The 58,000-nt window shown below is 40.1% G+C and overlaps 3 protein-coding genes across 3 annotated transcripts; all 3 read left to right on the forward strand.

The window, feature by feature from the left end:
* The first annotated feature begins 3,546 nt into the window (after positions 1-3,546).
* LOC117467458 (matrilin-3-like) lies at positions 3,547-17,293 on the forward strand. Its single transcript, XM_034111096.1, has 8 exons — positions 3,547-3,880; positions 4,627-5,202; positions 7,039-7,158; positions 10,945-11,064; positions 14,627-14,752; positions 14,885-15,004; positions 16,437-16,538; positions 17,241-17,293. The coding sequence occupies exons 1-8, from the start codon at positions 3,547-3,549 to the stop codon at positions 17,291-17,293; spliced, it is 1,551 nt and encodes a 516-aa protein (XP_033966987.1).
* Positions 17,294-18,621: 1,328 nt separating this feature from the next.
* wdr35 (WD repeat domain 35) lies at positions 18,622-42,979 on the forward strand. The gene is made up of 28 exons (XM_034112036.2): positions 18,622-18,994; positions 19,107-19,224; positions 20,841-20,912; positions 21,120-21,212; positions 21,297-21,425; positions 22,220-22,353; positions 23,261-23,426; positions 23,522-23,667; positions 23,897-24,022; positions 25,073-25,258; positions 25,399-25,434; positions 25,524-25,584; positions 27,114-27,258; positions 28,792-28,861; positions 28,976-29,029; positions 29,106-29,215; positions 29,336-29,555; positions 30,966-31,046; positions 31,188-31,324; positions 32,739-32,942; positions 34,264-34,410; positions 35,650-35,782; positions 35,896-36,006; positions 36,986-37,150; positions 38,254-38,394; positions 38,483-38,639; positions 40,040-40,271; positions 42,387-42,979. The coding sequence occupies exons 1-28, from the start codon at positions 18,971-18,973 to the stop codon at positions 42,535-42,537; spliced, it is 3,549 nt and encodes a 1,182-aa protein (XP_033967927.1). The 5' UTR covers positions 18,622-18,970; the 3' UTR covers positions 42,538-42,979.
* Positions 42,980-47,076: 4,097 nt separating this feature from the next.
* Positions 47,077-48,543, forward strand: kcns3a (potassium voltage-gated channel, delayed-rectifier, subfamily S, member 3a). The gene has a single exon (XM_034112198.1). It carries the CDS (start codon positions 47,077-47,079, stop codon positions 48,403-48,405), a length of 1,329 nt encoding a protein of 442 aa, XP_033968089.1. The 3' UTR covers positions 48,406-48,543.
* Positions 48,544-58,000: the final 9,457 nt, after the last annotated feature.

A 58,000-nucleotide genomic window follows, 5' to 3' on the forward strand; every position in this document is an offset into this window, starting at 1 on the left:
TGACTGCAGTACGTCCTCATTTCCCTTTGCATGGTCTTTGACATGCTTTTGCAGCGCAAACATTGCGCAGCAGGGGCTGCTTGTTGTGCCGAATGGCAAAACCTGCCATTGGTACACGTCAGGTTTCTCCTCCCTTTGCAGGTTTCTCCAGACAAACCTCAGCAGTGGCCGGTCCTCAGGCAGGAGACGAACCTGATGGAACATTGCTCGAATGTCCCCACTGATGGCGACAGCATACTGCCGGAACCGCAGGAGTACGCCGAGAAGGGATGGTCCAAGTGTTGGACCAGGAAGGAGTTGCTCATTAAGTGAGAGACCACGGTAAGTAAAGGAACAGTCAAAGACTAGATGATCCTTGCCATTGTGATGGACGAGGTGATGGGGAATGAACCAGGATTCGTGGGACTCATCCACTTCTTCTGTAGAAAGCTTAGTCACACACCCTCCATCGATGAGCTTTTGGATCTCTGCTTTGTGAACTTTGGCCTTAGCTGGATCTTGAATGAGTCTGCACTCGGTGCTGCGAAGCATTGGCATAATTTCTTCAGGAGTGGCCATTAAGGGTGGAGCGTCCTTGACGCGGGGAAGAGGTGTAGCATACCTTAGTGTGTCGCCCACCTTCACCCTCTCAGTGCGGGTTTCCAGGATACTCACGGCTTCCTGGTCCAATCGGGACCGTACTACTAGCCTTTCACTCTTGAACGGGAGTACATCAAGCTGCCAGAGACGTTCAACATGTTGGTAGAGGTCATCTGCTGCTGGCTTGACAGATGTGAAGTAGCATGAAGTCATCTGAGATGTTAGCCCATCTGGACCCTGAAGTGCCCAGCCGAGTGCTGTATTTATGGCTGTGGGTCCACCTTTGGGGCCGACCCTGACTGGCTCCGTTGCTGTGATCAAGTGGGTGCAATCCGAGCCAATTAGCAGTAACGGCTGAACTTTACTAAAGTTCTTCAGTGGAAGCCCCTTCAGGTGGCAATAACGCTTCTGGAGTGCGGTCACAGGGTAGGACTGCTCTGATAAGGCTATCTGACCCGCTGTAAAGGCACTTGTAATGAGATGCTGCTTAAGAGGCTGTGTCAGAGAGGCCACATGGAAGTCAACAGACTCACCAGTGAGGCTGGCCACATCTTGGCGGATAGTCTGCAGAAAGAGAGACTCAGCTTCCCCTTTGAGTCCCAGGTTTTGAACTGCAACTGGCAGTATCATCGTTCGTTCAGCCCCATCGTCCAGGATCGCGTAGGTGTCAAGGGACTTGTGCCCATGGCTGATGATGACTGGCACCACCTTGAGGTAGACCTTCCCTCCTTGCTTGGAGTTGGAGAGCACAGCACGATTCTTTGGCGTGATGAGGTAGACACGTGGACTTGGCTTAGTAACACAATGAAGAACTCTGAGGTTGCCGTCTACTATCCATTTTTCAACCTTCTCCTGAGAGCACTGGATGATGTTTGAACACTGTGACAGGTAATGCTCATCACTCTTACAGAAGAGACACATCCTCTTGAATTTCTGCTGCTTAGCCTCTGGCCGAGTCGTCTCTGAAGGATGACGGTTTTCAGCTTCAGACTTGTCAGAGCCATGGTAAACTGAGACCTGATGGTTGCGAGGCCTTGGTGCAGGAAATTGATTGTCTCTTTTAGGGGGATGTATACCTTCACTCCAATGGCGCTGTGCCATCCTTTCAGATAGTCGTTGAGCTTCGGCCTTCCCCCTTAGCCAGTTGGAGAGGTCGCGGAGGTTGTACGGGTTTAGGCTGTTTGTGTTAAGGCGACCTTGAACCTGTAGATGCTCCACGAAGCCGTCCCTTGAATGGTTAGGGAGCTTGCTAAGGAGCCGATCGACATGGCCAGTTGACATCACTTCCATCCCGTTGGGTCCCTCCAGCGACGTCACGGTCAGCATACCTACTAATAGGTCAACGCTTTGCGCGAAGCTCTGGAATGCTTTGGTATCTCCAGCTTTGAGGTCAGGAGAGTTCAGTATAGTTGCGATCTCGCTTTGTACGAGCTGGTGTGGCTGTCCACTGTTCCTCTCTCTGGACTATTAAAGGGTTTCTGGACAACAGATGTAATGTAACTGAGTCTTGTAGGACGTCAGTATGGATTATTTGCATTGTCAGATGGAATCTGCAACTTCATGCAAAATACTTACTAAGAAAAAGGTTGGTATAACAACAACAAGGTGGTTTACTCGTAACCCGAGACAAAACAGGTTCTGTATTTGACTGCTATTTGAATAGTGGAATGGCTCTTTTATTTAGGTCACGCACCCAAACTGTGGTGCAGTTTGCTAAAGAATCCAAGAGAGGGCAACATGCTACATGGTGATTATGCTTTCTGAGTATCAGCTGCCCTAGACTTAATCAAGTTTGTCTTTATAGTTCTGTGGTATTTGTTCAGGTCCCACTGCGAGAGTAATATTGAGATAATACTTTATATAAATCCTTTTTATTTAATATATTATTACTTATTTTTTCAAATGTATTTAGGTCCACATATTATTATAATCCACATTTATTATTGTCCTAACAGTCTTGAAAATGTTATCTCTGCATTGTCAAAGGTCAATAATGCTTCTTGTTAACAACAAAATAATAATAATAATAATAACAATAAAAGCTTTTTCATACATAAGATGCAGCTCAATTATGTCAGCAGAGGTCACAATTGCAACACTTATAAGCAAATATTAGAAAACATGCTGTATGTTTGGAATACTGTAGCATCTGTTTAACCTCTGAAAGACACTAAATGCATGCAACATTAATATCTTCTCATGAAAAATGATTACAACCAGTGGTAGAATTACCAATATATTGAAAGTAAAGTTACGCCACACTATAAAAATACTCATGCATGCTTTTATAATTGTACACAAGTAGGAGCACAAACGTTTTAGCAGAACTCATACTAATGTTGAATTTAACTATTACTGAAAGGTCAATGACTAACCAGCTAACCTCTTTATACTATACTTAATATTTATGTCAACAATTTAAATGCAGCTGAAAACACATTTATTCAATTTGGCTTATAATGAAAGCAGATAGTACGGTAAGTTTATGTTTAGGGTTTCTTTTTAGTTTTTGTTCTGTTATAACGCTTTGTGCGGAATGCTTTGGCAATACTATGTTTAAAATGTGGTGACCAATAAAGCCCCTTTGTATTGTATTGTATTGTATAGTACTTTTGACATGTAGCCTACCTGTTCTTGTACTGTTGATAGTTACATTCCACCACTTAGCTGTCCAGTGTAATACTGGGAAAGGTTATGTGTAATTAAAGTTGTAATGGTTATTATAAAATGTCTGTAGAGATTACTGCTGCTTTGAGACCTCCCTCTTCCTTCACTTCCCCCAAATGCCTACTATTCCCCACGCCTTGTGGGCAGTGTGTACAGCATCATATAAATAGACTGCAGTCAGCTGTGGAAGTAGAGACAGAGGTGCATCTAGATCATAGATTTATAGATAGATTTATACATCGACTGTATAAATCAAGATCCAGACCAGAGGCGAAGGGAACACAACTGTGTGCAGGCAACATGACCTCGTTAACCTGGAGACTGCTTTGTTTCATTTTCCTCCTGGTGCCTGGAACTGTGGGAACTTCCACACAGTTTGGGTCACGCAGCCGGCAGATCCACTCAATACGTCCTTCAATCCCACGAGTATCCTCGCAGGTCTCTCCAAGAGTCCATCAGCGCTTTGAAGAGATCAAATCTATTGAACCGAGATTTGAAGAAGATCCGACTGCTGAAAGTTTCCTAGAGGTCCAGCAGCCGGGTGCTCAGTCAGCACGAGGGTCCCAGCAGCAGCAGGGGGCCCGGGCCGGGGCCAACAGCTACCTGCAGGAGAGACAGGGAGCAGACAATGGAGGTGGGTTGGTGCTATAGATGTTATGTTTTATCTTGATGTGCATGCGTGCTATACCCTCACATTTGCTCACCATGCATTTGTCATGTTTTGGACAAATTTATTCAAATTTGGTGTGAAACCTTTAAACAAACTGACAATACCAGCTAGTATATACATATTATTTAGCACATTTAAAATGCTGTTATGGACTTATAAATAGTGGATTTCTATTAGTCTGTAAGCTCAGATAACTAGTAATCCTTGAATAACCAAGTGGTTTGTTAAACAACAGTTCCTTTTCTAACCATATGAATACAAATAATAAAAAATGCATTACTATCACTTTAACTAAGTTGAAATATTTTCATTTATGCTTGAAGGATATACCAACAATAAATCATTCCATTTCAATTAACAAATGAATAAAGATCAATAGCGACATCAGATACTTTAATGAAGATTTCCTTGTCGTGCCTTCTTATGCCATCATTTATATCTCCCTTTGCTGAGTTTCCTTAAAGCACTTGCAAGACTATCAGTTAGTATTACATTTTGATGGAATTTTTAAGAAGACAGTATTTCAAATTGACATATTAGGTGATAAGATATTCTAGTATGTTTCTTTGTTTTTTTACGTTATTTTGTCGTTGGAAAATAATTGTTCCATTCTCGCAAATTAGGAGTTTTAGCACTGTATCTTCAATGCACATACGTTGGAAAATACACGCTTTGACATTTAAAAGCATTTGTTTTCTTTCTTTTTGCAGCAACAAGTTCCAACTGCAAAAATCGTCCTATAGACCTGGTCTTCATTATAGACAGCTCCCGCAGTGTACGCCCTTCTGAGTTTGAAAAGGCCAAGGAGTTCTTGCAACACATGGTGGAGAGCATGGCGATCGGCTCAGATGCCACACGAGTCGGCCTTGTCAATTATGCCAGCACGGTGAAGATCGAGTTTCTTCTGAAGACGTATTTTTCGAAGCCAGCCATGAAGCAGGCACTGGCACAAGTTGAGCCTCTCGCTTCAGGCACCATGACAGGATTGGCCATCAAGACTGCCATGGAGAAAGCTTTCACTGTGGAAGCAGGAGCCCGAACTGGCTCCGCGAACATCGCCAAAGTAGCCATTATCGTGACGGATGGGAGGCCCCAGGATAAGGTGGAGGAAATATCAGCTGCAGCTCGGGCATCTGGGATTGAGATCTATGCAGTGGGAGTAGACAGAGCCGATATGATGTCCCTGCGCCTCATGGCTAGCCAGCCACACGATGACCATGTCTTCTACGTGGAGACCTATGGTGTCATTGAGAAGCTCACTTTAAAATTTAGGGAAACCTTGTGTGGTAAGGATGATAATGATGGGAGTGCGGATATTCCAGTAGATGACCTAATTGATGATTATGGACTAGGTGGCAGGAAAGACGGTAAAGGAAACAAGGGTATGTCAGATCCGTTCTTTAAATTTCACCTGTGATTATATGGGCAGCACCATAGAGGGAATCTCCATTCTAAAGTCAATGGCCTTCTTCTTTAGTCTTACAAACAAGGGCAGTAACTAGGGATTTACCGCCGCTTGTTGTGTTTAGGTTTACAACAAAAGGTTGTTCACTAACAAATGTTGATTATAAGTGTGCAGGGAACATTTAACATGTCCTATCTATTAGTCATGTACTAACTGACTTAAAGAAGAAGACACAGCTCTGAGCACTGGTTGATCGGCCAATTCAGAGAAAATTCTACAACCTTGAACACTTTTAAAATGGTTGAAACCTGATATGATGCTGCCTATACTTCACGTGGAGCACGGCTGCTATTTGCACTGCATCTTGTGCCTTATGCCATTTGCCCTGCATAGTTTCCTGAAGACATGCTAAGCTACCACAGGTCCACAATTTAGCTTTTGCTAAATGTGACAGAAAATTAATGGCCACTCATCCTGCAAGGCAGAAACTAAGTTAGCTTGCGCTACATTTTACTTTGAATGTATTTGAATGGACACATTAATATTTGAGTACATTTCTCAGTCAACCTAAGTTTTCACATTATTTTTTCTTTAAATATGCTAATCAAAAAAAGAAGATTAAATATTGTTTAAACAAATAGTTTGACATTTTAGGAAAATACTTTTTATGCAGGGAATATTGATACCACTCATAAATGTAACAGTTCAACATGAGTAGCCGGTTAACATAGCTTAGCATAAACGTTGAGTGACACTTTTTGGACTAGGCAAACAACATTGATAACATTATTACAAGGACAACATTTCAGTCTTCTTCTTTTAACTTATGTCTGTCAGCAATATTCAGTATATGTTAGCAATGGGACAATATAGTTGTTTTTGAAGCACTCCGGATACCGTAGTATTGATTGTGAAAAAGAGGCATAACGCATGGGCCGAAATGCAAACTCTTTACCCATCAGCTATTGGCTGATGATGATTTAGCTTAAAGTTAGCTTAAAATGTGCTTGTATACTATACTATACTGGCTACTTTGTCTCTTAACCCCTACAGCTGAGACACGCAGCTCAAGTAAATATAGAAACATCCACAATCTTAGCCCTAGCAATAGCCATATTTATAGCTCAACAGCTCTTTCATCAATTTCCCAACCCACTAGCTAGCATATTACAAAAAATTGATAAAAAATGTCAGCTTTTATTTGTCTCATAACTTTTGGTATCACCCAAACTAGCAAGGTAACGGCTAAGGTTACCTGCTATGTATGCAAACTTCTCCTTCAACCTGTGGAGTAAGTTCAGCCACCCTATGTGTTTCACTGTGACCAACTTCTGTGCATCCACAAAAGAGACGTCACCACCAAAGACATGCAACAATGATAACGACATGTTGTATCAACTAGATGTTGTGTTTGCATGGTCTGAAATGCATGCAAATAAAGATGGTCAGGTGTCTAAAAGTCTAAAGCCAGTAAAATATTGTGGAATTGACACATGACAACGTCTCTTCCTTTCTTCACAAATAACAGGATTTTACAACAAGAAATTCATATATTATACTTGTATTTTGGAGCACAGAGATCAAGCAAGCTAATCTGCATCTAGCTATGTAGATAACAAAATGCATGATTAATACATACTAACAAATGACTAACAGAGATATAAAGCAAAATGATTGATTTCATAAGCCAATCAGACTTTGGAGTGTTTTTTTTCAGGTTTGGATGCATGTGCTCAGGGAAACAATTGCCAACATCTGTGTGTCAACAATGGCAACTCGTACAACTGCAAGTGTCGCGAGGGCTACGTCTTGAACCCGGACAAGAAAACATGCGCACGTAAGAATCTTTATATCTGTCTTAATGTTTCAGTGTCACAAAATCTCATTGTGTTTTTGCTCTATTTAAAAAAGAAAATGGTAAAATGCTGATATGAGAACTTTGACAGAACCTTGGAATTCTGAGTTATAAGCTTTGTAGCTCCTTTTGGATTTATTACAGTTATCACAGAACTTTTTGCTGTGAACACACTCACTAGAGGTACATACTCTAAAAGTTAATAACAACAAGTAGATCCTCTTCTCTTCCCAGTCAGAGGGACTGCATATCACAGTTTAGTAGGTTAGCTCCACCAACTTTAGGTGTTTTAAACCTGGAATTAGGCTTGCTGCCAAGGTATGTACTTTAGAGCCAAAAAGAATCCAAAATAAGCTGTAAGCAGTTGTATAAACCTCATGGCTGGAAAGTTGACAACTCAGCTTCCATTCCACAGCCACCAACTCTTTCTGACATTAACAATGAACATTAAAGACTTAAGGATCTTATGGAGGACATAGAACACCTTGAAAACTCGTCAAAAATGTGGTGGTCAAAGCAAAGCGAAAGACAATTTAAAGGGGGATGAGACATGTTTGAAATCGAACTGACTCATGGTACCTCATGTAGTAAGACTTACTTGTTTAGATTTGGAATAGTCTCTTTTTAGCTTTAGATACATGTGCCCAAGGACATGACTGCAGCAATGATCCTTCATAGCTTTGCAACTGTCGTAGGGAAGATGTGTTGAATGCAGAATATAAAACATGCTTACGTTAGAAGCTGAATATATTTCAGGCATCTGTTGTTTGTTCCGATGACTGAAAGTAGCTGGTGAGGCACATGGCACAGTGGGAACCACTTAGCTTGACTAAACAGGAGAAACTTTAGTTTATGTAAACAGTAACAATTATAACTACGAAGCAAAGGCTCTACAATAGCTTTCCTAAATAAGGGTTTTGTGTCAGACGTGGGAGTTTTTCTTTTCAGATATGGATTCATGTTCCCAAAGACATGACTGCGAACACATTTGTGTCAGCACTGATGATTCCTACATCTGCAAATGTGAAATGGCATATATTTTGAATGCAGACCAGAAAACATGTTCACGTAAGCACCTTTTAATTGATTTGGAATATCACATCGACATCTGTAAGCATTAATTGTATAGTAAATGCCTTTTTTCCCTGCATAGAAACATAATTTAACTATGGTTGTGGAGGTACTTTGTACAAACTTGTGATTAATATCACAATTTCTGCTTAGCATTTTCTCATTAAGTTGTTGAGCGCCACCTGAATACCTAAGAGACTTGGGAGACTGATTGATGTAGAAAGAGGAGTGGAGCGTGTAACCACATAGTGGAAGAAACAATTGTCAGACTGAGGTACCAACAGTACTGGCTTTCCTGGACTGATATCATGATTTTTCAGTTATGAGCCATGTGCAAATGGACATGATTGCCAGCACATCTGTGAAAACAATGATGAATCGTACATCTGCAAATGTCAAGTGGGATACAAGTTAAATGCAGAACAAAAAACATGCTCACGTAAGAACCTGGCCCTTATGATATGCATGTCTTAGTACACTTAGAAGAGAACTTGAACAATTGTTTTAATTTGCTTGGTAATTAATAATTGGTTTAAGGCAGGAAAAGGTTCAAAGCATTTGGCGACACCATTGTATTGTGTTTCTATTAATGCTGGCTTTTCCTGATAGCATAACCGTTAGCTCAGGAAGTTTATTTTCAGGTTTCGATACATGTGACCAGGGACATGACTGCCAGCATACTTGTGAGACAAATGGTGATTCCTACATTTGCAAGTGTCGTGAGGGATATTTGTTGAATGCAGACCAAAAAACTTGCTCACGTAAGAACCTCATTCTTACCAAATAATGTTATCACATGTCAGGGGGCAGTGTCTTGGATCTACCTTGATGTAGGTGAAACATGCTTGAAGTGTTGGTGTGTCTCTCCAAGTTTGATTTGGACAGCAACTTAAAGTTGAAGCACTGTGCTGTAGACAAATGTACATGAGATATTGTAGATTGTTTCAAATGACAAGGAAGTTAAGTTTGAATACTTTTTGAATGGGCAGAAAGTTTGGAGACTTGAGAAACTGATGCACCCCAAACTGTAAATCGATTGGTGCCACTTTAAAAGCCCCACTATGTACTTGGAGGTGGCTATAATTTAATGAAGTAATTTACAACTTTTGAGTGTGTCTTTTCAGGTTTAGATAGTTGTACCCAAGGACATGACTGCCAACATATTTGCATTAACAATGGTTCATCGTACATCTGCAAATGTCAAGAGGGATACGTGTTGAATGCAGATCAGAAAACATGCTTACGTAAGAACTTGTGATTTTTGACTTGATATGCATGTCCTTGACCGTGGTCGACTACAACCTTTTTGTTATTATTGTATATGCTTTAGATTAAATGCAGAAAAGGCATACATCTTTTTGCCATGGACTTGATAGATATCTGTTTTAAATGTTGGCCAATTGTAAGCTTTACCAAGGAGGTTTGCTGTTGATGTGAGCTGTGTAGGTGTCTCTTTTCAGGTTCTAATGCATGTACCCAGGGACATGAGTGCCAACATATTTGTTTGAAAAATGGCGATTCTCACTATTGCATGTGTCATGAGGGATATGTGTTGAACGCAGACCAGAACACCTGCTCACGTAAGAACTTGAATTTTAATTTTAAACTGTCTTTGACATGACTTGCATAATAGTAAATATGTTCATGTAGAAAGAGGACCTTGAGATATGTCTGACTTAATTCAGTAACTATGGATTATTACACATTGCATAAATGTAAATGCTTATAAAGTCAGAATGATCCAGAGAAAAACCCCAGTGGAACCTGTTTAAAACCTGTTGATCCATCTAAGACACCACAGCAGACAGTGTAAGACTTTGCAAGCTATGTTTGTTAGCTGTTAGTTTTCTTCTCAGGTTTGAATACATGTGCCCAGGGACATGACTGCCAGCATATTTGTGTCAAAAATGGTGATTCTCACCTTTGCACATGTCATGATGGATATGTTTTGAATGGGGACCAGAAAACGTGCTCACGTAAGAACTTGAATTTAACTTTAACATTTGAAATGCATGTTGTGGTGCTTTGTTTCAATTTCCCCTTATAATCCATTATTTAGGTGCATGACTAAATATTGCAGAAGCCATTGTCTGTAGGGTTGAAATGTAGTATATGCTAATGGTGTTTGCCAGAAACAACCACCATTGCTAACCAGTGAAAGAGTTAGGTTAAGGGTTAGGGTTAGGGTTGAATTTCAAGTGCTTGCTCACGTACAATGTGTCATGTTCCCTTTAAAGTTCTTCTTAGTACATCGCAATACTTTATTCATTTGGGTTATTGGCTTTTAGCAGCAAGAGCTAATGAAGCACAGATCAGGTCTAGGGAGACCATCAATTGAAACCATCTTTAGACATAAAGGGTCAACTGTCAAAGGCCTTCTTGAATGATTATCTGAGCTGTCATATCACATGTCTGCGATATGTCTCTTTTCAGGTTCTGATCCATGTGCTAATGGTCATGATTGCCAGCACTTATGTGTAAACAGTGATAAGTCATATATCTGCATGTGTCGGGTGGGATATGTCTTGAATCCAGACAAGAAAACATGCTCACGTAAGAAACCCAGACTTAAGTTTTACAAGTTGATGGACTGTATAGAGTTTATTATTCTGACCCATCCTAGATTCCATTGCTTTCTAATGGCTCCTTGATTCATGTAAATTGAGCCCATTAAGATGTCTAAGTGTTTCATTTTAGGTTCAGACACATGTGCCCAGGGACATGACTGCCAACATATGTGTGTCAGCACTGATGACTCGTTTGTCTGCAAGTGTCGAATGGGATATGTGTTGAACGCAGACCAGAAAACATGCTCACGTAAGAACTCTGACCTTTATAAAAGACATGATGTTTTTGCCACAGTGTTTTAGATTTCCCTAGAATGTTATTTTCTACTTTGTACATGGTCAGACACATTTCATATCACCTCTTGTAAGTGTTGATACATAAAGGGCAGCTAGCTCAATGGGAACACACTCTTCCCATCATGGAATTCTAAAGTCAAGACCTTCTTGACTAATGTTCAGCTAAGTAAGATGTGGAAGTGTTTCTTTTCAGGATCAGATACATGTTCCCAGGGACATGATTGCCAACAGATTTGTGTCAACAGTGATGGCTCGTATATCTGCAAATGTCATGTGGATTATGTATTGAATGCAGACCAGAAGACATGCTCACGTAAGCACCTGATTTGTTTCAATATGCTTATTTGTCTGTGGTGTGATCCAGCATCTCAAATAATCCACACAACGCCTTGAAGCTTCAAAAACAAGGTTCATCAGAGCTGTTGTGGCAGTTTTCAATTCTTGTAGAATAGAATCAAATTGGGAGGGATGAACCCCTCTTTAATGGTCTCACATGCAGAGCACACAGCACACACAGTGACATGTGTTCTCTGCTGTTAACCCATCCTAGGACCAGGAGTCTAGTACTAGGAGCAGTGGGCAGCTATTGTACAGCGCCCGGGGAGCAATGGGAGTGCATAGGGTTAGAGAGAAAACATGTTAATAATCATTTGAAGTATATACTCACACATATAAGACGTAAAAGAAAATCACAACAGACAATATGCAAATCAATTACAACTGTTTTTCAGTCTCTCATTCCTTAAATCAAGAGCACAGCACACTTATGTCTTATTAACTGTGTTGTTAATGACTGGATCAGTAGAAGTAGTGCTTATCGTTGGACATTGGCTTTAGTTGCAGTCAACTGGTTGGCTTTTCCTGATACATGTGACCAGGGACATGACTGCCAGCCTACTTGTGAGACAAATGGTGATTCCTACATTTGCAAGTGTCGTGAGGGATATTTGTTGAATGCAGACCAAAAAACTTGCTCACGTAAGAACCTCATTCTTACCAAATAATGTTATCACATGTCAGGGGGCAGTGTCTTGGATCTACCTTGATGTAGGTGAAACATGCTTGAAGTATTGGTGTGTCTCTCCAAGTTTGATTTGGACAGCAACTTAAAGTTGAAGCACTGTGCTGTAGACAAATGTACATGAGATATTGTAGATTGTTTCAAATGACAAGGAAGTCAAGTTTGAATACTTTTTGAATGGGCAGAAAGTTTGGAGACTTGAGAAACTGATGCACCCCAAACTGTAAATCGATTGGTGCCACTTTAAAAGCCCCACTATGTACTTGGAGGTGGCTATAATTTAATGAAGTCATTTACAACTTTTGAGTGTGTCTTTTCAGGTTTAGATAGTTGTACCCAAGGACATGACTGCCAACATATTTGCATTAACAATGGTTCATCGTACATCTGCAAATGTCAAGAGGGATACGTGTTGAATGCAGATCAGAAAACATGCTTACGTAAGAACTTGTGATTTTTGACTTGATATGCATGTCCTTGACCGTGGTCGACTACAACCTTTTTGTTATTATTGTATATGCTTTAGATTAAATGCAGAAAAGGCATACATCTTTTTGCCATGGACTTGATAGATATCTGTTTTAAATGTTGGCCAATTGTAAGCTTTACCAAGGAGGTTTGCTGTTGATGTGAGCTGTGTAGGTGTCTCTTTTCAGGTTCTGATGCATGTACCCAGGGACATGAGTGCCAACATATTTGTTTGAAAAATGGCGATTCTCACTATTGCATGTGTCATGAGGGATATGTGTTGAACGCAGACCAGAACACCTGCTCACGTAAGAACTTGAATTTTAATTTTAAACTGTCTTTGACATGACTTGCATAATAGTAAATATGCTCATGTAGAAAGAGGACCTTGAGATATGTCTGACTTAATTCAGTAACTATGGATTATTACACATTGCATAAATGTAAATGCTTATAAAGTCAGAATGATCCAGAGAAAAACCCCAGTGGAACCTGTTTAAAACCTGTTGATCCATCTAAGACACCACAGCAGACAGTGTAAGACTTTGCAGGCTATGTTTGTTAGCTGTTAGCTTTCTTCTCAGGTTTGAATACATGTGCCCAGGGACATGACTGCCAGCATATTTGTGTCAAAAATGGTGATTCTCACCTTTGCACATGTCATGATGGATATGTTTTGAATGGGGACCAGAAAACGTGCTCACGTAAGAACTTGAATTTAACTTTAACATTTGAAATGCATGTTGTGGTGCTTTGTTTCAATTTCCCCTTATAATCCATTATTTAGGTGCATGACTAAATATTGCAGAAGCCATTGTCTGTAGGGTTGAAATGTAGTATATGCTAATGGTGTTTGCCAGAAACAACCACCATTGCTAACCAGTGAAAGAGTTAGGGTAAGGGTTAGGGTTAGGGTTGAATTTCAAGTGCTTGCTCACGTACAATGTGTCATGTTCCCTTTAAAGTTCTTCTTAGTACATCGCAATACTTTATTCATTTGGGTTATTGGCTTTTAGCAGCAAGAGCTAATGAAGCACAGATCAGGTCTAGGGAGACCATCAATTGAAACCATCTTTAGACATAAAGGGTCAACTGTCAAAGGCCTTCTTGAATGATTATCTGAGCTGTCATATCACATGTCTGCGATATGTCTCTTTTCAGGTTCTGATCCATGTGCTAATGGTCATGATTGCCAGCACTTATGTGTAAACAGTGATAAGTCATATATCTGCATGTGTCGGGTGGGATATGTCTTGAATCCAGACAAGAAAACATGCTCACGTAAGAAACCCAGACTTAAGTTTTACAAGTTGATGGACTGTATAGAGTTTATTATTCTGACCCATCCTAGATTCCATTGCTTTCTAATGGCTCCTTGATTCATGTAAATTGAGCCCATTAAGATGTCTAAGTGTTTCATTTCAGGTTCAGACACATGTGCCCAGGGACATGACTGCCAACATATGTGTGTCAGCACTGATGACTCGTTTGTCTGCAAGTGTCGAATGGGATATGTGTTGAACGCAGACCAGAAAACATGCTCACGTAAGAACTCTGACCTTTATAAAAGACATGATGTTTTTGCCACAGTGTTTTAGATTTCCCTAGAATGTTATTTTCTGCAGGTTTGCAGTTTTCAATTCTTGTAGAATAGAATCAAATTGGGAGGAATGAACCCCTCTTTAATGGTCACACATGCAGAGCACACAGCACACACAGTGAAATGTGTGTTCTGCTTTTAACCCATCCTAGGACCAGGAGTCTAGTACTAGGAGCAATGAGCAGCTATTGTACAGCAATGGGGGTGGGGGGGTTGTCCGGTGCCTTGCTCAAGTGCACCACGGCTATCTGTTTGCAGTTTTAAGGTTAGCTTTTAAAATCCTGAGATATTGACACTGGGAATGTTGTAAATTATTGGTCACATGGCTGATGCATCCATTTCTTTTGAAGGGAACTGTGACCAAATGATCTTCAAACAGCTAAGTGATTGTTGTTATAAAACTGAGGTGTGAGCTTCTCTTTTCAGGTTCATCTTCGGATGCATGTCCCCAGGGACACAATTGCCAGCACATTTGTGCCAAAAATGGGAACTCTAACATCTGCAAGTGTCGGGTTGGGTACATCTTGAACATGGATCAGAAAACATGCTCACGTAAGAAACGTTTTCATTTTCCCTAAACATTGGTCCAATACCTCAAGATGATTGACATTATTCCATAGTAGCTCTAAAGACTGTTTCTGCACAACACCACAACCTAACTTGAATGGGAATGTCTCTTTCCAGGTTCAGATGCATGTGCTCAGGGGCATGACTGCCAGCAGATCTGCATCAACAATGGTTCCTCTTACAACTGCAAGTGTGAAGTGGGATACGTATTGAATTCTGACCAGAAAACATGCTCACGTAAGAACCTGGATTCACTGTTGAACATACAATATAATGCTGTCTGTGTATTTAAACCATTCAACAGATTTCCCATTACTTGGATTAGATCTATTTTGAATAATGTTTCACCCACCTGTCTATTGCCTTGTAAGCTGTCTTGTGTAGCTAGTGTTGAGCTTGGCATGAGAACATTTGCCAATATGGCACCAATACGCCATAAAGTTTGGCGTACCTGGACTTAGTTTGGAGTCCCCAGTGTCAACAGCTTGCTGTGGGCTCCTTGAAATCGGTATAAAACCTGAAGGCTTTATTAAAGATGGGTTGGACCATGTGCTTGACTTGACAAGAGCCACCCTGAACTATGCAAGACAATTTAAGGTGAGAGGGTGAGGTTGGAGTCATTTCTTTTTCAATTGCTATACATCCAAAATTTATTTATTTGATATTGTGTCATATTTCAACCAGAATTTGCCCTCCTAAAAGCTCTATAGGCTTGACTATTTTCCCACTAGTATTACTGAAATCGGCCTATCCTTTTGCGGATGCTAGTCTGTGAACACGGACATTTTCTACTTTGGTCTTCACTTGAAAAACATCTACCAATAATGAACAGAGCTGGTTAGAGAAATTAGAGGGAAGAAGCAGTCCAATCAGACATTTCTTAAAGTGGTACAACAAACAGCCCTGAGGTGTGGTTATACATTTCACATGTTGGGGAGGTGAACACTGGTGTCTAGCAATTTTGCAACCATGTTCACATTAAGAGTTTACCTTGTATGGCCATAAGTCTCTAAACCTGTAAACAAACTTACAAAAATCGCTGACAATTTGTGCAGACCCGATATAGTCCTTTACAAGCTCATACCAATCGTCTATGCTCACACATGTACATTTCACTGCACAGCTTGAGGTAGGAAATTGGTCAAGCCTATAGCACTAATAGGGGGCTTTATATGTTTTATTATATTGCATGAACTTGGATTTAAATAGTTTGTATACATCTTGTGTCTGTCTTTTTACATTCTTTAGCTATGGAGACGTCTGCAGTTGACTGCAACTAAAGCCACTGTCCAACGATAAGCACTACTTCTACTGATCCAGTCATTAACAACACAGTTAATAAGACATAAGTGTGCTGTGCTCTTGATTTGAGGAATGAGAGACTGAAAAACAGTTGTAATTGATTTGCATATTGTCTGTTGTGATTTAAAGTATATACTTTAAATGATTATTAACATGTTTCCTCTCTAACCCTATGCACTCCCAGGTTGTGATTATCTTGATTGAATAAAAATGTTCTTTAAATAATCTCATGCACAAAAGCAAATTCACAAAAGTAAAAACCTTGTTGTTCTAGAGCTCTGGAGTATACCAAAGAAACTACACTGAACATTGTGAAACACCTCTCGCATGCTTTGACCTTCTCCATATTGTTTTCTCATGCTTGCAGAGGAAATGAGAGGTGAGATAACTCAAGATGCCTGCATGTGTGAAGCTCAGATTTTGTTCCAGAAAAAAGTGCAGTCCACCATTCAGGAGCTGAGCAGAAAACATATCCTTTTGCATGAAAGGCTTTGAAGAATCACATTTTTGAAATTGTGAATATTATGTGAAAGAAAATGCTGTGTGCCTCTTGAAATGTTAGACATTTTGTTAGGAACCTTGACTCAATAGCTTGGAGGACTCAAATGCACGACCCAGAGACAAAAAGGTTTTTGAAGAAAAAATAGTCTTTACTTGCAAATAAACAAAATCACTCTTTTAGAGGAATGAACAAACTGACAAACGTAAAGCGCTCTCGTGGATGGTAAAAGGCAAAACACTGGCTTTCATTAAACAATGGCTTAGATCTTACTTCTTGGAGCAATGAACAAGACGAACCGACAACTAACAAGGGGAGACAGGACAATATATACATGAGGTAAGTGGGCACAGGTAGAAACAATCAGGGGCGGGGCAGACACTGATGATGGCGGGAAAAGGAACCAGAGCAGGAAGTAAAGGGACCTGGAATGAGACAAGGTGAGTACAACATAAAACAGGAAGTGGAACATAAACTAAACTAACATGACAAAACTTAACATAATTGACGGGACACAACACATTTGCACTAGCTTGAGTTGCTGGCTGCTACAGTCGTTTTGTCTTATTAATACTTTTATTAATGAGTATACATGACATTTTAATCTATAGTTTAAGTTTTCAAGATTTCAAGTACAATTTTTTAATTATATTTCCTTGACAGCCTGTCCACTTGATGAACTTTCAGACAAAGTAACCCTGATTGAGGGCGAGCAGCAGTATTGAGAACAGCAGTGAAGACATGTTCAAGACTAGCAATGAATCCAATCATTGTTAACCTGCAGAAATCCTCTGTAACCCTTACAAAATGTCTTAAGATGCTTTATATTATAAACATTTATTTTGCATTCACAATGCTGTCTGGTTCTACTTCTGTAAAGTATGTCATAACTGGTGTAAATGTTTAAATATCTGTGTATATTTTTGAGAAAGCTACAATTCCTCATGGCAGTGTAAGCCAGTGATTTGAGACTTAAACCAAGATATTTAGGGAGTAATAGTTTAAAGTTTCCTTTCATTATGAATAGTAGGATGGTGTTTTTTGTTGAAATATTTAGTGTGGTGTATCAACTATAATGTTAACACAACAACTAATCTCTCATACAACAAGAGTATTGTTGTTACCCGTCTGATTGCAGCATTATTATGCAAAGAATACATCCTTATCCGTGGCATTGTTAGATCACATTAAATTACTAAAATACTTTTCGTAGAACCTGAAATGTTGCAACTATTGTGCGGTGTTAATTGGTTATTAGTGTTTTGTTTGTAACAGACAGGATTCATTGTTTAATGGGGAGACGGAACACTGTTCATAGAGTTCAAAGGTTTTCTGGCTGCTTCAAAACTTTGCACCCTTGACAAGTTGGCAGTGAGCTGTCCTGGAGATTTAAGTCAAGCTTCATTTCACATCCAACTAAAAGATTACTTCACTGCTCATTTTCTTCATCATAAAAACATGTGAAACAAATTCAAGAGATTATTTGTGTAGCAAGCCACTTTGTGTACATTGACAGTTAGGTATTTGATGGTGTTTTTGTGACAACATGTCTGTATAAGTGCCTGCACATGGAAATTAAATATTCTGAAATAATGGACCCCGTAACTCTGTTGTATTGTGTTTTTATGTAACCAAGCTTGAAAAAATCAAGCTTTCTTGGGAGTGACTATGAAATATGTATTACAATTTTAAAACAATTAGTCAATATAATAACATGCACCGTTGTATGAAAATTACTTTTTAACGTTTTCATTTGCTAATTTATTTAAGTTATGTATGGTGGTCAAGTCAAGACCTACTAGGCCACAGTTTTAGCCCACAGTAGGCTATGTCTAAGTAATTACAATACATCCAGGCCAAATAAAGTACTGTTGGCTTTTCTTCAAAAACTAAACATATAGTTCCCGAAGAAACAATAAATGAACAGCTTATTTTAGTAATAGAGTCAAAGAAACGGCTTGTTATTCAGGAAAAAACTACAATTACCAGAAAAAAAAAAAAAAAAAAAAACTACTAGGACAACCTTCTTCCGGTTTACGGTTACCACGGGAGACCGAGGGAAGCTGTAGTCCTCCACACAAGCAATGAGACTTTGAATTTGAATCGTTTATTTAATGAATATGCGTTCGTTATAAACTACAGAAGTAGTCGGTCTTTAAGGTTGTGAGGCTACATTTAACGTTAGCCGTCTTTGGTAGTAGGTATGCTAACTCTGTCGCGTTTGACAGGAGATAACTAGCAAAGCTAACGGTATATGCTAACGTTACATCGACTACATCGAGGCCTCATGATGTAGCATAGCTAGGTTAAAATAAGTTAACTAACTTTAGCAGTCAGGCATTGTTAGTGTTCTAATATAACTACGCCGTGAGCAATTAGCAGAGGTCTGTTATCAACCTGCCATGTTTATCTACCTCAGCAAGAAGGTGAGTCTCTCCAAGCCTCCTGTGCTCTGCAGACTATTGTACTTTACAACTATTAGTGCATCAATTAATACAAAGGCTTTGGTTAACAGCGTGGCTTTTTCCGTGTTTTTAGATTGCTATCCCCAACAATATTCATCTGAAATGTGTCTCCTGGAACAAAGATCAAGGCTTCATTGCCTGTGGAGGAGACGATGGTCTCCTCAGGGTGCTTAAGCTTGAGAGTCAGACAGGTAAATTACGCTAGCTAACAGTCCTGCTAATTGTTATAACACTTAACTATGTATATTTTCGAACGTTAAATTCATTTTTTAGGCGAAAATGGCAGAGAATGTTGCTTTTAGTCTCTTATTATGTTATTGTCCTGCATTCTTCTGTGAATATCTTTGGTTTTTGGACTAACAAAACAATACATTCAAAACACTTTGGACTGGTATGGACAATTTTCACTATTTTTAAGCATTTTATAGGCCCAACAATTAATCAAGAAAAAATAAGCAGATTAATAAATAAATTAAACACTTGATAGTAAATTGCATCCTTCATTTCCATACCTTAACTGGGCTAATACATTAGCAAATAAACAGTTTTTTTGCATCGAAAGTACAATTTTAATCCTAAAGGAAATGTACAAAAATAACAAACACACAGGCTTCTATAAACAATTGACATGTGAAATGCTTTACAGTTTATAGGATGTGCTGGATTAAAAAGATAAATAAAATCTAGCTAAATTGACTTTGGTTACTGCCAATTATGTCACTAGATAAAATCCCTTTTCTATTTTCAATGGTTGGTAAGACTTGATGTTGTATTTATAGTAATGAGCATAATATTAATAAATAGATAGATATATTCTAGCCCAAGGCCAAGATTCAAGATGTTTCATTTGTTTATTTGTTGCAATTTATTGGTCTAGGACAGGGGTGTCAAACTCAATTTCATCGCGGGCCACATCAGCATTATGGTTGCACTCAAAGGGCCGGTTGTAACTTTCAATCTCAATCTTTATTTATTTATATAGCACATTTAAAACCACCTCGGTTGACTAAAGTGCTGTACAGGGAACACATATCAAATAACACAATAGGAGTAAATAATAAAACAATAATTAAAAACAAGATAAAAAGCACAATAACTAGAAACATATAAAACACATACACATATCACAATTGTATGTTCAACTAGTATTAAAAGCCAGTGCAAAACTTTAAGACTATATGTAAATATTTAATATATATAAAATAATGTATTATATTACATTATTGCCTCTGCATTGGATTATTATCTGATACGGTAATAACTTCATAATTAACTAAGTCTGAAAGCAGAAGTCTAGGGCAAATAATTGCAAGTCTCTTCAGTGCCTCACAAAATGAGATGCATTGTGGGACATGTAGTTAACGGCATTCAATTGTATAATAAACATGTTATATTGTTTGCAAGCTCTAGCGGGCCACATCAAATGAAGTCGCGGGCCGCATATGGCCCACGGGCCTTGAGTTTGACAAAAGGATCAAATAAAAGTTTGTGTGAACGTTCTCAGAGTTAAGGCAATCATTATACTCATGTGATTGAGATTTGAACAGCTTGTAATACATCTTTTGAAAATGTAATCCACTGTTCTGGTGGTAAAATGGGTGCCACCTTGTCCACTCCGTCTGTGAGTCAGATTATGTTGTTCAAAGCCACTTACAATAAAGAGAAAAAAGTATTTAAACTCTTTGCTGGAATTTAGCTACAGACTACTTATCCAATGCTGTAGTTCTGGTTTTTAAACAGTTATTTTCAACAACTCCTTCACTGAGAATAATTATTTTTCTGATCTCTCTTTCTGCTTCCTGAACAGATGATGCCAAACTTAAAGGTCTTGCTGCACCCTCTAATCTGTCCATGAACCAGACTCTAGACGGACACAGTGGTAAGTGATATTCAGTTGTCGCCAAACATACAAATTATCGCATTATAAAATAACAACCATTGTTAGGAGGTGCAAGGCTACGGAAGAGGATTAGGGCCTCATGTGCATTTTTTTTGTGATCATAGCAAAAGTTAATTTATTTGTAGTCATGAGAAAAATGTCATCGTTCCAATTTCTTTCTCAGAATTTTCTCTTTTTTGTGTGCAGGCGCAGTACAAGTGGTCACGTGGAACGAACAGTATGAAAAGCTGACAACCAGTGACCAGAATGGGCTCATTATTGTATGGATGCTCTACAAAGGTGATTACTACAATAAGATAAAAGTGCATGTTGTCATGTAATAAATGTGGCTTTTAAAGAGGTCCATCTTGGCCTTTCCCAAAGGTGCGTGGTATGAGGAGATGATCAACAACCGGAACAAGTCGGTGGTGAGGAGCATGAGCTGGAACGCTGACGGTCAGAAGATCTGCATCGTGTATGAAGATGGAGCGGTCATTGTTGGATCAGTAGATGGTAAAAACAGATGTTTAGCTAAAAATCGAACAAACAGTCATCAATCATGAACATTTTCCAAACAGATTTAGCCTCAAATCCATTAGGCGCCCATGACAAGGTTTGCTTTGTTCACATACTGAGGGAATGAGTTAGGGCTGCACGATATTGAAAAAAACTGACATTGGGATATTTTTTCCCCTGCGATATATATTGCATTTTTTTTTACTACATTTAACCGGATGAAGGATTTTAGTCACGGACGTCTGGATCTTAACTGGTTGACTCATCATACCTTAAGTCATGATCTAACATGTCATGATAATGCATGTTGCTTACCCTCAAATAAGGGGGTTCATCTGTGAATGAAGAAGAGAAGAACCTTTTTGTATCCAAAATAGTTCCAGATGGCAGATGTTGCTTTTCTTTTAGGAAGTAAATCTTCATTCTCGCCGGTATTGTCCTCCTGTGCCTCGCTCATTTTTTACCGGTGTTTTGATGGTCTGCAAACTAGCGGTGCGGGGCCTGCTGTGATCTGATCGTGATTGGTGATTTGCTGTGCATGCAGAGCCTGCATGTCACTCACTTATGTACCCCTGACATGAGAGCTGCGCACGTTTTCCTTTTCTAGCAAGCAGCAAAATAATTGTAACATGACGTGTTTGAGTTAATTTACCTACTTAATATCGAACGTCCAAAAAAATATATATATCGCGCATGCGCATATCGCGGTTATCGCCATGACACGATATATCGTTCAGCCCTAGAATGAGTGCAATTAAGTGCATTAGGATAAATGCTTTTTGTTGTTGTAGGAAACCGGATTTGGGGAAAGGAGCTAAAGGGAAATCAGCTTGCTCATGTGGCATGGTCCCCAGACAGCAAGATCCTCCTGTTCGGCATGGCCAACGGGGAAGTGCAGATCTATGACAATCAAGGAAACTTCATAGTGAGTGCATGAGCTTAAGTAAATAAGACATTTTAGCATTAACCCATGTAGAAGTACCTGGCTTCCTGACTCATAGGATGCTAATTCTCTGACCATAAATCCAGGAACATATCTGCATGTTTAGGAAGAGTCTACTAGCATACAGTATCAGAGGGCTAATTTTTGTTGTGTCCTTGCATTATCCTAAATGCTTCTTACAATTTTAAAACCTAGAAATATCCTTAATTATAGTCATGGTAGCATTTCTTTAAATGTATTTTCTTCGGCGTTGTGTGCCAGAAGATGTCATCAACTAACATTTTATCCAGTTTTATGCCACTTTTTTCAGATAACGTTGATCTTAGCTATATATTTCAACTGGATGAAAGACTCTTGTCATAGAATGCCCAAGTTAACAGAGAAAACGCTGAGCAAATGTTAGCAGTTAGCTTGTAGCTATCATCCTATATCCGCCAAACTAAATTGGAAAAACACAGATATTTAACGTGAGACTGCTTTTTTCTGGGTTTTAATGAATTGAGTCATTTGTTTCGGGAAGGCGAAGATCTCTTATAAATAATTGAGGGAATCCTTACCGAGTGAAACTACAACAAAAACTCCTCTGATCCAGCTGGTGATCCACCACCAAACTTTGCCTTTGTTATTGTTTTTATTGAGAAACCAATAGTGGCAGAACATTACATATTGTGCTTCAAAGTTTATATTACAGGAAATGATCCTAATAAAGTTCCATAAAATGTTGTTTAAAGCCCCTTAGTGTAGGACTTTGTCTAAGGGACTCCTAGTTATATCAAAAAGACTTGATCTGCATAGCACACCCTAAACTCCATTGCTTGCTTCTAACTATATGTGCTTTGTGTATCTGCATAAAATGAATACAAAATAATAATTTGACATTATGATTCAGGTGAAAATGACCATCAGCTGCCTCAGCAATGCGACCGGAGCGATCAGTATAGCAGGTATCCACTGGTATTCAGGCACCAGGGGTTACGTTGAACCCGACTGTCCCTGTCTCGCCATCTGTTTTGACAATGGGAGATGCCAGATCATGCGCTACGAGAACGATGAAAGTAAGGGAGACAAAAACCCTCAAAGACTGCAGTATATTCTCCAGCTTACACTTGAATGAAATGTTTACCAATGGTGATGAGTCTCTTCTCCTCAGACCCCGTGTGTATTGACACCTTGATGAATGTGGTCAGTATCCAGTGGAATCATTGTGGCAGTGTGCTGGCAGTGGCGGGTTCTCTCAGAGCCGCAAATCAGGACAAAGAGTTCAATGTTGTGCAGTTCTACACCCCGTTTGGAGAGGTGAGGGTGATCACCTGTTCCCTTACTGACACCTTACAGAGTTTAATACATGACATATGCAGTACAAATACAATGCAATGTCATTTACATACAGTGTTCCCAATTCCAAATACTAGAGACAGGTCTTCGTTCATTCATATTGTAAGTCCTTACCTTAACCCCAAGACTGGAAGATGTAAAAAATGCGGGGTTTTTTTGTTGAGATTTTGCACTTTTCTTTTTTGAACAGCATCTGAGAACCCTCAAAGTGCCGGGGAAGCAGATGACGGGAGTTGGCTGGGAGGGAGGAGGGCTGCGGATCGGCCTGGCTGTGGACTCCCACATCTACTTTGCCAACATTAGACCAGACTACAAGGTACATGGCAACACTTTCCGCTTGCTTTTTATTCATTTTTTCTAAACTTATTATATTATGGTGAAAAACCACGTCATAGACCACGAGAACTTATAATGAAATACCTACTCTGGCCATTTGCACAGCATTTATCAAGTCAGATAAGGTGACCTTGTTTTCAATATGTTGGTGTCTAATCGACTAATGTCATTGTTTGGGACATTCTCCAACTTCAATATACGTCCATTTTGAATGTCACTATTTTCCACAAAAAGTGACATTCACAAATACAGACAGTGACAATAAGGAAGTGACACATGCACAAATCAATGAAGTATTCATATATAAATTCAGTAAATTACAGGCTCAGATTCTAAATGTCGGAAAACATTATTGAAAGGAACATACAGCGAAACAAAATGTTTTTCTTTGCCTTTTGCTTAATACTGTCTGTTAGTACGTCTTCAAGAAGTCTCAAAGACTTTGACTATCTTCTGGCAAACAAGTTACATGACAAACAGATTGGATCAAGCGAAAGTTTACGTCACCTTGTATTCCTCTGTAGGGTAGGGTATTATTGTCTGACACATATAATAACAAGCTGAGCCTTTCTGTGGCCAAACAGCTCCTTTATTAGACATACATTGACCATTGATTTTCTCTTTTACATGGAGAGTGTATGTCCAATAAAACATTACTGCAACAACAACACCCTGTCACAAAGCTTTTTCTATTCTCATTGAAAAGGACCATGCGGTGTATTCTTTTTTTTTTTATAAATGGGGTGAAATGTGTCATAGTAGAGTGTTAATATGTAATCAGTTGGCCTATAAAGCATTATGATTATTCTCTATCGTCTGTGTCTGTTAAAGCTACGGTTTGGCGTTGATAGTATAACGCCATGCTTCCACATTTTGAATAAGAAGTACAGGTTATTACTTCACTTCCTGAAAAGCAAATACATGGGGGAAATGACTACTGCTAATGACAGGGTTGTTTGAAGGAACATTTCTCGTGTTTGATCATATCTCTTTCCTATTTCTCACTTCTTCACCTGTATGTCTCGTACAGTGGGGCTACTGTTGCAGCACAGTGGTGTACGCCTACACAAAGCCAGAGCGGCAGGAGTACTGTGTGGTGTTCTGGGACACCAAAAACAATGAGAAGTTTGTCAAATATGTCAAGAGCTTGATGTCCATCACAACTTCCGGGGACTTCTGCATCCTGGCCAGCAAAGCGGATGACACCCAGCCTCAGGTAAAGTAAAAAAATGTCAAATAAATTACTTTTAATGAGCCATAAAACATTTCAGGTTGGTAAATACACTCGTAGCATGCTGTATTACTCAGAGCCTATCCATTGTCTTGCTTCCTGTTTTCTGATTCGCTGCCACACAGGAGGATGCTGAGTTAGAGTCTGGGAGTCATGCCAGGGTAATGTACAAATAGAACACACTCAAAGAAGTAGTATTTGTTTTGGTAAAGAATTATGTAGAATAACATCAAAATACTTTGTCTTTCAGTACGTCCTGATTCTGTGCAACTCCATTGGGACTCCACTGGACTCCAAATACATCGACATTGGTGAGTTCCTATCTAATGTCTGCCTGTTATGTTAATGCTTCATAACAATAATAATAACATTTAAAAAGCATATTTATAATGTCTTGTAAGGTAAAGTATCTAATACATTATAACTGCTGTTCACTCATTGGCTCTTTGTTTCCAATGACCATAGTTGTCTTGCATTATATTATATTTCCATACTTCATTATAATTACTAGAACAATTAATTTGTATGTGTAAACAAGCTCCTCTTAATCTGCATTGTTTGTTTTTAGTCAAATGATACCTTATAATGAAATATATTTAAAAAGAACATTTAAAAATGTAAATAAATAAACGAAACTAAGAGAAAGCATAATGAATACTTATGAGTACAAAACTCTATAATTATACAGTGCTATAAACAGATTAAAGTATCTAGAGATTATAGAAAGTGACATATTGATATCAACAGCTCGAGACTAAGATCATTTTTTGCCGTGGTCTCTTAATTATTTTCAACATCATAAAAATGTGAGTTTTTTGTTATATTTGTCCATCTTAGTCAGGAGCTATATAGGCGTGCATGCAGTGTCCTGACAGAAGGGACTCGTACTCATCTTCTGATGGGACGACAGAGGGTTGATCAAAGTCCTTATTTACCATAAGGCTGGTGTATTGCTTCAATGTGAGACATCACACCCAGCGTATAGAAAGAAGGTGCTTGGCGTTCTTCCACCTGCCGCCCACAGATACGTTTTTCATGGGCCAGTATCCTATAGCAAACAGACAGTTAGCATCTTCACGGCTTCAAAATATTTAGCATTCTGTCTCTGCTTTACGAGGCCGAATGTTTGTTGAGAAGCGACGGCCAAGAGCGTTCAGAGTCTGCAGATTTGAACGGCTCAGTGGGTCTGAGTGAGTGACTTCAAGTGTCTGTCTTCTGGAGATTTCTCCTCATTTGCCCTCATGATGGATAGTCAAAGGGAATCTGCAGGCTTTATCCACACAGAAAATATGCAGAGTTGTTCCTCTTTAAAAAGTTACAGAAAATACAGATTTACATTGATTTATTTTAAAGCGGTTTGGTACAAGTAACTGCAAGAGAATTCATTTTATTTTTTAACCTGGCAAGTTATTATTAATATTATGATTTTCTTTTTATTATTATTTATGTATTCTTTTGATGTATAATTATTGTTTTTAAAATATGCTTATTTCTATTATTTCCACATTTATTCTTCTAATATATTGTAGTATTATGTAAACCATTTTACATATACTTATGTCTATATTTCTAATATTCTTTTCTTAGTTTTTTTCTTTATATAAATATTTATATTTTCATCCCAGAATGCGATCAACCATAATATAACCCAACTTTTCCCATGGTTGTCAATAAAGTATTATTGAATCTGAAATAAAATGTGAATACCTAATTGCTAATTATTTATATACAATGAAACCAAATGGTTTGACAAAAACAAAAAATCCTGTTAATTGATTCCTACATATATTGTTCTAACTATATGTGTCTCCTGTCTCCTGTCTCCTGTCTCCTCGGTCAGATCCACTATTCGTCACTATGACCAAGACTCATGTGATCGCTGCATCCAAAGAGGCGTTCTACCTGTGGCAGTACAGAGTGGCAAAGAAACTGACCGCGCTGGAGATCAACCAGGTGACCAGAACCAAGAAGGAGGGGAGAGAGAGGTGAGCTGTTTCCTGACATGTACTATTCAACGGAGCTCAGTCTAAGCCTGATGTAATAAGATGATTATTTAATAAAACTAGGAAGTGGATAGGCACAAAATAGATCGCCCATGTCTAAGTTTCACCATCAAGTTTATTTGACCCCGATCCCAATCCAAGTAATTTAATACTGAGCATCTACCGTTATCTATTTCCTGTGTAAAACTAGATTTCTCCTGATAAAATAGTTTTACAGAGCACACTTTAAGTGCTTTAGACTAATACAATTAATCAACATTTATACTTCATAATTGAAAGAAGCCTGTATCCAAGCTGTTTTTATTTATTGATTCAACAACGTTTCAAATGAATAATATTAGTATCTGATCATATTTCAGATTCAGAATACTCACCAACAACACTCACCATCCACAGTGGCAGTCTTAATAAAAGTGCTGAGTGGTTTGGTCTTCCACTGGCTTGGCCTCATTCAAATATCTGATGTATTAAAAAATAAAAAATATATAAAATGAAGTGATGGTGTTGGTGGCAGAATATCCTAAGAAGGATCCTTGAGGCTTGAAAAAGGGGGCTCAAGTTTAAGTGTGTGTGTGTGTGTGTGTGTGTGTGTGTGTGTGTGTGTGTGTGTGTGTGTGTGTGTGTGTGTGTGTGTGTGTGTGTGTGTGTGTGTGTGTGTGTGTGTGTGTGTGTGTGTGTGTGTGTGTGTGTGTGTGTGTGTGTGTGTGTGTGTGTGTGTGTGTGTGTGTGTGTGTGTGTGTGTGTGTGTGTGTGTGTGTGTGTGTGTGTGTGGTGATATTATCACAATTCAACTAAGTGCAGAATCGGTTCACAAGGTTCTTTTTTAAATAAATAACACAATTATGCAATCATTGAACCACCACACCAAAGTCCATTCCCAAATGTAACTTGAAAATCACTTCAAATATTTATTGGTAATTTTTTTTGAAATGTTATTGTTAATGAGATTCATTTTTCAGTATCTAGTCTTCGCATCAACATAAATAAGATCACTGCCAGTGCTTCCTAAATGATCATATGACCAGATGATGACCAGTTATTGAAATGTAACCATTTCACATGTCTGGCAAAGGGTTTGCTCCACATAACAGGCTAGACATCTTTCAGTAGACTGTGTGAGAAGAAACAATGGCACAACAGCATCACTCAATAAGTAATGGCCCCCGATACTAGTTTATCTGGACGCTCGTACCAACATTATAACATACAGTACTCAAAATGCAGATTGTGGAAAGTTACAGGGAGGCAAGATAACCACAAGGTCTGTGAATCAGTGGATGACACCTTGGGTTTACTGGCTCGTGTAGGGTTGTGACCTTTGATTCAGATGAATGTAAAGCATTCATTCATCTGAATCAAATGCCTCTGAGGTTCCAGGCGGCCTGGGTGGGACATGGTGTTCTGCCAGAGCTATGCTAGCACCTGGACAGCAGTTCACCTCGGTGCACAGGGCAACAGTGTGTCTGTCTGTCTGACTCGTCATCCTCATTTGTTCCCACTCTCTGTCTTCTCCAGGGTTTACCACATTGACAGCAATCCTTCAGGAGCCAATGAGGGCAGTGCAGACTTTGCAAAAGCTTTCACAGTAAGGAAGATTACATGTGGCACTAATCCTCTTCTGTACATTGGAAATGTTACATTTTGGGATAAAATACATTTTGCGTTTAAAAAAAACAAACGTTTTTCTGTTTTGTTTCAGGCAACTCGTGATCCCATTTGTTCTATTACAGCAACAGATAAGACTCTGATTGTGGTATGTACATATCTGTTTTGATTATACACATTTTTTATCATTCAATGAAAATAAATGAAAATGTGTACGTTTACAGGGCCGTGAGTCTGGCACCATCCACAGATACAGCCTCCCAAATGTTGTTCTGCTCCACAAATACACTCTGAACAACAGAGCCTACTACCTGTCTTTGAACTGCAACTCCAGGCAAGCCTTGGACGTTTTTACGCAGATTCAACTTGTTGCTCTTCATATCTATTATTAACCAGCTCGGCACACTCGAATCTGAAAGCTGTTTTATAAAGTTGTAATCATTATTTTCTCCAGTCGTCTGGCCATAATCGACATTGCAGGCGTTCTGACTCTGTTGGACCTGGACGTTCGGGCCTCTGGGGACGACGGCACGGGGAACCAGGCGTCCGCAGGAGACCCGTCCAAGTTTGAGCGGAAGGATGTTTGGGACATGAAGTGGGCGAAGGATAACCCTGACCTGTTTGCCATGATGGAGAAGACCAGGATGTACGTCTTCAGAAATCTAGACCCAGAGGTGAGTGCTAAGATGTTTGTGTGATGGTCAGCTGCATGGCCTTATTGTTACTTAAAGGGGCCTTATCTTATTTGTACTTTGTGCCTCTACTGTGACATGTTTCATGCTTTAATGTTCAAAAAGCTCTTTGTTTTTCTCATACTGCCTGTGCTGCAGCACCTCTTTTCACCCTCTGTCTGAAACCAGAGCCGAGTCTGCTCTGATTGGTTAGCTGGCTCTGTTGTGATTGGTCAACCGTTTAGACATGTCCTGTCTCTTAGCCTATCACGTACAATGTGTTGGAGCGCTAGCCATAGAAGCACGAGTGTTACATAGTGATGTCACTATGTTATGGATGTAAACACAGGGATTTTCTCCTTTGCAGACCATTTACATGCAACATCCTATATAACACACTACAGGAGAGGGAGAACCCCCACAAGCATAATAGAGCCTCTTTAAGTGATTTACGTAACAACTTCACCAGGAGACTATGCTCCAATTCAAACAGTGAGTAAGTGCATTGAACAAATCAATGACTGGATGTGTCAGAACTTTCTCCAATTAAACAAAGATAAAACTGAGGTGATGGTTTTTGGAGCCAAGGCAGAACGTATAAAAGTTAGTGCTGAGCTTGAGTCTGCAATGTTCAAAACAACAGATAAAGCCAGAAATCTAGGTGTAGTCATGGACTCTGACCTGAGTTTCAACAGTCACATTAAAACAGTTACTAAATCAGCCTACCATCACCTAAAGAACATATCTAGGATTAAAAGACTAATGTCACAGCAGGATTTGGAAAAACTAGTCCATGCCTTTATCTTCAGTAGACTGGACTACTGCAATGGTGTCTTCACAGGTCTCACTAAACAATCTATTAGGAAGCTGCAGCTGATTCAGAACGCCGCTGCTCGAGTCCTCACTAACACTAAGAAAGTGGATCACTCCTGTTCTGAAGTCTTTACACTGGCTTCCTGTGTGTCAAAGAATACATTTCAAAATACTGCTGCTGGTTTATAAAGCACTGAATGGTTTAGGCCCAAAATACATTACTGACCTCCTGCTAAACTATGAACCATCCAGATCTCTCAGGTCTTCAGGGACTGGTCAGCTTTCTGTCCCCAGAGTCAGAACTAAACATGGTAAAGCAGCGTTCAGTTATTATGCTCCAAATATCTGGAACAAACTCCCAGAAACCTGCAGGTCCGCTGCAACTCTGACTACTTTTAAATCCAGACTAAAGACCTTTATTTTTGTCGCTGCTTTTAATTGAACTATTCACATCTTAGACTGCACTGTAACTTTTATCCATGTATTTTTTCTTTTAATGTTTATTTTTTGTAAAGCACTTTGAATTGCCTTGCCTTGTGCTATATAAATAAAGATTTAGCAACTTTTACCTTCATGTATTTTATTTCTAACTCAAAACAGGAACCCATCCAAACGTCTGGATACATCTGCAACTTTGAAGACCTGGAGATCAAATCGGTCCTGCTGGATGAAATTATGAAGGTGAATATAATCAAATTTCAAGATATGTTTTCTCATTGTATGTTTCTTCTCTTTTTTGCCTCATAAAGAAGGTGTTTTTTTTAAATAGTTTTCCTTACTGATTTTTATTAAATTGCTTTGTTCTGGGATTTTCTTCCACAGGATCCAGAGAGACCAAACAAAGACAACCTCATCAACTTTGAAATCCGCTCCCTGAGGGACAGTCGTGCCTTGATAGAGAAGGTCGGGATAGAAGATGCCTCGCAGTTCATTGAAGACAATCCTCACCCGAGAGTCTGGTAAATGAACTGAATTGAATTTCATAATTCTTTCATCCCTTTTCAATCATGCAAACTTAACAGGAAAGTGGTCTGTCTCGAAGCATACGGGACATTTCAGTTCATGTATGAGCAGCACTGCAAAGTGTGGAAGGGTTAGGTGAGGACAAATATAATAATATAAGTAGATTAAAAGGTTTAGTTATAAACACATTCTGAATTTAAAAAATAACAAAATAAGTTTGCGCACAAAATGGATGAGTTTTGATTATCTGATGTCTCCCATAAAAACGGCAGGATATAGGATAGGGTAGTTTTAATGGACACTCCTGATGCGTGTAGGGGTGTGCGTTGCCATGCAGAAACCTGGGGTCCTTTAAATGTAATTTGAATCTAAACATGGAAAAAGTGATAAGAAGTAACAACCTTGACTCTTAAAATCTATTCCTCAATTGTCTGCACAAAAGACATTTGAACTTTGTTGTCAGGTCATAGAATCTGTGCTGCTGTGGGAGGGTTAATGCAGAGTATAGGAGATGTATGGTACGTCTTTTTAAGCAGCTGTGTGACTCTGGAGCTCATGTGTTTTCTCTGGCTACTGTGTCAATTCTTGCATCTTCCCTCAAACTCAGCCACATCAAATAAAATGGGAGTTGGTTGAGTCATTTCCAGTCTGTGACTTAAACGTATAGTTCAAATGTTTGGAAGTCGGGTTATATGAGGTACTTGTCCATACATGGTACGCCCAACGGTTTGGAGAAACAGACAGGATCACCAGCACTGAGGCTAGACAGTGAACTGCTTCGGGACAGGGGGTGCAGCAAAACTGGTTTGATCCACCTCAATATACAGCGTCAGTGCACGCTGCATTAGGAAAAGCTTGGCCTCTTGTTTTGAGACGGCCCTTTAAACTGCCCTTGTCTAATGCACCAGAGTCCACTTGTATTTGAACCTATAAAATCACAGCGGTGCTGGTCGACCGCTGCTTAGATTGGTTCATTTATTGGAGTAATTGTGTAACTTTAGTTAGTTCAAATTCACCAAAGTCACACAATAAATGAACCAATAGAGACAGTGATTGGCCAGCTCTATGTTCTGCAAGGTAAAAGTACTATTTGTCAATGGCTGGTGTCTTAGCAGGAGAGTGTTAACGGCATTAGCATGAGCTGATATTGTTTTATGTGCAAATCAGTTCATTCCTTATCTTCTGTTCCTAAACTCCTGTCTGTTACACCCAGCTGGGGGCCTGTCCTGTATATACTAGCTATGGATCCACACCTCATACAACCCCACCTGAACTATCCCTTTAAGGAGTACTCCTCTCATTGAGTTATAACCATAGAATCCTATTGATACACTTTCATTGATTACAGACAAACACATAGATTTAGATTTCCGATGAACCTCTCCACCCCCCCTGTGATGAACCTTCCAGGCGTCTTCTGGCGGAGGCGGCCCTCCAGAAGCTGGATCTGAAGACGGCTGAGCAGGCCTTTGTGCGCTGCAAAGACTTCCAGGGCATCGAGTTCGTCAAACGGCTGGGCAACCTGCAGAGCGAGCCCATGAAACAGGCCGAGGTGGCCGCCTACTTCAGCAGGTTCGAGGAAGCCGAGCGCATGTATCTGGATATGGATCGCAGGTACCTTTTTCTTTTGTATTTTCCCTCTTTATTGGCAACATAGCAGCTTTGCAAGCCGTTCATTGCATCATACAAAATACAGAAGTGTGCTTGATGTCCATTTTTTACACTCCTTTTCCCTGAAAAAATAAAAGGAACAATGAAACAATGAAATGAAGAGTAAAACACCACATAAAACCGAAATTAATAATAATTAAATGAATAAATAACAGTACAGACAAACTAATTATAACAAACAATAACTGTCTTTTCAAACGTACTTTCCAAAATACATCTTGACATGAACTAAATGCACGTAAAAATGTAGAGATACGTGTTAGTCACAGGCTAGCTGTCTGTAACGGCTCTATATCCTCATTTGATTTTAAAGGTCCCATGTCATGCTTTTCCGGTTATTACCCGTCCCCCTGTGTGTTATGAAGGTTTTTATGCATGTAAACGGTGTGCAGAGTCAACACCCTCAAAGTACACCCTGTAGCGAATAAAACACAGAAAATATCTCCCCAAAACGCCTCGTTGGAGATACGTCATTGTCATTTGATTCTTCTGGGTACGCATGATGTCATCCGTACCCGGAACGAAATGGACCAATCCGTGGAGCCGTTACGTTAAGCCCCCGCTGATTGGTCCAAATTGACCAATCCACGGACTTCCTCACACACTCCGTGCATGCAGCTCAGCTGATTTCTCCTCCCTGGCTGCAGGCTGATAACAGACAGTTGGGATCGCGGCGAAATTCTCTCTGCAGACCCATTCTCACAGCGTTTATCAACCTTTTTCTTACTCAATATCAAGCCACACTTATTGTTTTTACTTCGGCTGTGACTTTGTGTGTGCTCAGGGTGAGTTTGGCTGTGTATCGCTAAACAAGGAAATCACACCTCCACGGAGCTCAGCGCGATTCACAACGTCCCGACTGGTCCCGACCAATCGGAGCACACTGGGCTCACAGGGAGGGGGGGGGGGGCAAGAGCTGCAGCGAGCCGTTTAGTGGAGAGAGTGAATACACATACTTTACAGAGATGCTGTATGCGAAACCAATGTGAGTTTGGAAAATTGCACAGTATACATCTATTCTAGTAGACCTCAACAATGGAATTATGATCAGTGGAAATGGCCATGACATGGGACCTTTAAAAGAATACACAGTCGTTGAGTTTTCATTTATGTTAGAAATAGTTGCCATGTCCTTTTTAAATGTACCCGTGGAACCACCCATGGCACTTATTCATTTAGTTATTTTTTGCGTTTTCTTATAAAATGCCACAAAACCTGTTTCACCGGAGCTTTATGTTTGATCGGTGGTGTTTCCTGTCCGTAGGGACCTTGCGATCAGCCTGAGGATGAAGCTGGGGGACTGGTTCCGGGTGCTCCAGCTGCTCAAATCGGGCTCCGGGGACTGTGACGACGCTCTGTTGGAGCAGGCGTACAATGCTATCGGGGACTACTTTGCTGACAGACAGAAGTGGTATTTAAATGACGTTTTCCCTTTGTTTTTCGTGTCGTTTAATGTATTAGTGGATTTAGCACAGAAGCAGTGAATACACATGTCATAGGTATGATTTCATATTCTTAAGGGCTGCATTTTGATAAATGTTGACATTTACATCATTTATCCCAATTCATCTTTTCTCAAGCTTCTTTGAACTGATTCTAAACATCGATATCGCACTCTGCCAAGTTCATTAAATTGCAGGATTCTAAAATTGTGATTGCGATTTATACTCGGTTAATTCTGCTGCATTAAACACTTTAATGTTTTGTCGACTTATATTTGCGTCACATTCTTCTATGTCTACGGCCTAACGCATATTCCTGGCTGTGGTTAATCCTGAGTTTAAGACCATAGGACTTGGAAAACTAAACAGGGATAACTCAAAATACAAAAAAGTCACAGACACATAGGAAATGATTAGTTATTATTATTATTTTATTTCTGCAGATAGAGACAAATGCTAGCTTACCTGTTTGCTTGATATATTGGGAGAAATGATCAAACCACATAAAATGCTATCTTGAAAGGCATTTCCAGAACAAGCACACGGCATTTGCTGCTTCTCGTTTATCATGTTAAGGGTAAAACAGCAATAGACCTTAGGCATATATCTTTACAAACAAACACGTTTATATGGTATAACTATATATAACACTTTATAAGCTGTGTTATCAAATATGTGTTGAGAGGGCAAAATGGCTCTTTCGATAGTAAAGGTTGCTCAATCAATACAGATTGATACATTGGTACCTACCTTACCCAATGAGGTTATCTCTTCCTTACCCGAGTCCACTTTAAGTGATGAAGGGATGCATTCTGACCATCAGCTGAAGATAATAGTCATAGTGAGATCAGGTGGGTATATTACCAAGGTACAGTCATTTGAGTGCAATATTCCATGCCAAGCTGTTAAGGATTAAACAAAAAGAGTGGATTTTTTACAAAAGGCCTCTAAACTCCTTAATAATATATCAATGGCGTTTTCCAACTTCAAAATACTGAACCCTCATATATGCTTTTTCTAAACACAAGTTGGCATTCGTGCACAGTTCTGTCCCTCGTCACGTTTGTAACAGCATTCCCCACAGCAAGGGTGTACAGTTATAGTAACTAAGGCAACCTACATCCCTTTCAGTTTTTGTTATAGCCATGTGAGTGTTGTTTTTGGACAAAGGAAACATTGCCTCAATATAAATCATTTTTTATTTCAAGGGTCAACGCGGTGCAGTACTACCTTCAAGGTCGTAACCAGGAGAGGCTGGCAGAGTGCTACTACATGCTGGAGGACTATCAGGGCCTAGAGAAGCTGAGCACTCTGCTGCCAGAGAACCACAAGCTATTACCCGTGAGCCAAAAACATTCAAATCCGACCCGAAATAACTCTTTGATATCTTCTTTATTACCTGCAATTGTCCACACATCAATGGCTCCTTTATTATCCCCATGTGTGTGTTTCAGGAAACCGGACAGATGTTTGCCACTGTGGGCATGTGTGAGCAGGCTGTGAAGGCTTACCTGAAGTGCAGCCAGCCCAAAGCTGCCGTGGACACCTGCGTCCACCTGAACCAGGTGAGAGACGGACAGAGATCCTGCGGCGCCGCAGTTTCTAAGGGACAGCCTGAACACATCGAGCATTCCCGGCGCGGCCTCACACTTGCTTTGTACCGCAACAGTCGCCATGGCACCCTCTGTCCTCCCTCTGCCATCCTCTCCCCCAGAGATATTTAGCCAGGAAGTGTGAACGCTGCTCTCTAGCTTTGCTCTTCCAATGTCAAGTTTCACACTTGACATTGCACACTCTGCTCAGGTTTTGACCCTGCCTCGCTCCGGGATCCCAATGATGTGTTTTATTGACTGGGTCGTTACACTCACATTGATTGAAGAAATTATCGTATTGCTCCCGCTTAGAATAAGTAGTCCCTTCCACTGCATACCAACTCTACACATAATAAATAAACTACGGTAAATAAATATTAAAAACGTTTTCCACTTTGTTTTCTGACAGAGGAAAACTAATAGGGTTTCAATTGACCGGTCTTCTTTCTGCGGATTGATATGAGTGCACATAGTCCCTTGATCAGATCATCGTCCTTAGCAACGTTATGCTAGAAAAAAAAGAGCAGAGCGCAGAATATTGAAAATGGACCAATCACCATTGAGTTATGTTTAATTTGGGATGTATTTGACCCTTTTTCAAGAAGAAGGTGACGTTAGTAGCAGTCCTTACCGTCTCTAATGCTGTGTTAATGCTGTGTTTTGGGAAATGAAATGAATAGGCTGTTACTTTTCCTATTTCATTGACTTTCCTGTTCCGGTTTAACCCCTAGAAATCCTGAAACATATTGTGGGTTTTCATACCAAGGGCCATTGTAAGGAAGGTTTGAGAAAGGGAAGCCAGAGAGTGATTTTTATTTCCAAAAAAGATTTTGAATGAAAGCCAGAATCTAGTATGTGTTGCATTTACATCACTGACTTCTATACTTTAGCTAAAAGGAAAAAGTAATGGTTTCTGGATTTAGTTTTAAATGATTGTTTCATTTTCTTACAGTGGAACGAAGCAGTGGAACTGGCCAGGACTCACAACATGAAGGAGATCAAATCTCTTCTCTCCAAGTACGCTTCACATCTTCTGGAGAAGAGTAAAACTTTAGAGGTGGTGGAGCTCTATCGGAAAGCCCACTATTTTCTCGATGCAGCCAAACTCATGTTTAAGGTAGGCTCGTGTTTGAAGCTACTTTTAAGTAAAGATGTATTTTTACAGACCCTGAAACTGTATGACATCTACATAGATCACCATTGTCTGTGCCTTTTCTGGGATATTTTCCCTTCACACTAACATAGTAACTGTTGGACATTGTCAGTGTGTTACCATGGAAACATAGAATGTTGAGAGTAACTGTTGACAACAGTTTTCTTGTTAAACTTTAAGCTGTGTAAATAAACGACACACACGTTGTCTAGTCTTAAGACGGAAGTCTGTTTTCTCACAACTTCTACAATATTATATGTATATAGATACTAAATAAATGTATATATATATACTTTTAGTTTAAGTATGCGGTTTCTACATTACTATAAAAATAATAATAATTAAACTAAATGTAGCTTAAATTACCTTGTGTTTTCAGCGTCCATCAGCACCTTTAGATTAGTATTTTAAGGCCACGTTTGACCTTTTGGCAAGAAGATACCAGCAGCTGTGTTTTGCATGTATATTTAGCTAATCAATTTGATTTCATCTGACCAGAGGTGGGAGAAGTACTCAGATCTTGTAATTGAGTACAAGTAAAAGTACCAGAATGTACTCTGTCACAAGTAACGGTCGTGCATTCAGAAGGTTACTCAAGTAAAAGTACACAAAAGTACACAAGTATGAGTGTCAAAATATAAATAAATATATAAAATATAAAGTACCAAAAGTGAAGTACTCATTCTCCAAGTTTGCCCATTTCAGAATAATATATATGATATGTTTTATAATGATTGATCATTAAAGTGTTCTCAAAGCTAGTAAAGGTGCAGCTAGTCTGAAGTACTTTGTAGACTGCAGGGTAGCTTGTGAATTTACTCCAGGTGGAACTAAAGTCTGATTTAACACTTGGTTAGATTTCACATCAGTAATCCAAATCTGTAAAGGAACTAAATGTACAACATAAATGTAGTGAAGTAAAAGTACTCGATTTACCTCTGAATTGTAGTGAAGTAGAAGTACAAAGTAGAATAAAATGTATCTCAAAAGTTGACTTAAGTACAGTACTTGAGTAAATCTACTTAGTTACTTCCCAGCTCTGAATCTGACTGTTGCTCCCCTCACAGATAGCAGACGAGGAGGCGAAGAAAGGGACGCGCCCCCTGCGGGTGAAGAAGCTCTACGTGCTCGCAGCGCATCTCGTAGAGAGTTACCACGAGCAGGTGAAGACGTCCCAGCAGAGCAAAGCCAAAGGGAAGAAGTCTGAGGTCATCTATCACTACTAACACATATATTCTACAAATTGATATGTTGTCTATTTTTCTCCTAATGAAAGATTTAAAAAACTGTATTTAGGCAACAACTGCACTTGCCGGGCTGCTTGAGGAAGATGCCTCCTCTTCAGATAATCGTATCGTAGACAATGCGTGGCGCGGAGCCAAGGCCTACCACTTCTTCCTGCTCGCTCAGAGGCAGCTCTACGACGGCTACCTGCCCAACGCCATGACCACAGGTACCAAAATAATATCATGTAATCCCACAATAACAAGACGTGTTCATTGAGCTATTATTTAGTTTGCATAGTGCATTTTCTCCTTTTAGAATTTGAGTAAGAATCTGATTGGCTTTGATTATAAACACAAAGTCATACATTTTTTCTCCTCATACTATTTGTTTTCAGTGGAACGATGTATCTTTTCTCGAATTGTGTACTTATATAATCCCAAATGATTCCAAAATTGTAATCACCTGTAATAGTGTTGTATCGCCATTGAGCTTGTGTCAGTGAAGCTGTCATAAAAAAACTTGTATCCAATGCTATGGCACATTTTGACCATGCAGATAAAGATATGTAGTCATCGGGTATCAGAGAATGGATCAGAGAAACCAACTGAGCAAACCTAAGTGGCATTCCTTACAATGTCTAATAAACACTTTACGTATAAAACATGAAGTCTTTTTACCAGCTTTATTCAACATTTGTTTTGGAGAAGAGCAGCCCTATACGTATAAATCGCCATCGGTAAAACAGTTCTTAACTCCTGGTTCTAAAGTAATCAGAGAAAAAGATTGGCAACAAATGTGTTGCACCTCTGCTCGCAGCCCCTCCAAGATTTCTTTAAAACAGAAAGAGAGACTTTTATGAATCCCTTCGCTCTGGTGTTATTTACATACACACATAGTTGATATACACGTGCACAAACATGCAGTAACGGAGAGATGGCAGAGCGAAGGGCTGTCGACTGGCACTAGGGAGCAGTTAGGCGCCTTGCTCAAGGGCGCCTGGGCAGGGCCCAGGAGGTGAACTGGTATTCGAGTGTGATCAGGATTAGAGCCGGGGAAGTTCCCTAGCCAAGTCCCTACAGACGAAGCTACTGCCCCCCCCCCATTGTGGTTCATCATAATAAAGTCAGGGTTTTGCCAGTTTGAATCACTGTTGTGTTTGATTTGGAGAGGAGGAGAACCCTGCCAAGGATTTTCAGCTCACTCCAAAGATCACAGTGACTACTTCTTCCTCCTTGGTTACTGTTTGGATTCTAGAGACCCCTGGTGGCATAGCGCTGCACAATTTGGACAAAATGACTAATTGTGATTATTTTTGACTGATTTTGCAATACCAATATGACTACGATACTGGAGGGTTTTTCTATCATAATTCTTGTAAGCATTGAATTAATAAACATTAAATGATTAAAGTGTGATTATAGAGCATCTGCACCTAACAAATACATGTTGTTACGTCTGTAGAATAATGTGTAGGCCGGGCCATCTCTGCAGCTCTACAACACTTCATTCAACTGCCATTTGAATGTTGCACTTGTTAAAGGTTATACAACTTTGGGAATTGCTTACATATAACAGATATAACCTGTAATATGATTGTAAGTTGAATCTCTTCCTCTGTGTTGGAAGCCCTTCACCTGCGTGAGTATGAGGACATCATCCCGGCGGTGCAGATCTACTCGCTGCTAGCCATTTGCTGCACGGCCAACCGGAGCTTCGGACAGTGCTCGCAGGCCTTCATCAAGCTGGAGTCCCTGGAGAGCCTGGGCCCCGCGCAGCGGCAGCAGTACGAGGACCTGGCCCTGGAGATCTTCACCAAGCACAACAGCAGCGGGGCGGAGCTGTTCCCGTCCTCCGAGGGGTGAGGGGCCAAGGCCACAGCAGCGTCTGACTGACCAGCTTCCTACAGTGCAGGGCTGCATCATAACGTCAGATTTAAAATACTGTAGCTGCAAGTCAGAAATATTCTAATAATATAATTATTTATGGTTTATTATATCTAGTAGTGCACATTCATAATTTAAACTTCCTATTGTTTATATGAATATTTTAATAATGTTCTTCTTTGTTTATTATGTATTAGTGCACATTGTTATTATAATTTCTCAGGTTTATATATATATACGGTATATCAACCCAGTCTCATGGCATTTCGTGTTCACCAACACGATTTCTAATCTATTGATTCGTGTTCACCAACACGATTTTCCCCTTTTTTTCGTGTTGTACAGCACGATTTTAAAAGCAATGTATTTCTCCTGGTAATGTGTTTCGTGCCTGCAGCACGTATTTTTCTCCGGTCGGGTCGAGGAAGACCGGAAGCTGTGTGGTTCATAAAAACATGTGGTTCATAAAAACGGCCGCCGCCGCCCCCCCCTCTTTCGACTTTCCTGAAGTACTCCCCCGTTGATAGAAATCAACACGTAATGAATTAAGACCCCACGGTTTGATGATTGATAGGTGTGTGGGTTGTCTTTCATTTTGACACACAGAAAAATGTTATAATAAACATAGATACTGTATGTTAAATGGATATATCCGCCTTCTTTCATTTATCTTTCCATTCCCACAACAATATACATAAAGAAATGGCATATTTTGGACATAGTTCGAATGGTGATTAATCTGATTAAAAATGTTAATCGTTTGACAGCCCTAATTAATATACATATTCTCATTGTATTTTATAATTCATTTTTATTTTTATTGCACATTCTTACTCTAGCTTATTTTATATATATATATATATATATATATATACATATCTTAAATCTATTTTATAATTATTTTATTTACATTGTCCAATTTTTATTAGACATTTGACTTTAACTTCTAATGTTTTTTTATTTTCTCTTTATTTGCAGACTTAATTGAACCTCTTTCTAATTTATTTTTGAAAGACATTTGACTATAGCTTCTTCTAATTATAGAGATCTTTGTATAAATGAGTTGCTCTCTAGAGTGAAACACTATTCATATTAGGACTGCACGATATTGGAAAAAATTGACATTGCGATATTTTCTTCCCCTGCGATATATATTGCGTAATGAAAACATACAGGAATTGAAGAAAAGGCAGTTTTTTTCCCCGCAAACCATCCTTTCTTCAACTTTAATGCTATACAATTGGTATTTTATTAACGATATTTAACCGGATGAAGGATTTTAGTCACGGACGTCTGGATCTTAAGTTTTCAGAGTAACAAGCAGAGCTAGCTCGGTTAGCATCGCCGAACTGCCCTGGAGAAACACATGAAACGACTTTATTCAGTGTTTTTACCTTTAATCACCGGGTCCGTTTGCTTTGGAGATTTGATTGTGATTGGTGGTTTGCTGTCACTCACTCAAGTACCCCTGACATGAGAGTTTTCCTTTTGTAGCAAGCAGCAAAATAATTTTAACATGACGTCTTTGAGTTCATTTGCCTACTTAATATCGCACGTCCTTCAAAAAATAAAATCGCACGATTGTTGCGATGAATCTTTCAGTTAATTTAAAAACCTAACCCTCCTCCTTAAAGCATCTGTTCATTAGGGTTAGCAATACTTGAGGATTACATTTCTTACAGGTTACATTTCAAGCACCTTTTAATACCACTATTTCCCTCAAAAGACACGTCTATGCATCATCATGTTCCACATTGAGCTTACTAGAGGCATAATAGCTTGTTTTGGATAAGCTACAGTTAAAAAGGGTTGTAGTGCATTTGCTTACATGCAGTGAAATGGAGACGTCTCTGAGACAGAAGAAGCCAAGGACCATATTCAGGATTGCCAAAAATATAACTATGAATAATTAAGAGCCTAAATACAACCACTTTGGCCTTTGCACATTACAATGATCTGCCGTTAAACAACAAAGTTGGACAATCCCTAAATGCACTAGAGCTGTTTGTCTTCCTTGAGCATTTTTACTGACTTCTCTTTGCCTTACATCACAGTATTTCCTGACTCATGCTATTCTTTTCCTCTTTCAGGGCGGATGGAAAATTACCCACCTGCATTGTGACGGGGCTCCCGATCCAGGAGTACCAGTTCTGGATGTGCAGTGTGTGTAAACACTGCGCTCAAGGGCAGGAGATCACCAAGTATAACTGCTGCCCCCTGTGTCACAGTGCTACAGCGTGAAGCTCCAACTGAGGAGCAAAATGTGTTTTATGAAGTGAGCTTCAATACATCTTTTATAATCCACTCAGGTGTATTTCTTCTATCTTAAATTATGTAAAATACTTAAATGAACAAACCTACATTGTTTACTTTTTTATACGAAAGTACTGCGAATAAACTGTCACATTCATACAACTCAAAATGTTCCTTGGATTTCATTTTGCTCACCTTTTTTACGTCATGTTGCGTTCTTGATCACTGTACATGATGATGTAAAGGTTGTAACGCAAAGGACAAAACACTTTCAAACCAGTGAAACTAGCTAGTCCAATTGGAAACTTGTTAAGACCACTAGTTTCACTACTTTAAGTGGGATGTGCCCTTAATTATTCAGAGTTAAGTATGGTAGATAATGAGCACATGGTTTAAAAGGAAAAGCCATTTGCCAGTGCGCACGTTTTTAGTCTTACATTGATTTTTGAGACTAAAATGTTTTCCTGAATTAAAATGTTTTTTTAAAGATTTGACCCGGACATTGATTGCATGGTGTTCCTCAGGGGTCAGTATTGGGTCCACTCCTGTTTATTGTCTACCTGCTCCCCCTTGGCACTATCCTCCGTCATCATGATGTCCATTTCCACTGTTACGCCGACGATACCCAGGTCTACATTTCCAGCAAACCCAACACTGCCCTCCCCCCAACCTCTCTCACCAACTGCCTCCAGGACATCAGGAGCTGGATGAGCAGGAACCTCCTAAAACTCAACGGCAGCAAAACCGAAGCCCTGCTGGTTGGCACCAAAACCACCCTCTCCAAAACCTCATCCTCCCCTGCCTCCAACCTCATCATTGATGGCTACTCCATCCCCTTCTCTGGCCAAGTCAAGAGCCTTGGTGTCATCCTGGACAGCTCCCTCTCATTTGCACCTCACATAAACAACATCACCCGGACTGCCTTCTTCCACATACGCAACATCTCCAGACTCCGCCCATCCCTTTCTCAATCGAACACTGAAGTCCTGGTCAATGCATTTGTCACGTCCCGCATCGACTACTGTAACGCCATCCTCTCAGGCATACCCACCAAGCTCATCAATAAACTACAAATCATACAGAACTCCGCAGCCCGGATCATCACCGGCACCAAGGCCTCCGAACACATCACCCCCATCCTCATCCAACTCCACTGGCTCCCTGTTCAATCCCGTATCAACTTCAAAAACCTACTGCTCACTTACAAAGCCCTACATAACCTGCCCCCCCCCCCCCCCCCCCCCTATCTGGCTGACCTTCTTCAGGAGTACACCCCCTCTCGCTCCCTCCGCTCCTCCTCTGCTGGTCTGCTGACCGTCCCCACCCCACGCCTCGTCACCATGGGTGCTCGGGCTTTTAGCTGCACTGCTCCCAGACTCTGGAACTCCCTCCCCCCGCACATCCGACAGTCAGACACAATCACCTTATTCAAATCCCAATTAAAAACCCACCTGTTCAAATCTGCTTACTCACTGTAGTGCTCCCCATTATATGTTTCATTTGTGTCCACTTGACTGTCTCCTCCATGATTTCCTGTTTGTGTTTTTATCTTGTTCTGTTGCCTCTTAGCTTTTATTTTATTTATTTTTAAATTGTACGGTGTCCTTGGGTGTCATGAAAGGCACCTAAAAATAAAATGTATTATTATTATGGTAATTATAAGGGATGCTCTGATTTATTGACCTATAGCCTCCTTGTTGATGGCCATCAGCCTATCGGCAAAGAAGGTGACATTCAGCGATGGCAGTGGCCGATTTGTATCGTTGTCTTGTATCAATTTTGTCCTGGCTGTGGGGCAACAGGTGTTTAGGTTTCACAACAATAATTGCTTTTTTGCACTATGTAAGTACTGAACATATCTTCTCACTCAGCAAGTAGTTGTATAGCAGGCTAAAAGGGCTGTGTAGCAATGCTTTTTTCGAAACAGTAAAAAAAGTATATTTTTCATATGGAAGAAGGTACAAAAAAGGTTGTTTCAGAATGAATTTAAAAATAGTTCTAAAGGTCCGATTTACTTTAAAACAGTCCAATTAAGATTTCTTAGCGTGAAGATGAATTGTTTTAACTAGCACAAAAGGGGTAAAAACGTCTACATAGGCAAAATGTTCTTAAAATCAGAGAAAATGACTGCATTTGATGTAAAACCATGGCTCCATCAGTGTGAACTGCACTGAAGTGGCTCTTTCTGTTAGGTATCATGATGTCAGGGACCCATGGTGACCTGCCTCTGATACAATCTCCTTCTGCCATCTACTGTCAGCAAACGGCATTAGTGAGTAGCAGGCCGAGACTTCATAAAGCAGTACTTGTTTAAGGTTGAATTATTCTCATCTGACTCCGTCCTCTGTTCAACTAAATGTAAGATTATTTCTTTTATTTGGAGTGCCTCGCAGAAGGGGATCTTATTGCTGACATACAGTATAATAATGTAATAAATACTCAATCTTGTGTGGGCCCCAATGATTTTTTAAATGACACTGGCGTTACTGTTTTATCCCTAGCATTTGAAATGTTACGACAAATGTTTTATGGGGGGTTTTCTTATTAGTTTGAGCAATTTTCTTACATTGTACAACTTTTATATGTATTTTACATATTCAAATGAATTATCTGACAAATGGTGAAGGCCATGAAGACGTGCTAACAAAAGTGCAAACAAGTGCTAAACAGTGCTAAAAAAGTTCTTAACAGTGCACAAGTGATCCATTGACTATTACTCTGTGGGGATTGTTTCTTTTGCACATAAGATTTGCAAAAATCGAATGAACTGCCTCGGATGTTAACTAATAGTTTTACTTTTATTTTACAAAAAAGTGTCACGTTTTTTAAGATAAAATGTCACAGCACAGCAAAGCCCAAATGACCTAGAAACTATTCACAACAACATTTAAAAAAAGAGGTAGCCCTCAAAGAATGAAGTGAGCACTCGGCCAAAATAATCATAACATATTAACAGTGATAAATGTGGCACACCTTAAATGAGCAGACGCGCCCTGGATTCCGGTAGTACATGACACATTAAAGTTTTAAGTAGTGTAAAACAGCCTGATAGTGAGGGATAATGTGCCAGCTGTGATCGATGTCCCGTTTCCGCTCTGCGCTGTACTCTCCACCCCAACACGGCGGAGAACAACACGGTCACACCGGACTCCAAGTGAAGCAGCCGCAGGACAGCATCGGAACTCATGACAGGTGAGATACTGTTATATTTCCTCCAGTTTTAAGTTTGTGCAGAGATGTTAAACACTTTAAATAACTCCCTTGTTTAACCGTTGGCATTATTTGTATTTACTTGTGCACCGTTTTTTGACTATTTTGTGCGTAAAATCCAATTTCCTTGAATTTCTTTCCAGTTTTCTTTCACTTTACTATTTTACTTTTCATGTCTCTTCGTTGATTTGTTTCTAGAGTCTATAAACTACTTTTAATGCTGCAGAAACGCCAAATCTGACCTTGGTTTGCCATTTCACTGTAATTTGAAGCTATCGTTCTTAACACAATACAAAAGTGATACTGGCTTCAGGGCTGCAAGCAGGAATGACAGCTGTCAGCAGGAATGATGACTGTTGACGGATACCAATTTGACGTTATGTAAGATGTTGACGTAGTTATGTTCAAATATGGTCAACACTAGTGTATTCTGAGCCATTGGTAGAGAAAAAAAAACATATAATTGAACTCACCAATTGTTATGCTAAGTTATACTCTATGCATTTTACACAACTAACGTAACAAGTTGAATAAATGTTGATCATTGCTTGCAAAGAAGTTTCATATAAAGTCATGCTACTTAAAGGTGGGGTAGGTAAGTTTCAGAAACAGGCTCGAGATACACTTGTTGTTATATTCCATGGAATGCTCTTAACATCCCGATAGCAATGAATATCTGAAGTGCTTTGACAAAAAATCCATTAAAAAATGTCATCTGTGGAAGCCGTAATACTGTAAAAAGTACAATCAGACAGACAGGGCGGATTAGATTGCCGCCCTGTCTGTCAGCCTTCCATCTCGTGCACGCACAAATGTATCTCGTGCCCTCATTGGGCGTGCCGTCATTGGGCGTGCATTGCAGCAGTACTTCAATGACTCGCCAGCAACAGGCAGCCACTTTCACCAGTCTGCTGACGTCATGTGTGCGTTCATGTGTGTTGGAGGAGGTGCTCTGAAGGAAGTCTGAAGGAAGGGGCGGATTCTTTTCGGCTGTGTACTTTCAAATGTTAGTGCACTCGAGCCGGTTTCTGAAACGTACCTACCCCACCTTTAAATGTAACTAGTGTATTTAATTTTTTGGAAACTTTTAATCTTTTGTAACTCAAATGCCAAGTGATGTTTAACCTTCCATTACAGGGTGCAACAGAAACCCAGATGCAACTTGATGCTTGACGCTCTGCTGTAATACATCAATGTGATCAAATGACTTCGAAGAAAGTGTAAGGTTCTCTAGTTACACTGTCTTCGTCTGCCGGCAGCTAAGCCCCTGAGATTGTCACCGAGAATAGCCGACTGCCACCTAACATCTTGGTCAGGATGTATGGACAAATCCTTCATCCACACAGCCCCGATGATTGCTTTATTAATGTCAATGTTGGTGGTTTCAAACAGCGAATGGAGCACGGCGTTCTGAATCGATTCCCACAGACACGTTTGGGTCGCCTCCTGTGTTGCAGCACCAAAGAAGCAGTCCTGGAGCTCTGCGATGACTTCACTCCCTCTGAAATGGAGTACTACTTTGACCGCAATCCACGTTTCTTCTGCTACGTTATCAATTTTTACCTCACAGGCAAAATCCATCTGGTGGAAGGGTTGTGCGTGGTGTCGTTCATCCAAGAGATTGAGTATTGGGGCATCAAGGAGCGCCACCTGGACTACTGCTGCAGCAACAAATTCTATGAACTGATGCAGCTTGCTGAAGATAAGAGCTGGGATCAGAGAAGTGATGAGTTGCAAAGTTTAGGCTCATCTATTGAGGAGCTGTCAGTTTTGAAGGATGACATAGAAATGTTTGAAGGCTCCTGGTGTGCTGATGTTCGCAGGAATATCTGGATTCGACTTGAGGATCCAGCCTACTCTACTTCAGCCAAAGTGATGGCTGTAGCATCCCTGAGTGCGGTCATTGTCTCAATTGTTGCCATGTGCGTCCACAGCATGCCGGACTTCAATCAAGTGGATCACAATGAGAGGGAGATTGAAAACCCCATTCTGAATTTCTTTGAGAACCTCTGTGTTCTGTTCTTCTCTGGAGAGTTTCTTCTTCGTCTGGCTGTTGCACCGTCAGCCAGGAAGTTCTTGTGCAGCCCTCTCAATATCATCGACCTAATGTCAATTATGCCCTTCTATTTTACTTTAGCTTGTGATTTACTGGCTGATAGTGAGAACACAGACCTCGAGAATGTTGGAAAAGTGGTGCAGATCTTGAGGTTGATGCGAGTGTTTCGCATCCTAAAACTGGCTCGCCACTCATCGGGCCTTCGCTCTCTCGGCGCTACACTGCAAAACAGCTCCAGTGAAGTAGGGCAGCTGGTGCTTTTCTTGTCTGTGGGCATTTCAATGTTTTCTGCTCTCATTTACTATGTGGAGAATGAATCTCAAGAGTCAGAGCTGCAGACTATGCCTATTGGCTGGTGGTGGGCCACCATTAGCATGACTACAGTGGGCTACGGGGACACTTTCCCTGTTACACCAGCTGGGAAGCTGGTAGGATCCGTGTGCATCCTCTGTGGGCTGCTGATCGTGGCTCTGCCCATTACCAACATCTTCAATAAATTCTCCAAGTTCTATGAGAGGCAAAAACTGATAGAAGCTAAAGCTGAACCCTCTACAGCAAGTACAGGAGTGTTATCAAGCAGTGAGTCTTAAGTTGGGTCTGTGGCACTCAGTCAGGGGTCCGTTAATACGTTTGGCCAAGGAAAAGAGATTAGCAGAGGGATTTTACTGTGATAAATGGCTTAGGTCAAGCAAGTGTTTTTCTTGTGCAGTGGCAAATATCTTCATGGACTAAGGACGTTTTTGACATTTTGGGATTTTTGCTTCATCATTTTCTTGTTTTCAGTTAAATAAAAAGATTGATACAACATTGAACTTCCCAACCATGTACAGTAAATAAGAGATGACATTTTGTATTAGGCCAACCCGGGAGATTAGCATCACACTAGTTCCCTCCCTGAAAAAACATTGGAAATTTCCATTTTTGCAATATTGTGAGCTCTCTAACAAAGTTAATGAAACGTACACGTGCTGTTCAGCCTGATAATCTTCACAAATGACACCACAGTCACATGACATTGTGTCATTGCTTTTAAGCCTAATGTGAGCTATAGTGTTCAGTGTGCTGAGGTTTAAAAGCCATATTTAGCACTTAATAGCAAAAAAGGGTGGGAGGGGGGGTTATTTATTCAAGGTATTTCTATTGTAGGAAAAAACTGTAAAATACCTTAAGCTTGTGTTAAAACGACAGAGTTTATTTCAGGCATCAAATAAAAAAAAAATGTACAGTCTCGTCAAAGGAACTGATCTGAAAAAATGTAACTGGCACCACTAGCCTGTCACCCTATTTTAAGAGTAATAAGATTAGAAACAGGTGAAAATGGCTGAAGCTTTGTCCAAACGTAAGAAATCCCAACCCAGTCTCACAAAAAAACGTGTAATAACTACGTTGGTCCACAACTTGGGACATAGTATTTCTACAAAAACGCCTCTGAAATTGTAAGATCCCTACGTTTTTTTTCACCATTCATTTCCAATGGCTGGCGTCTATGTCACGTGATCTTCAAATTTCTCCCTGCAGAAAAAAAAAACATGGCCAACATTTGTTTTATTCTCGGTGGTAAATGCCTATTTTAAGGTTAGTTTGGCCATTAAAATGTGTTTTGATGTCATTTGATGTGAGAAATATGAGTTGTTATTTCAGATTATGTGTGCAGTGGATGTACATGATCTTTAGTTTGCTAGTTATTACAAAGATTACTTCAGGAAATTGTGTCCATTCAACGTTTTCATTGTTACCAAGGTGGTTGCTAGGGACGCTGCTATCGATATTATTTCTGTTATGTTGTGTAACTGTTTAATGGTGTTATCTTTATTGCTACCCTTCCCCGTCAATGTATAGTGTTGGTCCACAGCGCAAACGTATTAGTTTAACAAAATCTGCATCTAAAATTGTGGCATAGATATGTTATTTTCCCCTGTGCAATTCTCCATTTACTCAACAATAACACATAATTATCCTTGTGTTTATTTATTTGTTTGATTAATAAACACAAGTTGGAGTCCGTCAGGACCGAGGGTCGGAGCAGCTCATTTGCTTGAGAGACTATTACACCCGGAAGTAAGTTTTCTCTCCGCTTCGCTTGACAAACCCCGTGATAGTCCTCAAGCTCTGTGATTGGATGTTTGAGTGTGCTCCAAAGGTTACGCCGAGCATTGAACAGCACTTGAAATGGGATGGAACCACGGCAGACTGTTCAAAACTGGATTTGAACGGGTCCATATAGTATTAAACTGTGTACATCCCTGGAGGTTTAGGGGATAGGAACACTCAAATTTAAAACATATAATTAATAAATGGGTGAAAATTGCTTGTGCCCATAATGGGCAGCATTAATATATATACCCACACGACAGCTAAGGTCAGAAGAGCTTTATTTAACAGCTGGTCTTATGTCTGTAACCCCTCCTGTTGTTCATTGATGAGCTTGAAACATGCACTTGTCAAGGTTCAGAGGCACATTGTGCAAATATGGCAGTAGCCATCGATCATCTTAAGATAAGATATACTTTATTGATCCCAAGTTGGAAACATTTGCGTTACATCAGCATGTGTAACAGTGTTATGCAGTGGTGTTTATTTGTAAATCATTTAGTATAATCACACAAATTCTGTGTTTTATATAATTCTATGTTCTTTATTTATTGAATGTTCAATACCTGACAAGGTCGGAGATGAAAAACTTGGGTCGCAGGTTCCTCAACAGTGCATTACAAGTGTACCTGTGTATACCTCCACCATTAAACTGTCCTATTCTGCACATTTCTTATTCTATCTACATACATCTTATAAGAGTATAATACATATGTATAATATCAGTTAAAATAAGTGCTTCAACATAGTTAACATTGCTGGAGGTATACACAAATATTGATAGATGTCTTGTAATGCACTGTTGAGGAACCTACGACCCAAGTTTTTCATTCATTGCATAACTACACCGTAGTTGTGTAGGCCTATATGATATGTCAATAAACCTTAGAAAATCTTGAAATCTTGAAAGGGATGTGCAAAATAGTCATTATATACAGTCTTTAATGAACTATTAGTAGAGAATAATGAGTAATGAATATACTTTATAGGGATCCTATTAATATCTAATAATAAAAATAATGAAATTCAATAACGTGCTTTAACCACTAGGTGTCCCTTTATATCAGCTGTGCACCTTTATGGTGTAAATACAGCCTATCTACCAATTGGATCAAATATAAAAGTCAGCCGAATTAGTGTTGATACTGCAAGGAACATACGTATTGTGTGAAAAGAAATGTAAGATGCTGTTTAATTGCTGATATATTTATGATCCATCTAGAGAACTACGGCAGATATGTAATATTTAATTCAGCCGAACCGTGTATTACTATGCCGTTATGTGATGACTTTCAAGGAGAAAAGCAAGCACACTCGGAATAAAGTATTATTTTATGTTTTCGGTCTGTTTCCGGTATTTGTTTATGACGATATGGTGTGAGATGTGAGATGTGAGACTGGGTTGGAGAATTGCACAGGGGAAAATAACATATCTATGCCACAATTTTAGATGCGGATTTTGTTAAACTAATACGTTTGCGCTGTGGACCAACACTATACATTGACGGGGAAGGGGGTAGCAATACAGATAACACCATTAAACAGTTACACAACATAACAGAAATAATATCGATAGCAGCGTCCCTAGCAACCATCTTGGTAACAATGAAAATGTTGAATGGACACAATTTCCTGAAGTAATCTTCGTAATAACTAGCAAACTAAAGATCATGTACATCCACTGCACACATAATCTGAAATAACAACTCATATTTCTCGCATCAAATGACATCAAAACGCATTTTAATGGCCAAACTAACCTTAAAATAGGCATTTACCACCGAGAATAAAACAAATGTCGGCCATGTTTTTTTTTTTCTGCAGGGAGAAATTTGAAGATCATGTGACATAGACGCCAGCCATTGGAAATTAATGGTGAACATTTTTTTAGGGATCTTACAATTTCATAGGCGTTTTTGTAGAAATGCTACGTCCTACGTTGTGGACCAACGTAGTTATTACACGTTTTTTTGTGAGACTGGGTTGGAAATGCAACTACCAGCATATTTATTGGCCAGCGGACACTCCAGGTAGTAACTGGCCCTTGCCAGGAAATAGTCTGGCATATTTCCCCTGTTAATCAGCACAGTAGATCAGATTAATAAAATATATTAAGTTCAAATAAATAAAATACATGTCAGTTAGTAAACTTTATAGGTTAATGTGGCTAAATATTTTTGCCGGATGCTGGCTGAGTTTAGCAAAGCTAACAGGGTGCTAGCTCCAGCTATGCACAGTTATTGTCAGAAAGGGGAGTTGTATCAATCTAATCATCTGACATAGTCTTAGTCTGTTACAATTTGATAATGCATTTAATGGCTTTAAACTTTGCATTGCATTTGGGTTAAATTGTCCATACTCTCAAATAGTCTATGTCACATTCTTGTATTTACGGCGAGTTTACAAAACTCTGATTGTGTGCGCACCAAAAAGACATGATGCCGCATTCTGTAGTTGTTCAAGTCCTTTGTCCATAAATGCCTGTCTCCATTTCAGTTCTCATCTGCTATTGATCCATGTGTCTTTTTCTTGTCTCTGTTGTATTTAATTTTAATTGCATAATCCAACAAGAGGCTTCTCTTTTGCTGAGTCATCAGTGTAATTAGTCCTTAATCAATGTATACGTCAATACAAATCCTTTCAAGTTGCTGAATTCACAATTCATCCCATGATGAGCATTGAAAAAAATGAAAAGGTCATTAAAGTTATGTGCTTGGGTTTGTATTTCTTCTGTGCAGCTGTTATATTTCACATTTTTGTTGAATGCATGGTGCTCTGGTCTGATGCGCTGCTTTTTGCCGCAGTTACCTTCACCGGCATCACATATGGATCTGTGTTTTATCTGATGCCTCTTCCACAGATAAGAATGTGTCAGTCAATAAAAACAGACCAAATATACAAGTTGCCCTCCACAGTGTCAACACTTTAGAAACCTTCATCTCAATCCAACTGATCTTTAGTGAGATTATCTCTACTGCCCGCTGATGATTACAAAATGATAATGTTTTGCAGCTGTCAGAAAATTGATAAGTAGCTTCAGCCCTTTTGAAAACATCCTGTCAGCACTCAGGGGTACGTCACCTTGTAAGCCTCGGTACCTCCTCCTCCGTCCTTCTTTCAGGCACAAAGTCAAACAGTATTTCACTCTGATTTAGTTCATTGCTTCATTCTTTATAAGTGAACGTCTCCGTCAGCAATATCCGTGGTCAAGGACAGCCAGGTGTCTTCTACATGGGAACACATAGAAAGTGTGCTGTTAGAAGCCTAGGGACACCCACCCCCCAATATTTCACTTGCCCTTCCCTACTATGATTTTTAACCACTCTACATTTTTTGTCAATTGCATATTATAGCATGTAAAGAAATGTAGATTAAAAAGTAAAAAAATGGCAATACAAAATATGTAATAACTCAAAGTATATCTTGTTTTATTAAGGTCACAGTATAGTATTTTGAAAAACATAATTAGAGAAGTCGAAGAAAAAAAGTGATAGTGTAGTCATATTATAGTAGCTATGGCATAAATGTCGATAAAAAAATCACAATAAATAAACCATTCAAAAGTCCTTAAGGAACCAATCTTAGCACAGTATGTCATGAAAAGTATTTGCATCATATGTCATAGTTTGTTATTCAAAAATCAATTTTAAAGTATGTTAATACAACTCTGAAAAATGTCACAGTATAGTATTCCCTAAATATATCATGGGAAAGACTTCAATAAGTGTTTGATGTTCTAAAAGTAAGATCCTACCAAAACATTGTGCGGCCTCAACCAGAACACTTGTTTTTACAGCAGTTTGCTGTTGTTTCAATATGTTTCATGATGATTAGCCTATTTGTAGCCATTTAATGCTTTGCTAGTTTCACAGTGGCTTCACAAGACTCAAATCAATTTCATTTTAATTGCTTACTCAGCACAATCATATTCACTCACAATGAACAAATTGGTCGAGATCTCATTGATTTATCCAAGTAGTCAATGATTGACACAGGAAAGAAGGGTAGAAGATCAATCTGTACAGGTTACAGTTGTATGTAGCCTACTCAATAACACACAATACGGATCAGAGAAGTGTGTATAGGCAGGGGTGTCCAAACTACGGCCTGGGGGCCAACTGCGTCCTCCTGTCTATTATGAAATGGCCCTCAGTTATTTCTAAAAGTATAATGGAATATGGCCCAAACGAGTATGCTTGACTTATATTGTAATTTTCTAAGAAATCTTAGTTGATCAAAAAAAGCCCAATAACTTATTTGCATAACAAGCTTGAAATGTACCCTTCCTATTTCCCCTTATTATAAGCAATCTGAGGCTTCTATTTTAAGGGATGAGCTGAAAACACTTTTTGTAACAAAATGAAAATAATAAAACCCTGTTAATGGAAAGCTGTGATGTAAGCTGTTTTTTTCTTAAAGCATTTTCAATTATAAAGAATAATGTACCTATACGTTTGATTGATTTTGCTAACTTAACGAGTGAGTGGCCCAGCCCTTCGTATGTTGTTATGTATGTGGCCCTAAAAAAGTTTGGATATCCCTGTGCCATTGGGATATGGGGCTCGTATTATAGCATTTCATGTGATGAAGAAAAACTGATGAATTTACTGTGCAGTGCAGTTTATTAAATGCTCTCAGTTTTCTTTGCAAACTAAGAAGTAGTCATTTGTTGTGATTAAATAACACAATGTCTCTTTCAAACTCCTTGACTCAGCCGCAGCAGGCGGAAATATCCCAAAAAGCAGTGTTTCATTTCAGGGAAAGCTTCCACGCTAAGATTTCATTTATTGATGTCTGAGGGCCACCAGTCCACAAACGCATCATACTGTATTACCAATAATTACGCTGGCACATTGTGATATCCATCCGACTCAGAGGATCTTCAGGTGGAGAAACACTCCCAGTTTTGTTTGTTGCAGGTCTGCCGTCCTGATAAAGGCCTACAGTAGGCCTTTGTGTGGTGTAGGATGGAAAATCATAAGGGGTAGTAGTTTAATTTATTCTCAACATTACAACCTAATTCTCTGATAGATATTGGAATATTAAAAGGAATTCTTTTAATTAATTAATTAATTAATCTTCTAATATATATACTGCCTTTTTTTTAAATAATTCGACAGACTATATTATGTCGTTTTTTTTCCTCATATTTTTGATATATATTTGGTGATCCCAAGAATGGGTAATCACTGTCCCGATAATCTTTTTTCTTGGGATAGTGATAAACAGAATTTCGATTTCCCTTTCTGTCCCCTACTCTCTGCGCCTCAAAGAGAAAAGTATGGTATATGGAAGCCCAATTCTTACACGAGGAAGAAAAAATGGTAAGTAATTATGACTCTTTAAAATGTATGACATAACATCTTAAAAAAAAGGACCCTTCTCATTGGTTTGACTTTTTTTACCATGTCATTAGGAATTAGCCTACCACCATTTTTTTATTTAGTATCTCACCTTGCCAACCTCTTATTTTGAATTTGAATTCCTATTTACTGAGTGATAAGGTCGTAGGGGAGAAGGGGGTAAGTTGAGCCAGTGGGTAAGTTGAACCACCCCCTGTAACCAGGCAACGCCTTATATACCTCATTCACACCAACGCAACTCCGGTTCAAGCTTCGTGCTAGAGCTTTTCAGGTTCAGAACCGGTTCTTCGGTTTAGCTCCGGCTCTTTCCACACCGCCCAGAGTCCGACTGGTGCTGCGTCATTGCCTCATCGTTTGCGTCATGACGTAACCGTTTGCGTGCCTGCTTCTTAAAGTCAAACCGCGCGGAAACTCCTCACAGCTCACACCGACAACAACAACAATGGCCGATTGTGCTCCAGCTTCCTCTGTACCTCTTCGGAAGACCAGATTTCCCAGCAGGTAGCTGGTCTATTCAGTGGACCACTGCTGCTTGTTAAGTTTCTCCATCGTTGTGTACAAACTGGATAAAACGCGGGCTTTTTGTTGTTGTGCAGGAGTTGATCCCGCCCTTTCCCCCGCCTCGATGTAAGCGTGATGTATGCAGTGCTTTTGCTCTGGCCGGACAATTTTTGGGTGCTTGAAATGAACCGGATTCCGGAGCTAAGAGGCTGCTCCGCTGCGGTGTGAACAGGAAAACCCGGTGCTTTTCAAGCTCCAGCTCCGAACCGGCCCTGAAACACCGTTGGTGTGAATGATGTATAAATTGTAATCAAGTGACCAGAAATTATGCAAGCTCCACCCATTTGTCATTGCCTGTGAAAGAGAGTTCTATATCGTATAAGGCTTCGCCCTCTAAGGCTATCGCTATTGGGTAATCCCCTCTGCACGTGTGCAGCACTGACAGACTTATTCCACGCCCACCTATGACGTGGGCCCCACCTCCAGGCTCACTTCCGTATAAATAGGAAGTAGGCCCTACAATCCACTCCTACTTTTCTTCAGCACTCCGTTGCAGAAGCATTGACAGGCAAAACCAGTTATTTTAAGAGCTACTTACTGAAAAACAAACATTCCTCCTAAAAAGCTTTGTTTTTCTGGTAAGATGGAGACTGGGCAGGAAAGTCAAGGTTGCGTTAGGGATTGCCTCGTATGCGGGTCGGGCTACATTATGAGCTTTGACAGGCACTCACAGTGTGAGTCCTGCCTGGGAATAGAGCATGCGAACGCTGCTCTCACTCCCAGGGTATCATGCTCGCATTGTGCCCGTCTGGTCTGCCGCTGGCCCTCAGACAGCAGAGAGGGGACGCTCTCGCTGCTGCAGCTGCCGAGGACGATTGGCCCGTCCAGGAGGAGTACTCCGGGGACAAAGCCCTTGATTTCCTGGATCCGAATGGCGGGCACGAGTCGGACGACTACGTCCCCTCCATTCAGGGATCACCGGGTGAGGATTCCCCCATTATCTCTCCTCTCCGGACGGAGGAGACAGGTAGGGGACCCGGTGTAGGTCCGGTGTATGATCCTGTGATCCCTATCTCCGCCACCACGGCGTTGCCGTCGATTGGCGGGATTCTCCTGGAACTTCCGGAGATTATATCCAAGGCGGCCTCCTGGAGAAATCTCCCCGTTCCCCTAGCTCAGAAGAGCTCGCCTCCGGATGACATGTCCGGGGTGTTCTCCCGGGTACACAGGGTAAGGAGTGACCCCGTCTGGCCACGCTTCCCGGCCATAAGGAAGTACCAGGAGGGGGCGGCGGAGGACCCTGGAGCAATGAGGGCTCCGATAGGGACATACGTGCCCCTCACGAGAGTGGTGGGCTTCACGGATGTAGGTTTTCCGACCGTGCCTCCTCTAGAGCCGAACCTCACGGCGTTCTTTGGGGCTAGGCAGGCCAGCGCAGTTACCGGACGGCAACCCATGCTGGCTGCCACCAAAGATCGGTTTGTCGCCCAACAGATGGACCGAATGCACCAGTGTGCGTTTCAGGCGTCAGCGGCGGCGAACAATATAGCGTTGCTATCAAACTCCATGGTGGAAATGTCCGAGCGGTCAAAAACTATGTCCTCAGTGGAGGCTGAGGAGATAGGGAAGGCGGCCAGTACTGCACTTACACTGTGCGCAGCAGTCGCAGTCTCACAGGCGCGGATTGCGGCATGGGCGACACAGGTCCACCGGTATCTCTGGCTACAGCAGGGGAATATACTGGAGGGTGCAGGAAAGGATCTGCTGGAGGCTCCAATCAGTCCGGACGGACTATTTGGACCACAGTTCCACACCATGGTGGAGACTATGACATCTGCGGAAGAGCAGGCAGATGACATAAGGCGGCACGCTAGCTGGCTTAGGGACAAACGGCCTCAGCGACAGCAGCGGCAGCAACGACAGCCCCCGCAACAGTCTCAACGGGGGCAGCGCGGACAGTGGCGAGAACAGCAACGGCGTCAGAATCGCCCTTTGGCAGCTGCAGGTGCTCCGTCCCAGGTCTCCGCTCCTCCGTCGCAGAGACAGGATCTGCAAGCAACGAGCCGGAGGGGAAGGAAGAACCCCCGCTCCTGGTCTGCTCCTCCGAGTGAACCTCCGAGGAAGCAGAACCGAAGATGACTCTTTGAGGGGGTTATGTGGGAAGAGAGAATTATTAATAAAAATGATTCAAATCTCAACAGTGTGTCTGTAGCAACTGTGTCTCAAGTAT

The sequence above is a fragment of the Pseudochaenichthys georgianus genome, chromosome 22 (assembly GCF_902827115.2).
Source record: "Pseudochaenichthys georgianus chromosome 22, fPseGeo1.2, whole genome shotgun sequence".
NCBI classification, from domain to species: Eukaryota; Metazoa; Chordata; class Actinopteri; order Perciformes; family Channichthyidae; genus Pseudochaenichthys; species Pseudochaenichthys georgianus.

Excerpts from the sequence above, each read along its gene's own strand:
- LOC117467458 (XM_034111096.1), top strand. The coding sequence starts at position 3,547 with ATGACCTCGTTAACCTGGAGACTGCTTTGTTTCATTTTCCTCCTGGTG. Across the intron at positions 14,753-14,884 it reads GGATCAGAAAACATGCTCAC|GTTCAGATGCATGTGCTCAG; the intron begins GTAAGAAACGTT and ends GTCTCTTTCCAG. Across the intron at positions 16,539-17,240 it reads TCAGGAGCTGAGCAGAAAAC|TTGATGAACTTTCAGACAAA; the intron begins ATATCCTTTTGC and ends CAGCCTGTCCAC.
- wdr35 (XM_034112036.2), top strand. The coding sequence starts at position 18,971 with ATGTTTATCTACCTCAGCAAGAAG. Across the intron at positions 23,427-23,521 it reads GCGCTACGAGAACGATGAAA|ACCCCGTGTGTATTGACACC; the intron begins GTAAGGGAGACA and ends TCTTCTCCTCAG. Across the intron at positions 25,259-25,398 it reads CGGATGACACCCAGCCTCAG|GAGGATGCTGAGTTAGAGTC; the intron begins GTAAAGTAAAAA and ends GCTGCCACACAG.
- kcns3a (XM_034112198.1), top strand. The coding sequence starts at position 47,077 with ATGTATGGACAAATCCTTCATCCACACAGCCCCGATGATTGCTTTATT.